A 72,089-nucleotide genomic window follows, 5' to 3' on the forward strand; every position below is an offset into this window, starting at 1 on the left:
TGTTAGAGAGCTAGATTAAGCTTAAGGGATAAGCTCTCTATAGGGTAATTTTGACCTGAATTACCCCGCCTCAACCGACATTTCTCTAGTATAGATACACTCCCATGGTCTGAAGACCAAATCATCGAACAACATCAAACAATTACACAACAATACCTTCTGAATCAAAGTTTGAAGATTCTGGTCAAGAACAGTTTTTCTGAAAACTTCCTCTAGCGATCCCAACTTCGATTCAGGCTTCTGGTCAAGAACTGTAATCACGTTTTGATCATGTTTGATAAAACTGAAAATTTTAAAAATAAACCTTACATTTTAATAATTTCATGTGCTTGATTTTAATCCAAATTTTCTGATCCAATTAGTTGTTATACATGATTTTAAACATATTATGATGAATTTCAAGTAATTATTTCATCGTTTTGATCAAATTTTATTTTTGAAAATTTTTGGATTTTAATTCAATCTTTAAAACTATTTTAATGTTTGATTGATATTATTCTTTTGATAAATTTCAACTATATTCATCATTTCAAATCTAATGGAACAAAAATCAAACCTTAAAATGGCATAATTTGAAAATCTAAAAATTTGACCTAGAAATGGTATTTTGAAATTGATATTTGTAAAGATCTTAAAATCGTGATTTATGTTAAGACTTTTGTTTTTCATGATCATATGAACTAACTGTAGCGTACAGATCATGATTTCATGATCTGAATCAAAAGTTATAGCTTTCTGAAATTTTGATCAAATTAATACCACCTAGGTCCTACATCCGACCAAGGATCTTAGCCGGCGACCAAGGAGTCCAACCGAGGGACTTAGCTAGTGACCGAGAATTCTGATCGGTGTTCTTCAAATCCGATCGAGGACCAGGACCGGTGTTTTTCTGGTCCAAACAAGGACAAGGACCGATGTTCTTAAGCTCTAATCGAGGGTTAGGACCGGTATTCTTAAGGAAGGACCGAACTCCGTGACTAATGGTTTTATCCTATGACCATATAGTCCGACCGAGTTTTTTGACTTAGGACTGAGAACCATTAGCCTTGGTCCAATAATTAGGACCGAGCTTCCTAGACTTAGGACCGAAGATTAGAACTGAGCCTCCTAGAACTAGGACCGGTGAAACTAACACTAACCTAGACATAGGATCGATTACTACCTAACCCTAAGACCGAGCACCTGGACCGGTAGACTTGACATGGGACCGAGCCTCCCAAGTCTACGACCGCGCTGCCTAAGTTTAAGATAGAGCCTCACGAACCCGGGACCAAGCTCTCTAGTCTCTTGACCCATATGACAAAGCCTTGTTTTGGACCACCCGGTTTTAACTGACCCTAGATTGGCCAAATTGAACCCAAACCCTAGGACTTCGGTCCTAAGGCCTGTTTGGTTCCACTTTTCAAAATCCAAAATTATTTTTGTAATTTTGGAAACTGAACCCATTTTTAAATAATCTTGAAAGGTCATAAAATGATATTTTCTATATTTTTGGGATATTTCCTAAACCAATTTTTTGGATAAGACATCGTTTGAGATTTATTTTTAAATTCTAACATTCTCCACTGATAATTTCAGATTTTGATAATCTAAATACCAGCGCAACAGGTACACACCCATCCCTTTTAAATAATTTTGTACAATTATTTATAGCCCTCATTCTTTCTTAGGACCATTGGACTACTTTGTTTATTTTAGAAGAATTTTTGAAAACCGTCCTTAGGCGGGCGTAGAGGACATAGCACGAAAACTTTTCACGTGCGTAAGTAGACAATGAACCACCATTTTTTAGAAACTTTGGTCTAAATACTTTTATAAACGTATCATTTTATTGATTTTCATAAAATCTCTTAGCGACTCTAATTTTCAAATAAATAATTTTTTCAAATAATTATGTTTGATTAATTTAAACTGGGTTTATGATAAATTTTATTTAACCTCCCAGTTTATTTAAAAATTTGAATAAATGATTAATTATTTTTACATAATTAATTTCTTACCACTCTAGGTATTTTCAAAATCTTTTAAAAACAAGAATTTTCATTTTCAAAGATGCCTGACATGCAAACCAAGTTTGAAACGCATCGAACTTCAAGGCACCCCGCGATATGATATATCCCCCCATATTGTCACGCATCCGCCTCATGAGACATCACGTGCTAAGCTATGCGTAACTAGGGGGATATTATAGTCGTTCCTTTTTGGGGTTACAGTTACCAACATGTAATGTGTTTAGAATAGTCATATATGAATGATCATGGTACATAAACATATAGGTTTTTGTTTATGAATTAGGAAAGGTACCTATTGAAAAATATGATTTTGATTGAATACTTATCGAGTGATAAAGTTTGAATACCTATCGATAGATTGGGTTTGGTAACTATGGAGGGATAGGGTTTTGATACCTATCGAGGGATATAGTTTGAATATCTATCGAAGGATAGGGTTTGGTTACTTATCGAATGATAGATTTGGATACCTATCGAGAGATAGGGTTTGAATACCTATTGAATGATAGAGTTTGGATACCTATTGAGTGATAGGATTTGGCGGTTCATATATGAATGATCTTGGTATTTATCAATAGATAAGGTTTATAGTACCTAACAACATATAGGGATTGGCTGATCAGGTACGAATGATCTTAGTACTTATCAACATATAAGGTTTGCAGTACATATCAACAAATAGGGTTTGGTGGATATGTACGAATGATCAACATATTTAGTATTCACCATCCCGCTTAATTAATTTAAGAATGTATATTTTATAATTAATTATTTTAAATCTGAAACCATATGTTTCAGTTATAATTATAATTAATTTTAATTACTATTAATAAATACAAACATTAATATTTAAAAAAAATATAAGCTAACATTTTAGTTATATTTTCATTTATTATTAATAATAGTTTTAGTAACTATCAAACTTTTAATTAAAAAAACAAATTATTGTTTTCTAATTTATTTTCAAGATAACGTTTGTACATTGAATATACATTTTTTCTTGAGAAAATTTATATGTCAACATATATTAGTTTATAAAATTAAATTTTTAACAACACAAGAAAAAAAATGTTAAAAATTAACATATATATATACATGTATAATAAAGACTTATCTTTATTAGTCGATTCTTCTCCATTTTGAGAGTAGTAATTTCAACTTGTCGAAATGAGCCATCATCTCTTTTGCAACATCGCAACTCGTATTTCTAAAACATTAAAGACAAATATTTTTTTCGACAAAGCTACTAAATAACTTAGTGCACGAAAATTGTTTTAAATTGTTAGATATCTTGTCTTAAATTAACAGAAATATAATAAATTAATTAAATACAATATTACAAAGAACGAAATTACCAGAATACAATGTTGATTTGATTCAAGACAAGGCATGTGTTTAGTACATCTCCCCTAAAACAATTCCACTATTTCCTTTGTGCTGAAGTTTATCGTAGATGGATGCTTCCAGGGTACAACGAATTTAGTTGTGATTCAGCATCGGAATCACTACGCAACAAATTTAACAAAGTAACTAAATCAATCACCGGATTTCAACAGAAATACGACAAGTCAAGAACTCGAAGAACAGTCGATTAAGTGAAAAACTTGAAAAATACTCAGTTGAGTGAAAAACTATATTTATAGTTAAAAATTAAACCATCACAATAAATTCGTTTATCAATCCAACGACTAATAATTCATCGAATGACTGTCATTCCTAGACTCTTGACATTTCAAGACTCTTGGAATTCGATTTTATCCACTGACATTAAATTTCACAAAAAAATCATAATTCAATTTGGTCTAAATTTATATTTATTTGGATTAAATTATATTTAATTTATTTATCCAAATTCTCATTTCTATTTAATTAATAAAATTTATTTAAAATTTCACATCTTAGAGGATACACATTATATCCTATCCTACCACATAAGGATTCTTGTAAAAAAAAAAAAAAAAAAAAAAAAAAAATTCTCTTGTCTAAGTAATAACTAAGTAGTTGCTTTAAAAGGTCAAATAATAAAATATAAAAACAAATATTACAAGTAACCAAACAAATTGGAATTGGCCACTTGCTAACCGATGTAAAAATGTTGAAACCTAATGTCATGTTTAACCGAAAGTTGAAATGAAGGGCTTTATTGATGTGGCATTTTTTTTTTTAAATAATCTTATTTTTGAACAAAATCTTGTTTTACATAAATTTAAATTATTAAGTTAAATTATTAAAATATTATATATATATATATTATTAAAATTTATAAGAAAATAAAGTATTTAATTTTATATTTAATTGAATAAAGGATTGAGTTTATTGGATTAAATCCAAATAATTCTATGTCAATTAGTTAGTTTTGTAGTGTTGGACTTGTTTGAAGGAAATGAGGTGGGAACGTTGAAGAGTCTTTAACACTATATTCTCATAAACAAGACAATGAACATGTGTGAAATTTTGACTATTTCAATTCATTTTGTATATATAAATGTTATATTTTTATTTAAAGAAACAATAGTAAGCAAACAATAAATTTAATATTAACGTTATTCTCAAATATTTAAAGTGTTATATTGATTAAATATAATTTATTTCATATTTTTATTATTTTTTAAATAATTAACTTTTAAAAACTAAAATCACTACACATATCATAAATTATTTTTAAAAATATATCATTAATAAATATTACTACAAAAATCCTTTTTAAAATTTTCGAAGTTGTTAACTCTAATTTGTTATATTCTATCGTTCCTAAATCATTTTAGCTAATGTTTTCATTATATTTTTAAATGGTTAGTCTCGTTGCGCTTCGGAAGTATATTAAGACACTTTGAACACTTATATTTTTGTTTTTATTTTTCATTAAGTTTAAACGACTCTTTTTTATATTTGCATTAATTTATTTTTAAAAAACAATGATTATTGCAATACTATACGAGTTCTCAATATGTCAATGATACATTAATAAAACAGACATAAAAAAGTTATAAAAATTCCAAACACTAAGTTCTGAAGTGACAATATCGAGTTTCAAGAGTCGTCCAAGCGGGGTGGAGTAACTCGGTGCGAGTGTGGCATCGCATTGGTAAGATCTCCTCCAATATCTTTAGGAACCATTGACCCCAACTTATTAACTTCAAATTCCAAAAATCATTAAACACAAACTTCTTATTATATATATATGTATTCACACAGATATGAAGAGAGACCCATCACTAAGAGCTTAATGATCAATAGCAATGCCAACTTACTCTCAAATATCTAAGGACATTAAGTTTAAATTTATTTTACTTGTATATTTCTATATAGAGCCTTGTTTAATTGTTTAGTTTTTTTATTTAATTATGCCACTTACTTTAGTTACTTTGTTTACATTACATATTTATTTATTTTTTCTTCACAACATCTATAATACTGTGAATATGCTTTTATATATATAAGTTTTGTTCTTATTTAAGTTTATTATTTTTTAATATTAAAATAAATACTTCATTAAAATTAATTAATCAAATTAAAACAAAACTGATAAAATAAACTTTTTTTGTTTTAAATATTTTTATTGGTTAATACTCTAATTTACAAATTATTCTGAATGTTTTATTTTAATTATTTGTATTTTGCATGTAAAAGAAATATAGTAAAAAAGACCTATAATATAATTCAATTGATATCAATTGGAAATCCTGTATAAACCTTAATAGAATGAGCAAATACCAATAGAAAATAAGTATTGATTGCTCAAAAATTATAATTAAAACATGTTATTTCAAAATCAATTTCTTAAATTAAAATTTTGTCATTAAATAACTTAGGACAATCAAATTTTAGCTGATTGGTATTGACGCTAATATATTTGTGTGGTATTCACTAACATTAATTATATAAAAGTATTTGTGTGGTATTCACTAACATTTATTTAAACCTATAATTAAATAAAAAAAATATTATTTTACATTTTAAATCATGATACTCCACACTTTTATATTAAAATAATTAATAAATTTAATTAAATAACCTAATTATTTTATTAAATGAAGCATTGGAAATAATTTATGATACATTTATTTTATTTTGATTATTATTTTTTCTTAAGTTAAAAACAATATGAATAGGAAGTGTAGATTTTTCAAAGTTATGACCATATGAAAAACATTAATCACTGATATATATATATATATATATATATATATATATATATATATATATATATATATATATATATATATATATATATATATATATATATATATATATATATATATATATATATATATATATATATATATATATATGTGTGTGTGTGTGTGTGTGTGGGGGAGGAAAGATTTGTATTGTACATGTCATCTAAGGAATGTAGCTGTACATGTGGAATAGAACCGCTTATCAATTTATTTTTTTAATACATGTCACTATAAGAAAACATTTAATATTACTTTCTTTAATTCTTTATTATTTAAAAATATATTTAACCATTTATCTCTCTTTAATATTTTATTACTAAATTATAATAAACAAATAAATAACATTTTTTAAATTATTAATATATATATATATATTATTATATATAATTTTTATAATTTTAATTGTATTATCTCTTTAATATTTTGTTATTGTTTATTTTATTTGAAATTAAATAAGTAAAAAATTTATTAATTATTAAAATGGTCTATTTCAAAATATAAACTATTAATATTCATTCAAAATAAATATAACTCAAACTTTAAATTAATATTTAATATATATATAAGAAACACTTAAAGATAATAATTAATATAATACGTTAGTATAAAAAAATTATATAATATTATGAGTTAGTTAAATTTAAATGATAAAGTTTTTAATACATTTAAACAAAATGAGATATAAAAAAATAAAAAAAAATAAAAAGAAAACAACTCGTAAAAAGTTTAAAGTAAATATATATATATATATATATATATATATATATTAGTTTAATTTATTTATTTTTCTTATTATTATTCATTTTAAAAAGAATTAAATATATTTATTATGTAGAATAATTTTAAAATTATATATAAATTATAGTATAATTTTTTAGTTTAGTTGATAAAATGAATATTATTTGTAACCATATTCCAAATTAACATTATTTAATATATTTTTTAAAAATTATCATTTTTGATAAATATATTAAATATAATATTGTTAATGATTATAATCAAGAGTTTAATTTAAAGGGTAAGGGTTTAGTTGAAAATAATTTAATTATATATTATTATTATTTATATATATATATATATATATATATATATATATATATATATAATTAAGTAATTATTATTTTTATTTTTTTTTATTTTTTTTTAAAAGACGACTTAACATTAATTAAATAAAAAGGCACAAAACGCCAAAAAAATTACATGAGTTCAAAAGAAAGTGAAAATAAACAATTGAATGAAGGAAAACAATGAGGAATAAATAAGACATATGATGAATGACAAACGACAAATGATAAATGTCAACTGACAATTAAAGCACCATGAAATCAGTGGTGAGGGTGACTTTCTCGTAAGCGATATTCCTATTTTGAAAGATTAGCCAATTCTTGAATACGCCTCCACGTTTGGATGAAGGAGTTGTCTTTAGTGATAATATCGTTTAGACGATGTTTGCATCGTTGTGGACTCTTGAAAAGGCTATATTGTTCCTTTCCATCCATATGTGATAAACAATGTTGGCGAAGAAACACTTGAAGGTATTAGAGCTCAATTTTTTGCCCTTGGTATTGGTGATGACGAATTCCTTGTTGTCGGTCCATTCGTTTGGGGAGTTGAGGAGGCCTATTGATTGAAGTGGAGAATTTGCTCTAAAGCAAAGAGGCAAAAGGGAAATTCCCAAGAAGGTGTTCAATGAACTCCTCATTTCCTAAACAAAAGAGGTAATTAGGATCTGGAATGCTTATGTACTTCTTGATTCGATCACGGGTGTTGAGTCTCTCGCGGAAGGCAAGCCATAAGATGAATTTGTGTATGGGGATAACTTCCCCACGATCACGAACGCTATCCCAAGAAGACCCCGAGTCAAACCTGCCATTGTTCTCAACACTCTAAACACGAGAATCCTCGTGATTATTCAGATGATATGATGAAAGCATGTCGATAACTCTCACACCTTCTAGAATAGTTCTCAAAAGGTTGTTTCAATCGCCACTATTGACTTACTGAACTATGGCCAATTAACACTCCCACCAGATTCGAGTAATGGAGAAGACATTATTATGGAGGAATGTCTGTTTTCGAACCAGGAGTCATGCCATAACAGAGTACCATTACCATTGCCAATTTAAATGTTAATCAACTTGCTCGCACTTTCTCTAAGCCTTAAAATCTTTTTAAGGGACCACACCATCTCTATTCTGATCTTGTATGTCTAGATGCTGATGTCTTTACTGATAAACCTCGAGTGGACCCATCTAACCCAAAGTGAGTCATGTTTCTTTTTCAACGCCCAGAAGTGTCTGTAGGTGCGAGTTTTGTTTTAGGAGACATTGTCCTTGATGTCAATTTCGCCTTCTTCTTTGGGCTTGTAGGTGTCCGTCCATTTGATATTTTTTCCTCCGTGCCCATAAGTCCCCCATATGAAATTTCTCATCAACTAATCCAGTTCTTTCATAACTTTCATTGGGAAGACGATCTATTGCGCCTAATATCCGATGATACCCATAACGACTCTAGTGACCAGCTCAACGCGGCCTGTATAAGAAAGTATTTTAGTAGCCCATCCTAAAATAACATTCTTTACATTTTCAATTAGAGATCGGTAGGGCGATATCTAAAGTTGTTTAGAGGAGCGGGATGCTTAGGTATCGGACGGGGAGCGATCCTTCTTTAATGCCCATGATCCCGAAAATGATGGATTTGGTTTCCTCCTTGACGCCACCATAGAAAGAAATACTTTTACCCTGATTAATGTTGAGACTTGTAACACTAGAAAAAAGTTGTGAGAGTCTCTTTGATAGTTCTAACGGAGTCAGCGTCAGCATGCGTCGGGATGAAGAGATTGTCTGCAAAATACATATGAGTGATAGATTCTTGATTTCCATATGGGTGGTGAGTGAAAGTGCGGTACTTTAAGAGTATTTTAACAATACAGTCAAAGACCTCTATGATAAGGACGAAAATGTAGGATGAGACGGGATCCCCTTGCTTAACCCCGTTTTCCTCTTTGAAAAAACCTTCATGGATACCGTTAACGCTCACAATAATGTGGGGATTTGAGACACACTACATAATCCAGTCAATAAAAATACAAGGAAACTAGACACAATTAAGAAATTGTGAATAACGCTCCATTTAGTGGAGTCAAAAGCCTTTTGGATGTCTACCTTAAAAGTCACACGCATCTCAGGACTTCCTACCATATCCCTTAAGAAGACCATGCATGAGTAAGATGTTATGGGAGATGGACTTGCCAGGGATGAAAGTTGATTGCTAGGGACTGATGAGTTTTGAGATAACCGTTTTAATACATTTGGCAATAATTTTTGAAATACTTTTATAAATGATATTACAGTAGAAAATGGGATGAAAATCTTGAATCCTTTTAGGGGAGGACATCTTTGGGATCAGGTTGAGAACAATGACATTCCATTACTTAAGCATTTTGCGGTTCCAAAAGAACGTAGTGACAGTCTCACAAACACTCTATCTGACAATGTTCTAGTTGGCCTTGAATTCGTCGGGCCTAGGGCTTTTATCGCCTTTCATGCTAAAAAGGGCGCCTCTAATCTCATCGGCTACAACAATCTCAATGAGCTTACTATTGTTAACACTGACTGTCCTGATGACAATCTCATATAGGAAGCTCAAGTGATTAGAGAGATCTTTTATGGTATCAATGAGGGCGTGATAAAAGATGATTGTCTCCAAGTGCACATGTTTCTGTTCCGAGTCGTGCTCCTGTCACTCTGCATCAGACAAATGATGTTGTTTCGAAAATTTATGGCCGAACATTTCCGGTAGAAGAAGATTGTGTTCTTGTTGCCGAGTTCCTATCAAATTGATAGGATCGGCTTTATCGATAGAGACGAGGGTCTGGCTATTGATGAAGGCTTATGAAAAACGGTTTGAAAGAAATCCTGTTAGGGATTTAATTCGCTTTCTATTCTACTCAAACTCTTGTAAACACTTGAAACAGATTCAAAACGGAATTGTTTACTTGGGTTTGAAGCTCAAGAAGAAGGATGAAAAGATGACAGGAATGAAAGAACACAACAGTTTGTTTATGGATGTTCGGAGAAACTCTCCTACGTCACCCCTTCTTCCAACCACCGGAAGGATTCACTATAATATGATTAGAATCAAATACAGTTTACACACACTTAGTTCACTATTGAACAGAACACACTCTGTTCAGTTTACAAGATGAATAATATCACTCAGCTAATGGTGTTTTTGATTCTAGCTCTCTCTTGATTCGCACACAGTACAATCAGGAAAGCAGCTTCACAGTATGAATATTCAAAGTCTTGAATTCAGTAAGCAAGATGATCGAATGATTTCTCTCTCAGATAAATCTTTCTTAGTTGATCGAAAATTGCTAGTTATTTGTCCGTTGTCCTTGAGATTTGATAAATACTGGGCAGAGACTAACGGTCGAATCTTTAGAATGATACGTGACACTCTTCCATTGGAAAGCCTCCATAATACACAGCAGGTTCTGAGCATAAGGATCGTGTCCGTACAACAACTGATAGTGCGCCGAATATTCCATCAGGAATGTACCTGCAAAACAAGTAATGTGAGGAAAATTCTCTTGCGTGGCATTATTTAGTTGGTTGCATATAGGTATCATACTGATCTTCACTAGAAAGTGGAGCAGGAGTAGAGTACAGCTATAGCACGTGGGTAGGCGGGTGCTAGCTTCAAGAATACTGCTTAAGATGAGCATTAGACGTATTTCAGTTAGACGACCTCGTCTAATAAAATCAAATACCCCCGTCTAAGAGCAGAAACCATTACACCGCCTGGTCTAATGGGATTAGACTTACGTCTAATTACAATCACTTCAGACTAATCTAAAGGAGTTAGACTTACGTCTAACTTTCACTAATTAGACTAAACGTATAATTATTCACTTAACCATTAGACTGCACGTCTAACTCCACTGAGTTAGACTGCACGTCTAATTCCGATTCTACTTCAGACTTATCTGAAGGAGTTAGACTTACGTCTAACCTTCACAATCCAATAGACTGCACGTCTAACTCCACCGAGTTAGACTGCACGTCTAATTCCGCATACATTAGACTGCACGTCTAACTCCACTAAGTTAGACTGCATTTCTAATTCCGTATACATTAGATTGCACGTCTAAATCCACTAAGTTAGACTGCACGTCTAATTCCGTATACATTAGACTGCACGTCTAACTCCACTGAGTTAGACTGCACGTTTAATTCCGTATACATTAGAATGTACGTCTAACTCCACTAAGTTAGACTACACGTCTAATTCCGAGATCTATTAGACTGCACGTCTAACTCCATGAGTTAGACTACACGTCTAATTCCGAGATCTATTAGACTGCACGTCTAACTCCACAAGTTAGACTGCACGTCTAATTACGGAATTCATTAGACTGCACGTCTAACTCCACCGAGTTAAACTGCACGTCTAATTCCGCATACATTAGATTGCACGTCTAACTCCACTGAGTTAGATTGTACGTCTAATTCCGTATACATTAGACTGCACGTCTAACTCCACTGAGTTAGACTGCACGTCTAATTCCGTATACATTAGACTGCACGTTTAACTCCACTGAGTTAGACTGCACGTCTAATTCTGTATACATTAGACTGCACGTCTAACTCCACTGAGTTAGACTGCACGTCTAATTCCGAGATCTATTAGACTGCATGTCTAACTCCATGATTTAGACTGTACGTCTAATTCCGAGATCTATTAGAGTGCACGTCTAACTCCACGAGTTAGACTGCACGTTTAATTACGGAATTCATTAGACTGCACGTCTAATTCTGTGCATCTAATGAGCCTTATTAGAGCCAAGTCTCATGAAATATGATTTCCGATACACCTGCATCAAAGAGCATAAATCATTTTATCATCAAAATCTCAATAGTCAAATTATTTCAACACATAGTCAAAATAATTTGACCCAACACAAATTTTAAAAATTTATATATTTAAATATGAAATTAATTAAAAAAATAATAAGTAAATAATATTATAAAAAATATTATGGTTATTGTTATAAAATTAATTATATTAATTTATTTATTTGAATAAATAATAACTTTTTTAATTTTTAAATATAAATTTGTTTTTTTTAATGTAAATGGTATAAAATAGTAAAATCAAATTTATTTATAAACTCGTAAAATCTTATTATCATAAATCTAAAATAATAAAAGTTGACCTACTTATAAATCAATTTAAAATTACCCTTATTAATTTTTTTGAAATCATACAAATTTTAAGAATAACTTTGAGATTTTAACTATTTCTACTTCCAAATCCATATGGATAATTAAATTAGGCAAATTTGAAAACGACTAATAATATCAAGCCATATAATTGATGCAATTTATTTGATTTGATTGTTAGGAAAAGGCCAAAGCCTCAATATTAGAACACAATTTTAACATTCTTTGAAGTATACTAACTTTCCTCCTTCTTTCCTAACCAATAATAAGTGGCCAATGATTTTTTGTTGACTACTTAATTTTCAAAATACAACTGATCTCTCTTATCCCCACTTACTTTCAACTCTCTATAAATTGATAAGCCTTATGATTGCAAAATCATATCGTATTGAACTAAGTTTGCTAAAGAACAATATATTTCACTTTTTTTTTTTTATAGTTTTGCTAGCTTTCAATTGCAATGGCAGCCCTTAGTTCTAGCAAATCTTTTGTCATCTTTACTTTTTTATTCTCTTTGTTGACCGCATCTAGCAATGCACAACTTTCGCCAACTTTCTACCTCACTAGATGCCCACTCGCTCAAACTGCTATTAACGCTGCTGTGTTAAAAGCTGTTGTTGCTGAGCGTCGCATGGCGGCATCACTCATTCGTCTTCATTTTCATGATTGTTTTGTTCAGGTATTAAACTAATTAATCGAATGATAATAATTCCGCATATAATATATGTTGAACTTAGTGAAGACTCATCACTCAGTGGTAAAGCGCAATAATTCGTGTTCTCAATGTTATGGTTCGAGTCTTCGCACACCTGCATGGAACATTTAAAAAACATGTTGGAACATAAATTAATGTTGTGTCAAATATCTTGGCAGGGTTGTGATGCTTCAGTTTTACTTGATAATCAAGCTACAGCCACAAGCGAGAGAGATGCGCTACAAAATAGAGGATCTCTAAGAGGATTTGAGGTAATTGAGTCCGCTAAAGCCACCTTAGAAAGTTTATGTCCTGGAGTCGTGTCGTGTGCTGACATTCTAGCTGTTGCAGCACGAGATGCATCAGCTGCGGTAAGTAATAAGAAACTTAAGTATAAATTAAAAGGACATCGAAATGAAAATATGTATTAAAGGATTTATTAAAATTTGTTAGGTTGGTGGTCCATCATGGATAGTGAAGCTAGGTAGAAGAGATTCAACCACAGCGAGTCGAGATGCAGCAGAGAGAGACTTACCTTTGTTTACAAGCACCCTTCAAGAACATATTTCAAATTTTGCTGCCAAGGGTTTGAATACAAGAGATTTGGTTGCATTGTCTGGTATTCCAATATAAATTCTATTTTTTTTCATAAATGTTTTTATTTTTTGTTACATTGAATAACATGGGTACTTCTTAATTGCAGGTTCACACACAATAGGTCAGGCACAATGTTTTACTTTCCGTGATAGAATATACAGCAACGGGAGTGACATTGATGCTGGTTTTGCTGCTAGAAGACAAAGTACTTGTCCTGCCACGGCTGGAAATGGTGATAGCAATTTGGCACCGCTTGATTTAGTGACGCCCAATTTGTTTGATAATGTTTACTTTAGAAATTTAATTGAAAAGAAGGGTCTTCTTCAATCTGATCAAGTACTTTTTAGTGGAGGATCAACGGATAGTATTGTGCGAGAATACAATTCAAATGGTTTGACTTTTCGGGCTGACTTTGCAAGAGCCATGATCAAAATGGGAGATATTAGTCCACTAACAGGTGAAAATGGTATCATCAGAAGGGTTTGCACCTCACTCAATTAGAGCATTGGAGTCCATCCACTTATCCAATTATGGTTGTCTAAGTTCTAGTTAATCTCTTATATGTTTAATTTTCATTTTTCTTTTGTATTCATGACGACAATTCGTCTTTTTTAATATGGTTTTACAAATATACAAAAATAAAGAAGTGTTATGTTATGACACAACTAAATTATCATGTTTTATTATATTTAGTATATATATATGAGAAAGTGGTCTCGAGTTTGTTTTTGTTGTTTTTTTAAATATATTTTTTTAAGTTAAATTTATAATTTTATTATTGTATTGTTTAATTTATGAAAATAGTGTGATATTATTAAATAATTTACCAACTAAGTTAATTAATATAAATAAAATAACCTAATAATATTTCTTTTAAATGTAAAACCATGTCACTATTCACAAATCACAATAAAACATGAAAGTGTAAAAACAATAAACATTAAACCAAAATATTCAAAAGTGCATTACAAAGTTCAAGATGCTAGCTCCCATGTGATTTTAGCTATAGTTGTCTCCATTCTTCCTTCTATTCTAAAATATACTCAGATTATATAGCTCTCATTCCAAATTGTGTACAGAGGACAAAACTGAAAACAAGTATTAGGATCATCACCCAAACTACCCACAACAACTCTAGCAGTAAAAGAAAGGTTCGATACAACTAGGAATAATCCAGAAACAAGTATAGTTACTAGTGGTCATTAGCCATAGTGTCGCACTAGTCTGTTCCGAATTAGTGGATGATGCCAAAGAGAGTGTGCCATACGCAAAAAGGAAGAGAGTCTAGATTAATTTCTCTTGAATAAAAATATTGAACGAAGGGGGCGGATGTAGCCACGTGGATTAAGACAGTGGATTGTGAATCTACTATGCGCGGTTTCAATTCTCGTCATTCGCCCAAACCATTTGTATATGGATCAAAAAGAAAAGAATAGCTACTTTTGCTGATCGAGCGCTCTTGCGCCGAAGCCGAAGCTGTAGGATGTAATAATACATTGGTATGGTAGCGTTCCGCCTTAGTGGGAAGCACTTTGTATGGGCAATGTTAAAACCGTCCTTTCTAGTAGTATCGCTGCTGTCTTTTTTGCAGCATCACTACACAGTTTTATAAACGGAAATTTAACTAGAACATTTCGAATCAATTTAATCTAACATTTTGAGAACTATGAAAAACCAACTAACAATGAAATAAAGAGATTCAGGCAGGATAAGTTTGAACCTGAATACTTTGAGTGTATCTTAATCTGAGTTGGAGAAGAAAACAATTTGCCACATTCATTGAGTTATCCGCAATCAAGTTTATTGATTTATTCCAAAGCACGATGTTAAGTCATTCATGTTCTAAAACGATAGTCTATCTAACTCCAGAAATATTACATTTATTATCGTAAATGCCTATACAGAGTCATCTTGATTCCCATATATACGAAAGCTTTTGTGTTACTATTTGCACAACATTATATATAAGAAAATATGTAGCCATTTTCAAAATCTTAAGTGGCTGCATCATTCTAATCCTAATAATATTGATATTCTTGATATCCCATATTATTGTTTTTTTTTAATTCAATTTGTGACAATAATAAATGTCTATTTTCTAGAAAAATGACTCATAAGTGAAAATATCAATTCAAATATTGTAACGTAAGGATGACAATATAAAACCGTTTCGTGGTAACCGAATCAAATTGCCTCGTTTGGGGCGGTTTTTCTCAGGTTTGATCGGGATGGTATTTGTGTCCCCTATCTCGACTCACTCTGATCTCACCCCGATTCTGCCCCGAACATTATAAACAAAATTAAATATATAAAATAACCAATATATTTATTTATTTATTATATTTTATAAGAGTTTTAAGTTTATTCATTTATAATAATATAAAGTTTTAATATATTATATATATATATATATATATATTATATTAAAAATATCGTTTATATAATTTTTTTTTTAAAGAATATGGTATAAAAGGTGCATCGGGGACTTAGAAAGAGGCACAAGAGCAAATGATGAACGATATGCAGGCGCAGGTGCGCGCAGAAAAAGAGAATTTAGAGGCGCAAGTGCGCGCACAAAAAGAGATTATTGAGGCGCAGATGCGCGTAAAACAAGAGGCTTTAGAGACGATCATGTCTAGGATTCCCCCTCCTCTCCCCAATCAGTGATTCACATTACGATTTGATTTGAGATATTTGTATTACGATTTTAGAATTTTATCGAATTTTGAATTGAATTTGATTTATGAATTGTCTTTTTTTTCCGTAAAAATATTTGAAACGGATTTTGTGAAAATCAAAAAATAATAAAAAATCAGAGAGTGACAATTATTAACGTCGTCGTTAGAGAATGTCGACGTTAATAAGTGAACCATAAAAAATCCGAGAGTAACAATTATTAACCACGGCTTTAGGGGGAAGAAGTCGTGGTAAATAATGTAACATTATTAACCACGACGTTCTCCTAAAACCGTGGTTAATAATGTTGTACTATTAATCACGGCGTTCTTCTAAAGTTGTGGTTAATAATACTACATTATTAACCACGACTTTAGGAGAACGTCGTGGTTACTAATGCTACATGATTAACCACGACTTCCTCCCCCTAAAGCCATAGTTAATAATCAAAAAAATTTAACGTCAACTTTTATAGTGTCGACGAACGACGGTTTTGATCGTCGACGTTAATAATCGACATTATGACTTTTAACAACGATTTTCGCCGTATTGATAGTCATTTTCCCACTAGTGCCCGCGGGGATTTTTCGAAACCGAACAAGTCAGAGATGGTAGTAAAACATCTCCAAAGTAAAAACTAGGCGAGAAAGTAATACATTCCCGGCCCCATTGCCATCAGTGTCATGAATTGAAGAAACGTCATTTACAATACTAGATATCAATGCATTCTTAGACCATCCCCAACCCACAAATCCATTGACAAACCCAAAATGCAGTAAATGTTATTCAAATAGTAATTCATCTCTAACCCAAAAACTCATTTCCAAACTAAAAAAAATATTCTTAGAATATTCATTTCTTACACTAACTTTTTTAACCTTATTAATATTATCTATATATTTATACACTTTACATATTTAACCTCAATCTTTTCTCATTTATTTAATAAAATTAAAATAAAATTAATTATATATTAATAATTTATACACAACAAAATAATACATCTTAAAATTATAAATTTATAATTTATAAAATTTAAGTTATAAAATATAATATAAAAATATAAAATAAATTATAAAAATATAAATAAATTATATATAAAAAAAACTGAATATATAAAATTAATACATATTAATATTATTTTTTACATTAATCATCTTAGGTAAAATAAATGCAAACTAAAAAAATGTTTATCCATATATCAAAAGTTAAAGGACTTATATATAGTTTTGAAAAGCAAATGGTGAATAGTAAATACCTAAATATGAATATTTCAGAGAGAGAAAAAATGACATTTTCACCCTTTTGAGTTTGGATTTTAGGGTGGTTTAGAGGAAAAAACACAAAATGACACAAAATAGGTTTGGTTTGAGGGTGGATTGGAGATGGTCTTATTAAGGTATTTTGGCTAATATATTTTACATCAGGCAAGAACATATATATACCAAGTATGACTGAAGAAAATAAAGGCTTTATTAAATCAAGTCTCTAGCTATATAATATAATAAGCAACTTGATAAAAATAAAAATTATATCTTATTATAATTTATCTATTCAACAAAAAAAAAATGGCTGAAATTTTGAACATGCATACTTTGTTGCAATATAAAAAAATTTAAATTTGGATAGATAGAAATAAAATGGTTTTTAGTTCAAAAGATTTTTGACGATTCAATCATCATTTGAAATTCTTTTTTACAATAAAAAGATCCAGATTTTTTAACAATTACATGAAAGTATTACAGAAACTGATGGAAATGCATCACAACGGTAAACAACAAATGCGAAATTTATCCTTCGTTTGGCAATACTTTCCCAAACCTTTTAAACTTGTGAGGAAGATAACAAATAAGTATGCACAAATGCAATCAACACAGCCCCTAAAACAGTGAGTAACACACCAAGCAAGCACACACACAAACAACACAAAATTTTAGCGTGGAAAACCCCTCAATGGGTAAAAACCACGGGACATCTAGTGCCGCTTAAAATCCACTATCACGCTAAAAATCCACTATCACCAGCAAGAGAGCAATACAAAAAATCTTCTCTAGACAATACTAGAGGCATACAAATTCATAATACCTTGAAAACATGCACATCAAGGATATAAAAACAATCAAAGAACAAGAAAGGAAGAATATCATCAAAAATAATTGCTACTGTTCTGACAACGAAACCCCGACCTCTAGACCTCAGAATCCGATCTCCACCGTCCAGAATGTTGGCCCAGAAGTTGTAAAGCTGCTGTCCAAAAATTAGGACGATCCAATGGTGCAAACTCCAACGATCATCAAAACACTAAGACTACTGATACTTGAAGTTTTTCCCTCTTTTATTTCTTGATTTTTCTCTCTCTTTATCTTGCTCTTATATCTTGCAAAAGAAGTTTTCTCCCCTTTTATTTTTCTCCCAAATAAGTGAATTAAGTGGGGGCCCAAGATGGGCCTATTTGCCGGGCTTTTCCTCATAGACTAAGGAAACAAAAACCCCAACAAATCTCCCCCTTTTCTTGACTATGAGGAAGAGTTCGCCATCCCGGCGATCGAACAACACACCTTCAGCTCATATAGACTTTTCTGAAGTCTACACACATAGTCTTCTTTACCTTCTACCTGAAACCCTTCAGGCTGTTCTATGTAGATTTCCTTATCCAATTCACCATGAAGGAAAGCAGTCTTGACATCCATCTGCTCAACCTCAAGATCAAGACTGGCCGCTAAATCGATAACCACCCGAATAAAACTCATCTTCACAACCGGAGAGAAAATCTCATCGAAATCAATACATTTTTTCTGGCTGAATCTTTTGACCACCAATCTAGCTTTGTATCTGGGTTGTGAGGTAAACTCATCGGTCTTCACCTTATAAACTCACTTGTTCTTCAATGCTCTCTTGCCTTTAGGCAACTTCACCAACTCATAAGTATTGTTCTTATACAAGGAATCCATCTCATCTTGCATAGCTTCAGCCCATTCTTTCTTGTGCTCATCTTCTATAGCTTTTGCATAACACTCATGCTCCCCCTCATCAGTGAGAAGAACATACTCATTTGCAGAATAACGTACAGAAGGATGACGATCTCTCGTAGACCGTCTGAGTGGAACACATGGTGGCATGTTTGGAACTGGTAACTCTGGATGAACAACTTCATCTACATCTTTCTCTTGAGCATCAACATCATCAGCACCATGGTCATCAATAGGAACATTATCTCCAACTTGTGTGTCAACATGTTGTAGAGGAGCTGGACCCAAATCAATAAGTTCATCACTATGTCAAGGAATTGTCTCTATCTTCTCAACAACCTTCAAAATATGTTCTTCAATAAATACAACATCCCAGCTTTGAACAAGCTTCTTCTGAACTGGATCATAAAGCCTGTATCCAAACTCATCATCGCCATAGCCGAGGAACGAGCAAAGCTTAGACTTCACATCAAACTTTGACCTTTCATCTCTAGGAATATGCACAAATGCCTTGCATCCAAAGACTCGCAAGTGACTGTAAGAAACATTTTTGCCGCTCCAAACCCTGTTAGGAACATCAAACTACAAAGGAACACAAGGGGTTAGATTAATAACATGTACCGCCGTGTTCAACGCTTCACCCCAAAAGGAACGCGGCAACCCTGAATGTTAAAGCAAACATCTGACTCTCTCAACCAATGTTCTGTTCATCCGCTCTGCTAAGCCATTCAACTGCGGTGTCTTTGGAGGAGTCTTTTGATGCCGAATACCATGCTCTCTACAGTAAGCATCAAATGACCTAATGTATTCACCTCCATTGTCTGTCTGAATACACTTGAGCTTTTTTCCAGTCTCTCTCTCAACTGAGGCATGAAACTGCTTAAACACATCTAAAAATTGATCTTTAGACTTCAAAGTATAAAACCATACCTTCCGGGAGTGATCATCAATGAATGTGACAAAATATGAGCAACCACCAAGTGTTTTTGTCTTCATAGGACCACAAACATCGGAATGAACAAGATCAAGTATGTTCTCTCTTCTATAGGGAGGATGGCTCTTGAAGGAAACTTTGTTTTGTTTATCTGCAAGACAATGAGAACACCTCTTCAACTGGACATCATTTACACCTAATAACACTTCCTTCTTTGACAATAAAGTCATGCCTTTTTCACTCATATGGCCAAGTCTCTTATGCCATATCTTAGTCATGTTAGCATTTTCCACAGCATTAACAATGTTCTTGGAGATCTTCGGTTGTACCACATACAACTTTGAGCACCTTTTACCTCTTGCCACGATTAAAGAATCACGAGTGAGTTTCCACAAACCATTACCAAAGTAGCTGTTGTACCCATCATCATCAAGTAAACCTATAGAAATCAAATTTAATCTCATATCTGAGACATGTTTTACATTTTGTAAAACCAACTCCATCCCAGTATCAAATTTCAAACAGACTTCTCCAATGTCAACAACCTTTGATAGCCCACTATTACCCATCTTGACATCCCCAAAATCACCTAGAGTGTAAGATGAATAAAAATCTCTTCGTGATGTAACAAGACACAAAGCTCCACTATCAATAACCCAACTCGCCTCATCATGTGCAAAGTTCACCAAATTATCATCACAACAAACAAAGAAATCATTAGTGATAGTATTCACTTCAACCTTGTCACCACCATCATCATCATTCCTTTGATTGTTGTTTTGGTTGTTGTAGTTTTTCTTCTTGTTCTCTTTCTTTGCCTATCTGCAGAACTTTACTGTGTGCCCCTTTTTACCACAATAGTAACACTCAACATCAGCATACTTCCCTTTACCGAAGTTGCTAGTACCACGCTGATTTCCTTTATTACTCGGACCTCTACTCTAACTTCTCCCCCGTTTTTCAAAGACCAAGACATCTAATTGTGAAGAGGAACCCTGTGACTTTCTTCTCATCTCTTCATTCATAACACTTCCCTTAGGCAATTCCATGGTGATAATACCATCCGGTGCAGAGTTGGACAAGGATGCCCTAAAAGTCTCCCAAGAATCCGGTAATGTACCAAGTAACCATAGACCTTGAATCTCATCATCAAACTTGATACCCATTCCTGAAAGCTGATTCACAATGCCCTGAAATGCATTTAAGTGATCTGTAAATGGAGTGCCATCTTTGTACTGTAGTTTGATCAATTGCTTAATCAAGAACAATTTATTATTCCCAGTCTTCCGAGCATACAACTATTCAAGCTTGTTCCACAAAGTACGAGCATGTGTCTCCCCAATAATATGATTTAGCACATTATCCTCCACCCATTGCCGAATATATCCACAAACATGTCTATGCAAAATAGTTCATTCTGCATCAGTTTTATTCTCAGGTTTATTAGTAGCAAAAACAGGTAAGTAATAAACTTTCACATATAGGAGATCTTCCATTTTTGTCTTCCAAACATGATAATTAGAACCATTCAAATTAATCATCCTACTTGTATTAGTTTCCATCGTTCAAACAGTTCAATTCACAAATAAGCAACCAGTGCTCTGATACCACTTTGATGGAAATGCACCACAACGGTAAACAACAAATACAGAATTTATCTTTCGTTTGGCAACACTTTCCCAAACCGTTTAAACCTGTGAGGAAGATAACAAATAGGTATGCACAAATGTAATCAACACAGCCCCTAAAACAGTGAGTAAAACACCAAGAAAACACACACACAAACAACACAAAATTTTAGCATGGAAAACCCCTCGATGGGTAAAACCACGGGACACCTAGTGCCGCTTAAAATCCACTATCACGCTAAAAATCCACTATCACCAGCAAGAGAGCAATACAAAAAAATCTTCTCTAGACAATACTAGAGGCATAAAAATTCATAATACCCTTGGAAACATGCACATCAAGGATATAGAAACAATCAAAGAACAAGAAAGGAAGAATATCACCAAAAATAACTGCTATTGTTCCGGCAACGAAACCCCGACCTCCAGACCTTAGAATCCGATCTCCACCGTCCAGAATGTTGGCCCGGAAGTTGTAAAGCTGCTGTTCAAAAATTAGGACGATCCAACGGTGCAAACTCCGACGATCATCAAAACACTAAGACTGCTGAAACTTAAAGTTTTTCCCTCTTTTTTTCTTGATTTTTCTCTCTCTTTCTCTTGCTCTTATATCTTGCAAAAGAAGCTTTATCCCCTTTTTATTTTGCTCCCAAATAAGTGAATTAAGTGGGGGCCCAAGATGGGCCTATTTTCTGGGTTTTTTCCTCATGGACTAGGGAAACAAAAAACCCAACATAAACCTTGATAGAAAAATTAAGTAAGTTAATTTTCAAACCGGCCACTCATTACAAGTTTTGAATATTTATTCTAAATAATCAAAAAGGGAGAAATTGATAGAAAAATTAAGTAAGTTAATTTTTGGAACCGGCCAGACGAACTAAACAGTTGTTAACTTTCATGTGCAGATACAGATCAAAACCGTATGAACCGGTTGGGGCATCAAAACCGGTTGCTGCTATACTTCAAAGAAACCAGTCTCAAGTGATCAAGTTAAAGATCAGAGGAACCGGTGTTCATTTTCTCAAGCGACCGGTCAGCAAAGACAAAAACTTACATATCAGCCGGATCATACTGCACAAGGCACAAAACCGGAAGATTCAAACTTCAAGAGTGACGCACCATGACGAAAGAAACGTGTCTTGAAAGAATAAAAGAAGATCAGATCCGATCGGAAGCATGCGAGGAAAGCAATGATGCTTTATTGATCCGAAGTTGACAACCTGAGGTGCATGTCCAACACGTGTCCAAATCTGAAAACCGATTATGTCATCTTCTGCTCAGAGCTGCCTGCATGACTGTCAGGCGTTGAGGAAGGTGAAGCGTGCAAGCAACCTCTCTGCACCGGCGTGATAACGATCAACCAATCCAAAGGAGAGAGAAGAAAAGTGACTGTTGGCTCTTCTCAGCTATAAAAGGAAGATGAAACGTCTTCATTAAATACAAGTTACGAACACAGTTGTGAAGTTACAGATTACGAAAGACATTAAGTTAGAGAGATAAACTCTTACATTCAAAACCGGTGTGTCTAAAACCGGAAGCTTTCTATTGTGTTGTGTTGAGTTATTGTATTACATCAAAGAGTGAGTTTGGTGTAACCGACGAGTAGCGAAGTTGGGCTCGACCGGCAGTATTGTTGTAACTACAAAAGTTAGTGGAGATCCTTCTCATAACCTGAGAAGAAGGGGTGACGTAGGAGGGTTTGCTCCGAACATCCATAAACAAATCCTTGTCTCGTGTTCTGTCTTTTGCTTTCATTACTTACTTACTTAACCTAACCTCAAACCAATCGTACTCCTTAAACCGGTCCATACACTCCATCTAAAACTGAATCCTTCTAAACATCATCTAAGTCGCATACGTTGCTTCAGACTGAAACAGACATTTCCGCCCTTGAACCCGGTTCAAGAGTCTGTGACAGTTTGTGTAGTGCTGAGAACGGTTATACTCAAGCAACCGAAGAAGATGGGAAGCATGACCCACAGCGACAAGCCGCCAATGCTAAATAGCGAAGCGTTTAGCAGTTGGAAGAAACAAATGTATCTACATCTGATTACGTTAGATGATGAGTCGAGCCGAGTCCTGAAAGAGGGACCGATCAAGATCAACAAGGAGGCAGACCTATGGACGAATGAAGATCGAAGACGGAGTAACCTGGAAAACCATTGCATGAGGCACATCTACAAGGCCATAGATGATAACACTTTGAACAAAATATCAGAGTGTGAAAATGCAAAGGAAGCCTGGGAAACGATCATTCAGATCCATGAGGGAAACGAAAGAACTAAGGAGAACAAAATCTTGGTGGCTACACAGAAATATGAAAACATAAGGATGAAACCGGGGGAAAACATGAAGGAATTCAGCAACCGGTTCACTAGTGTAGTCAACGAGCTTCAAACACTCGGAAAGAAGTATGACAACCGAGAAGTAATCATCAAAGCCCTAAGATCTCTGTCAAGCACGTGGGATATCAAAACCATGGTGATGATGGAATCGAGCACCATTGGGCAGATGAAGTTGCATGATGTGTTCGAGGATCTAAAAGCCTACGAGTTCGAGATCAAGTCTCGGATCGAAGACGAAGCATCCACATCAACCGCAACCAGAGCTTTGGTTACATCGATGGAACCGGTGGCCCAAGTATCAACCGTTCCGGCTCTAGTCAAAAACACCGATCAAATTACTGAAGATGTGATGGCGATGTTAGCTCAGAAATTCGGGAAATTCATGAAGAAGAGCCAGTCACCATCTAACAATGATTTTAATTATAATTATGTAGACAAATCAAATAAAAGATGCTATAACTGTGACGGCTTTGGACATTTCAGGTCAGAGTGTAGAAAACTAAGGAGAGACGATAGAAAACCGGAAGGGAACTATCAGAGAAACAATTATCAGGGGAACAACTATCAAAGCAACCGGTACCAGGGAAACAATTATCAAGGGAACAACTACCGGGGAAACAACAACCAACGAAACGACTACCGGAGAAACGATGATGAACATGCTGACGAAGGAAAGGAGATTCAGAAAGCGCTCATTGCATCCGACGGCAGAAGCGAGTGGGCATACTCCGATAATGAAGACGGTGAAGAGAAAGTAACCTGCTTCATGTCAAACGACGAAGAGGTATTTGATTTCTCTTCTGACGAGTTTACCAAAGAAGATTTGGTTTCTGCACTCAACCAAATGGTTGCTGAGTTCAGAAACATATCTGCATACATACCAACTCCAATAGAATCTAAAACCGAACAAATAAATAATGTATATGATAAAACATGTGAAATCGAAATGTATGAACCGGATGAACTATTCTCCGATAATGTGAAGACAGTTCAACCGGTAACCGAAACCGATGAACGAGCAATGTACGTCACGACTGCGTGGGAGAGATCACGTCAAGCGGTAAAACAAATGTGTAACTATAAAAGACACCCTAAGTGTATGTATGGTATCGGTTATGAACCAAGTAAACAAAACGAATGAAAACAGCCTAACGGGATAAAACTCACGAAGAACAATCTTCCGTTTATAAAATTTATCAAGAGTTCACAAACCAAAAATGACTTAAAACCGGAAGAAACGCTTAAGTATGTAAGCCTTACCGAATCAGAAAAGTGGCTTCATCCTGAGAGAAAGAAAGTCAACCGGAAACCAAATAAACCCAATAAAACTCGACATCAAAGAAACACATCACAACATAAGGTATTCTTGAGCAACAGCCAAGAAGTTAAGCCAAATATTATAAAAACAGATACCGGGAAGGTGATCCGAATTATTCAAGTTTGGATCCCAAAGGGACTAATCAACCATGGACCCAACTGAATGTGGGTACCAAAAAGGTGTAAATAATTGTTTGTTGCAGGTTAGGAGGAGCAACCGGCTAAAGAATTCAGAATGGTACCTGGACAGTGGATGCTCAAGGCATATGACCGGAAACAAAGAGCTACTAACCGACATCAAGTACGAAACCGGAGCAATCATCACATTCGGGGACAACTCGAAAGGTAAAACTGTGGGCAAGGGTAAGATTGTCCATGGTTATTTATCCATAAGTAATGTATTATTGGTAGAAAAATTACGTTTTAACCTGTTAAGCATAAGTCAAATGTGTGATGTGGGTTACAAAGTTGAATTTCATAAAAACTCGTGTTTAGTTAAAAACCAAGATAATGACATACTATTAACCGGTAACCGGATGAGAAACATTTACAAAGTTGATTGGAAAACTGATTTTGAAAAACCTGTGTGCATGATAGCCGGAAATGATCCAAACTGGCTTTGGCATAAACGGTTAAACCATTTGAATTTCAAAACGATTAACTTCATTTGTTCCAAGGAACTAGTTCACGGTTTTCCAAACGTTAAATTCTCAAAAGATAAAGTATGTGATGCATGTCAAATGGGCAAACAAGTAAAATCATCTTTCAAACGTAAAGGAAATTATCAATCTGAACGATGCTTAGAACTCTTGCATATGGATCTGTTTGGTCCGGTCAAAGTAACTAGTTTAGGAGGCATGCATTATACTATGATAGTTATTGATGATTATTCTAAATTTACTTGGGTTACTTTTCTAGCTTCTAAAAACAAGCAACTCCAAACCTGATTAAATTGATTTTGAGAATACAAAATGAAAAATCCTTTCGAGTGAACAAAATCAGAAGGGATAGAGGAACTGAGTTTATAAACAGCAATTTAACAACTTTTCTTAATGATTCCGGTATTAGACACGAGTTGTCTAGTGCCAGAACTCCTCAACAAAATGGCCTGGCTGAGAGAAGAAACTGAACTCTCAAGGAAGCCGCAAGGTCAATGATAGCTGATTCGGGTATTGCTCAAAAGTTTTGGGCTGAAGCTATCAACACCGCTTGCTATACACAAAATCGATCTTTAGTAACTAAACGGTTTTCTAAAACTCCTTTTGAAATTTACTTTGATCAAATTCCAAGTGTACGGTATTTTCGAATTTTTGGTAGCAAATGTTTTGTTCACAATAACGGCAAGAATTACTTGACCGCTTTTGATGTTAAATCCGATTAGGGAATAATGTTGGGATATTCAGCTGTGAGTAAAGCCTACAGAATATACAATACTAGGACTTTAACAGTTGAAGAAATCGCACACGTTGTTTTCGATGAATCGGCTGAACGAAACACTGCATTACCCTTCGACCTTCACAACAGAATGGAAAATTTTAATATCTATTTTGATGATGAAGACGAGGTTCCGGTTTTTAGACGATTTGTCAAGGACCAAGCGGTTGATGCTGAACCTCAGCCTGATCAAGCTGCCTTACCGCAGAAAGTTGACGCTTCAGTTTCTACTGAAGAAATCGGTCGGTCTGACTCTGTGCAACCTACCGATCAGTCTAACCTTGATCAGCCAACCGAAAGCTTGATAGACACGTCTCGGATTAACCTCAGAAGGAACAAAAATCATCCTCTTGAACTAGTAATAGGTAACATATCCTCACCCGTCCGAACTAGGCAACAGAATTTGGATCACTATGAAAACTCAGCTTTCATATCGCAAATTGAGCCGGAAAAGGTGGATGAAGCATTGTCAGATCCAGATTGGATCTTAGCAATGCAAGAGGAATTAAACGAGTTTGAGATAAATAAAGTCTGGTACCTAGTCCCTAAACCGAAAAACAAACCGGTTATAGGAACACGATGGGTATTCAGAAATAAACTCAATGAAGACGGTTTAGTTACGAGGAACAAAGCCCGGTTAGTGGCTCAAGGCTATAAACAGGAAGAAGGCGTTGATTTTGAAGAATCATTTGCCCCTGTAGCTAGACTTGAGGCCATTAGAATATTTTTAGCATATGCAGCTTTTAAAAACTTCAAAGTTTTTCAAATGGATGTTAAGAGTGCTTTTCTAAACGGTAAAGTAAATGAAGAGGTGTATGTTAATCAACCTCCAGGTTTTAAAAATCTAGAACACGAAAATCATGTTTACCGGCTGAATAAAGCCCTTTACCGTTTGAAACAAGCTCCAAGAGCTTGGTATGATACTTTGACACAATTTTTATTTGATCACAAATTCACAATAGGTTCGGTAGACAAAACACTTTTCAAATTTGAAAGGAATGAACAAATATTACTTGTTCAGATTTACGTTGATGATATTATATTCGGATCAACCGATCCAAAACTATGTGACAAGTTCTCGAAAATGATGACTGATATATTTCAAATGAGTATGATGGGAGAATTGAGTTTCTTTCTAGGACTCCAGGTTAAGCAGATTGAAGCCGGAACCTTCATAAGTCAAACGAAGTACACAGCCGAACTACTAAAGAAATTTGGAATGGATACATGTGCCGAAGCGGCTACGCCAATGAGTCCTTCAGTAAAGCTGGACAAAGATGATGATGGTCAAGCCGTTGACATCACAGCCTATCGAGGAATGATCGGATCATTGCTATATCTTACAGCCAGCCGACCTGATATTTTGTTTGCGGTTGGAGTGTGCGGAAGGTTCCAAGCAAATCCAAAGCAATCTCATTATACGGCGGCCAAAAGAATTCTAAAATATCTAAAGGGAACTCAAGAAGTGGGACTTTGGTACCCAAAAGATTCAAGTTTCAATCTTATAAGCTACTCAGATGCCGATTACGCAGGATGCAAGATCGATAGAAAAAGCACAAGTGGAACCTGTGAGTTCCTAGGTGGTTGGTTAGTCACTTGGAGCAGCAAGAAACAAACATCTGTTGCAACATCAACCGCAGAGGCAGAGTACATAGCGGTTGGAAGCTGCTGTGCACAACTTCTCTGGATCCAACAGCAACTAAGGGACTTCGGGATAGAAGCCAAGGAATCTCCAAACTTCTGTGACAACACCAGTGCTATAGCGATTACATACAATCCGGTGCTGCACTCAAGAATAAAGCATATCGATATCCGACACCATTTCATCCGGGAGCATGTTCAGGAGAAACACATCCGGCTGGAATATGTCTCGACCGAGCAACAAGTAGCGGATATATTCACAAAACCGCTACAGGAAGCTAAGTTTTCTCACTTTCGAAATATCTTGGGACTTACTAATCTTAATCAACTGATATCATGATTATGCTTGCATAAAACCGGGATATGTGTTCAGGGAGAAACTCTCGCTTCTCAAACCATATTCAAATAGGCCATTGATAAATCAAAAATGCTAACCGGGAGGAAATCTCCGGTTATGCCCGATTACTTCATAATTTCAAATCACATGTATACTTACTATACGGTTGAAATAACCAGGTTGAAGTAGATATAATAAATCCAAAGTTGAGAAAATGTTGACATAAATCAACGTTTCTTCACAATCGGAACAAAATATCCTACTAAAACCGGTCATGGAAAACCGTTTAGTACAAATGCATTCTGGTCTGATGGAATGAACTTCTCCGGTTAACTTGGGATGACTAACTGATTTTTCATGCATATTTTGAAAAATGAAGCCTGTAATCAATAAAAATAGTCTACCACAATCGAGATGACGACATGTGTCCATCATCAAGAGAGGGAGACTCACATCTTGTCAATAGATATTTGTCATCATTATTATCTTGGTAATAATTAGATTTTATCTTGGAAATAAACATTAGTTACTTCAACAAGTTATAGTCTATTAAATGACTGATGACATCATCAAGCATGCTTAAAACTCATTAATCTAGCCGAACCCCTGGCTATATAAACCACCCTTAAACCTTCACAAAACTTCACAAGATTACTATTCACAAGTATCATTCTTGAGATAAACTCTCTCTCTCAAGAACATGAACACCAACTCCCTAGCAAAGAAGATTCTACTGACAGATTTTAATTCAATCTACCAATATGAAGATCACGAAGTCAAAGAAATGTTCTTAGCCGTAGAAAGAAGCGGGCTAAGAAGCTTCCTCGAAAACAGATTCATTCTTGACTACCTAGTAGTCGAAGAATTCTTCCAGACCGGAAAAGAAGTACATCGAGATATAATCGTTGCACAAGTCTACGGTCAGAAGTTCTTATTCAGCGAGACGGATTTCGCTGTATACTGCGGTTTGCCCAATGAAGGGGTAACCGACTTAACATACTCCCCGGTGACCATGGAAGAGATGTGTCGCCGGTTCTCAGGATCTGACATCCCGGTTAAACCCTGGGGTGCTAAAAGCCAACTTTCTCATAAGTACCAGCTTCTCTGTGAGATTCTGGGAAAGTCCGTCTTGGGCAGAGAGAAAAGTTACTACTACACCCAAAGGGTCTTCGAGATGATGATCGCTGTAACGGTTGGGACACCGGTTAACTGGTCCTGGATCATTTCAGCAACCTGAAGAAGATGCTCCTCTCCAACAAAACCGGCTACGCTCCTCAGCTGAGCGGTTTTTGTGCAAGTCTGGACATCCACTCCGGACCATTCGTAACTCTCCATCCAAGGCATGTGCTCACCAAGGAAAGAGTACAAGAGATGATCGACCGGTGGGAAGCAGTCAAGGCTAGAAGAAATCAAGCGGCTGAGTCATCTAACGTCTAGCCTGTCCTTTCCTCTGTCCTATTTTATTTCTTTTCCAAAACCGGTAATTTTGATGTACTACCGATTTTGCACCTCAACTAATGAAGCATATTTTCCTTCCTCTTTTAATCCAAAATCTAAAATCATAAATGATCAAACATTTATTGTGCCGTATCAAAATAAAATCAGATCACTCTTGGAAACACAAATATTCATTCTCAATAAGCATGCCTGACGTGATTAGACAAGACATGTCTTTATTCCCTTGAAAATCACAAAGTCATTAATGACTAGACATAAACGGCTAGATTTTTCAAATATCCTCATTAAATGGTCTCAACCGTTCCAGGCTATAAAAGGGATTCATTCCTTCATAGTCAAAACACGCTTCCTGCCTTCCTTCTCTCTAAAACATAAAAGTTCAGAAAATCTTTCCAAAACCTTTCTCACAATGTCTGCTGAACTCAGAAATACCCTTATCATCGACTTCGAAGACATCAAAGACAGTGCATACTATGAATGTATCTTTCAACATATCATAGATTCGGGGCTCCAAGGCTTTCTTAAAGGTTCAGACACTATCCTCGTGGAGGAGGTGTGTGAATTTTTCAACAACGGTCATGTTCTAGATGATGGCAGCATTCGCACCATCGTCGACGGTCAATTCCTTCGGTTTACAGAAGAGGAATTCGCCAACTTCTTTCACCTTCCAACCGAATGTTTTTCGGACTTCCCAACGCCGTTCCTGTCGGCTAAGGAAGACTTTTTCCATATGTTCTCTTCTTCCAATACTCCGATCAAGGACTTTGGAAAGAAAAAAAACCATCGCTCCTTACTACCAAGTCCTGCATGACTTGGTTCAAAGGTCTATCATGGGCCAAATGCCTAACCAGAACTACAACCGGGAGGCTTTCGACATCATGATAGCCATCATTCGAAACTCGTCGATCAACTGGGCAACCTACCTCTTCAACAAACTGAAGCGGCTCATGACCGCTGCAAGGGGAAGGACCAGTTTCGCTCCTCAAATCACCCGGTCCCTAATGTCTAAACGCCGCAACCTTGGAACCGGTGTTCCGGTTGGACCGTCTAACACTATCACCATGCTCATGATGCACACGTGGATAGCAAGAATTGAGGAACGGTCACCCGAAAACACCGTGGAAAAGTGGTACGAAAGGATGGTGGAAGGGATTGGTTCAAAGAAGACTAAGTTATCTGTCTTTCCTTTCCGGTTTTTGGTCATTTTGTTGTACGACCAAAACCGCTCAATGTTCAATATTCTTATTTATGAAATATTTAATCTTCAAAGTCTCCGGTTTTTCATTCATATCTTTCTTTCCGATTTTTTAAACTTATACACAAAACACTTAATGTTAACTTAAAAACTTCCGGTTAGCAAGACTTCAAGTAAAACCGGAACTTCGAGCAAAAGTGAAAAGTTTGAAAAACTTAACCGCCCACGGTTTCACCTCCCAATATTTATCGCCCATGGGTTTTCCGCATTTACTGCCGAAAGTTACTGCAGTAACTTTTGGAGGGAAAGTTGGCGCCAAAAACATCAAACGACAGTTCATCTTCTAACCGTTCGAAACCGTCATCTATATAAAGTCTAATCATCTCATTCGACACTTGTGCTTTCTCTCTCTACAAATTTCCAGATCTTCAAAGGATTTCTTATCTCCGATCATCATCGTTCTTTATTCCTCTCTTTTCAAAACTATCATGGATCTAAGCAAAGCCCCTTTCCAATGGATGTTGCAAATTGATTTCGCAGACATTGATGAACACGCCGATGACAAAAACAAGGCTGTTCTTCAATTTTTAAGAGATTTTGGGTTGGAGAAGTTTCTATCTGGTCCGTTCATCATTTATCCGGCGGCCGTGACGGAGTTCTTAGCGACGGCGATGCTCACAAAGAGGAAAGTCTCAGCCACAGTCAACGGGAAGGCCATTCTAATCACCGAAGAGTTATTTGTTGAAGCTCTCGGTCTGCCCAACACCGGTCTGGACCTAAAGATTGACCTAACCGATACAGAATCAAACGTTGTCCGGTTGGTGGTTTCTTTCTCAGATCAGGATCTGGTGATTCACTCTAGCCGGAGGAACAAGCTAAAACCGGAATTCAGATGGTTGCTGACTGTAATCGCCCGCTCACTCCAGGGAAGAGGAGATAACTTCGATAACCTGACGAAACTTAAACTCAAGATGTTGATGGCCATTGTCCGCGGTGACAAGGTGAACTGGGGATACGTTATTTTTGAAGAATTTTGCCAGATGGTGATTAAGAAGGATGGCCGGGTTCAAGCCTTCGCAATGCAGATCGTCAAAATCCTTGAGTTCCTTAATGTGGAACTGGGTGAAGGTAAACCGCTCCCAATCATCAATATTCTTGACTCAGAGTCAATGATTGAGAAACCGGAGAAGGCGATCAAACCCAAGTCATCTAGAACAAAGTCGTCCAAAGGGACCAGTTCTTCCGCTCCGGCTGAAGAAGTAACCAAGCAAAAGCAAAAGAAAAGCGGTTGAAACCGAAGCCCCACAAGAACCGAAGGGGAGGAAGAAGACGGCTGCAAGGAAGAGTTCCAACAAACCGGCGGACTCCGAGAAAACTCTTTCCTCGGATAATCCACCAGAAAGAACCGCAGACGTACTTCAACCCATTCCCATCAACACCATCATCCCTACCCCCATTCCATCTAATTCTCCAAGGCAAACCGAATCCTCGGGGAGCCAAGAAAACAAGTCAGTTTCCAAGGAGGAAGTAGAGGTTAGTATTCACTCTGAAACCTCCAAGTCTCCAAGTAAAAGAGTTGAAGAGGTAATAGCCAACGTGGGCTTAAACACCTCTGAAGCAATTGAGGATGTTATCCAAGACATTGCAAGAGAAACCGAGGATGATGTGTCAAGTCGTCGCAAATCAGTTGATCAGGTTGAAATACCTAATCAGAGTGAAGTACAACCGGTCGAAGAAACGGCCAAAACAACAGACATTACACCTCCGGCTCAAGAGGGTAATCTTGAAGAACAGGAACCATCCGGTTCCGCAGGGGGCAAGACAGCTCCAGAAAACCAATCGGCTCAAGATGGGCCATCTGACTCAGCACCAATACCTGAAGGGTTTGTTCAGGTCAACAAAGGAAAAGGGGTTCTTATCGAAGATTCAACGTTAACAAGAAAAGGTACACTGCAAACCGGTCCTCAACTAGAAGTCATAACCGGGGACGAGGTTCCCTTTACCGCAGAACAAGAAGATGAAGTTTTCGAGGAACTTCTCAAGGACATGAACAAGGGTGCGAGTGATGCGATAGCTCCATACCTCATGTGGGTGAAGCTCAGGTGTGAAACAAAGTTATCCGATATGGCTCCAGGATTGAGCGGAAACAAACATTGGGACAGGCTCATCAGGCTGGAAGAAAGGGCCCTCCAATTAGCTCACACCAACCTTATCCAACCTGCTTTTAACAAAACCGCAGTAATTCTTGAAAACGTTCGGTTACAAGCAATGGAGAATGCTTTTCAAGAAACTAAAGGAGCGACTCTATCTCCGATTGAAATGAGAATGGCCGAACGGTTTATTGCGGTACGAGAAAAGCTCGTACAAAATCTCGATCATTTTGATATGCAATGGAGGAAAGGTTGTCGAAGCCAACTCAATAATGCCGACCTACATCAAAGTAAGCCATTCTATGTGATCGGTGAGACATCCGGAACGACGGAAAACTTGGAACAAGACTCTTCTCAAACTGCTAAAGCTCCGCAATTCTATCAAATTAAGCAAGCGGTGGTTGATACAATTGATTCATGCCTTGGAAGTTATAAAACCGCAACCGATGAGAGGATTGCAACGGCTGAAGCTAATCTGTCAAACACTATAAGGTCCATGATAGATGCGGTTGTGTAGACCTCAGTAAAATCCATGATCGCCGAGTCCATCCAAACCGCAACCGCTCCACTATTAGATATGCTGCAAGCAATGGCCATTCAGATTGGGGAGTTGTCCAAAATCCAAGTCAGCACGACTCAAACGCAAATCGAGTCGGATGCTGAAACCGCTAAGAGGCTGCAAGATGAAGAAAGAGAAAGGGAACGGTTGCAGAAGGAAATTGAGGACAAAGACTATGAGTTTGCCCAGAAATGCAACGAGGAGGAACAGGCAAATATCCAGGAATCCCAACCGGTTCAACCGTCTCATTCAATGAACACAATGAATAAGAAGAAACGGAGCGCAGTTGCGAAAGTAATCAAGCGGGCAGAACAAAGAGCAGTTGTACCAATCGTGCTAAATGTGCAACCTCTTGATGAAGAAGAAGAAGAGGACACTGAGGTACTTAACCAACGGAAGAGAAGAGCAACTGAAGGCTCAACCGCAACTCCAAGCTTCAGACCAATTATTGCTCCACCGCTTCCTCCACCAAAACCGGTCTGTGCCAATTTTGGGTTCAGCAAAAAGACTCCCGGTCATTCAAGTGTATGGGCCGGAATGCTGATTGACGCTGAAAGACGCGACAGGGAGTGGAAGGCAAGAGAATAGGAAGAAAGAAGACAGCTTGAGAAAGAACTGGAAAAAGAGCTTCACAAGGGGGGAACATCCAAGCCTTAATCTTTCTATTTTCGTCTTTCAAAACAGTCTTTGTTTAACTATGTTTCTGAACTCGGATATTTTATCATATTTCTCTCCGCTAGTTTCCACACACCCTCTTCGAAAATCAAACACACGTCTTTGAAACATTTTCTTCACACTCAAGTCTCTAAATAAAGTTTTTCAAACCGGCCACTCATTACAAGTTTTGAATATTTATTCTAAATAATCAAAAAGGGAGAAATTGATAGAAAAATTAAGTAAGTTAATTTTCAAACCGGCCACTCATTACAAGCTTTGAATATTTATTCTAAATAATCAAAAAGGGAGAAATTGATAGAAAAATTAAGTAAGTTAATTTTCAAACCGGCCACTCATTACAAGTTTTGAATATTTATTCTAAATAATCAAAAAGGGAGAAATTGATAGAAAAATTAAGTAAGTTAATTTTTGGAACCGGCCAGACGAACTAAACAGTTGTTAACTTTCATGTGCAAATACAGATCAAAACCGTATGAACCGGTTGGGGCATCAAAACCGGTTGCTGCTATACTTTAAAGAAACCAGTCTCAAGTGATCAAGTTAAAGATCATAGGAACCGGTGTTCATTTTCTCAAGCGACCGGTCAGCAAAGACAAAAACTTACATATCAGCCGGATCATACTGCACAAGGCACAAAACCGGAAGATTCAAACTTCAAGAGTGACGCACCATGAAGAAAGAAACGTGTCTTGAAAGAATAAAAGAAGATCAGATCCGATCGGAAGCATGCGAGGAAAGCAATAATGCTTTATTGATCCGAAGTTGACAACCTGAGGTGCATGTCCAACACGTGTCCAAATCTGAAAACCGATTATGTCATCTTCTGCTCAGAGCTGCCTGCATGACTGCCAGGTATTGAGGAAGGTGAAGCGTGCAAGCAACCTCTCTGCACCGGCGTGATAACGATCAACCAATCCAAAGGAGAGAGAAGAAAAGTGACCGTTGGCTCTTCTCAGCTATAAAAGGAAGATGAAACGTCTTCATTAAATGCAAGTTACGAACACAGTTGTGAAGTTACAGATTACAAAGGAAACATTAAGTTAGAGAGATAAACTCTTACATTCAAAACCGGTGTGTCTAAAACCGGAAGCTTTCTATTGTGTTGTGTTGAGTTATTGTATTACATCAAAGAGTGAGTTTGGTGTAACCGGCGAGTAGCGAAGTTGGGCTCGACCGGCAGTATTGTTGTAACTACAAAAGTTAGTGGAGATCCTTCTCATAACCTGAGAAGAAGGGGTGACGTAGGAGGGTTTGCTCCGAACATCCATAAACAAATCCTTGTCTCGTGTTCTGTCTTTTGCTTTCATTACTTACTTACTTAACCTAATCTCAAACCAATCGTACTCCTTAAACCGGTCCATACACTCCATCTAAAACCGACTCCTTCTAAACATCATCTAAGTCGCATACGTTGCTTCAGACTGAAACAGACATTTCCGCCCTTGAACCCGGTTCAAGAGTCTGTGACAGTTTGTGTAGTGCTGAGAACGGTTATAGTCTCTAACTGGACTATCACCAAAGTGTTGTGTGTGTTGTAAGCGGCCACCCTTCTTGAAACCGGAAACACCCCGGTCCTCCAAGGGCGTCCCCGATCCTAACAAACCTCTTCATTTATATGCCATGAAAACGTCTAGGACTTCTTGGCTATTGTGTTCTAAATGGCGAGCGGCCGCCTAGCCTTGAAAGGAGGCGGTATTGTGAAGACACAAGTATTAAGGCAGGTTTTTTTTTTTCCTATTTATAATGTGAAAGACCATTTTGTTGCCTAAGAAGTTTTTTTGAAGGACTAAGATCTACTTTTAAGTTTTACCTAAAATTAAACATAAACTAATGCCAAAAATATGTTTAGTTTTTTTTTTTTAAATGATCTATTCAAAATAATATAAATGAGAATTCTTTATACTCAACTAAAAAAATATTATAAGAAATTTTTAAAAAAATTATTATAAAACAACACAACACAAAAATGTTCACACCAAAAAATTAAACAAAAGAACAAATTTTAGCTAGCACAGAAGTCTTCAAGAAGATAAATGAGTTCTCAATTGTCTCAACCGATTTACCCAATGAAATATCTCCGATTGTCATAATAATATAATTATGAATTAAACGTATCGATCAGTCGACAATAATCATTGAATGTTTCACAATTCTTTAAAGCCAAATTGTCCACCAAAAAATAAACTTAACAAAACAAATACAACCATTTAACCAAGTGTGATTGGAAAGTGCTTTTCCGAGGAATAATATGTCGGTGAGACGGTGACAATTGAAAGTGGTTAAAAGATATGAATCAAATATTCGATTGACTAAAGTGTGAGGTCACAATGCTAAATGTAAATTGATATTGGTCATTACAAAAAATAAATATGTAATGAGATATGTGAGAAGATAAGTTGTTTTACCGAAGTTAATAAAATATGGAATGAAAGTGTTTTATTTTTATTTTAATATATTATTCGTGATTTATTAAAAAAATTAAATATTGAATACATATTATTATAATTTTTTATTTATATTTTTATCCGTGTGGATTGCACGAGAATTTTATTAGCTCGGCATAATGATATATGTCGAGGCAAGTATGAATTCGGCATAAAATAAAAATATTTATAAGAAAGTCTTCAATAAGAATTAATTATTTTTGTGTTTATCACTATTATTTTATTAATTTATATTTAATAACATATGTCTTGCAATAACCGTATCTTAAATTTTGGTACTTAATCGTGGTAATCACTTAACTAGTTGGATAAATTTAATTATTTTACTTGTCACAAATTAAATTTAAAGTATTTTTATTATATTTAATTACATAGAAACTTAATTAAAATTTGATTTTATTAAATTTATTTTAATTTTATAACATATATTTTTTTAATATTTCATTATATATAAATATAATAATAATAACTTTTTCTTCCAGAACTAATCTAGGTTAGGATTACAATAATTTAAACTAAAACATATAAAAGATATTTTTTAGTGGGAGAGTGACTTGAATTCTTATTCTTTTTTTATTTTTATTAACTATTTTCTTCTATAAATCTAAAAAAAAAAATTAAACTCATTTTAATTTTTCTTCTGCCACCGCGCCCATTTAAAACACTGGATCATTGTATGCAACTTTAAATGAGAAATTATTCATGCAGAAGTAAACTTTAGGAAAACAATTCACTCAGGCAGCATAAACAATTCGGATCAATATAATTTCATGTTCTAAAATGAATTTCCAGAATCAAAGTTCATCCTTCTTTCAGCTTTCTATTTGAAATTGAATTCATCAATGAAAACAATAGAGAAAACTCGAGCATTAAAGCAAGATCTATCCTCAAAACTCTTTCAGAATTAGCATTAAAAATATATTGCACTAAGTTTAGATGACAATTTGTGAGCTCGTGCAGCTGGCACGCATTCTTTGCGAATGGATTCTCACTCTTCTCAGTCAATGATTTTTTTTGTATTTCTTATTCATTAAAAAAAAATAGGAAAATAAAGGTCTTGTTTAGAATGAGCTGGGTTTGGACATATATTATTTTTTATTATTCTGAATTTTTTTTTATAATTATATGTTATATATTAATAAATTTAATAGTATTTATTCGTTAAAACTTTCATTCCAACTCCAACTCCATCTCCATCTCCATCTCCATCTCCATCTCCATCTCCATCTCCATCTCCAACTCCAACTCCAACTCCAACTCCAACTCCAACTCCAACTCCAACTCCAACTCCAACTCCAACTCCAACTCCAACTCCAACTCCAACTCCAACTCTATATATGTTTTTAAACAGAATCATTATTGTAACAGCTAAACTAAAATATATAAGATAATATTTCATTAAATTACCATTAATTTATACGTTCAATGTACAAATTTTTGAAATCAGATCTGTATAAGAATTGTAGACAATTAATACATAAAAAAAAAATTAGATCATCCTAATTTATGAAAAATTAACAAATATAGATTTTCTCCAGTTTAAATGAAGAGGGTTAATAAGTTATGATAACAACTTGATGACTATAATCAGGAGACACAAGTCCATTAGTATACATCCAAAATGGATAATGAAAATTAGGCAAGATTTGAAAAGTCTAATACATGTATGGTGACTTAAACAATAATATATCCAGCCATTTAATTTGATTGAGAGGAAAAGGCCAAAGACCCAATATAGAACGCAGTTTTAACCTTGTTCTAGGTACAAACTTTTCTTCTCCTTCTTTCCTATCAATGATTTTTCTTTGAATACTAAATTCTAATTCAAAGTAGATCTGATATCTAACATCAAATCAGGCATGCAGGGGAATCCACCACTTGCATGACTCATCACTTACTTTCAGCTCTCTATAAATTGATTGCAAAACCATATTCTCTTACAGAATCAAGCTTGCTAAAGAACAATATATTTAAGCTTTAAACAGCAATGGCAGCCCTTAGTTCTAGCAACTCTTTTGCATCCACATTTGTCCTCTTTGTCTTGCTCTTCACTTTTTTGCCTGCATTTAGTAATGCACAATTGTCATCCACTTTCTACAACACTAGATGCCCACTCGCTCAAACTGCTATTAACTCTGCCGTGTTACAAGCAGTTGCTGCTGAACGTCGCATGGCAGCATCACTCATTCGCCTCCACTTTCATGATTGCTTCGTTCAGGTCTTTTTTTCCTCTACAAACTAGGATTTATTCTCTAAACGGTCATATGCCAATAAGCCATTTTAGTATGTTGGACTTAAACTCATGTTATGATGTTTTCTTGATTGATGATAGGGTTGTGACGCGTCCATCTTACTCGATGAACAAGCTTCCGCCACTAGCGAAAGAGATGCACTACAAAATAGAGATTCTGTGAGAGGTTTCGAGGTAATCGAGTCGGCCAAAGCCACCTTAGAAGGACTATGTCCTGGAGTCGTTTCTTGTGCTGACATTCTAGCAGTTGCAGCGCGAGATGCATCAGCTGCGGTGAGTAGCAACCAAACTTACATATAAGTCTAAAAAGGACATAAATGAAACTTTTATTTACAAAACATAGAAGTAAATTTAAGGACATTATTAAAAATATATCAGGTTGGCGGTCCATCATGGACTGTGAAACTAGGAAGAAGAGATTCAACCACCGCTAGTCGAGATGAAGCTGAAAGAGACTTACCCTTGTTTACTAGCACTCTTCAGGAGCATATATCCAATTTTGCTGCCAAGGGTTTGAATACAAGAGATTTGGTAGCTTTATCAGGTTTTTTTTATCATTCTAAACATCTAACAAGATACTTCTTTGATGTAATGAATTACTAAGAAGTGCTTATTAACTGCAGGTTCACATACAATAGGTCAGGCACAATGTTTTACCTTCCGTGATAGAATATACGACGATGGAAGTGACATTGATGCAGGATTTGCTGCTACAAGAAAAAGTACTTGTCCTGCAGCTGCTGGAAATGGTGACAGCAATTTGGCACCTCTTGATCTAGTGACACCAACTTTGTTTGATAATGTTTACTTTAGAAATTTAATTGAAAAGAAGGGTCTTCTTCAGTCCGATCAAGTACTTTTTAGTGGAGGCTCAACTGATAGTATTGTGCGAGAATACAATTCAAATGCTGTGACCTTTCGGGCTGACTTTGCAAATGCCATGATCAAAATGGGAGAAATTAGTCCACTAACAGGTGAAGATGGTGTCATTAGACGGATTTGCAGATCACTCAATTAAAAGTTTGGAGTTTATCTACTTAAATTTTAGCCTATCTATTATATGTTGTTTTCTCGGCGACAATTCGTCTTTGTAAGATTTTAAGATTGTGAAGTAGTTTTCTCGGCGACAATTCGTCTTTCTGAGATTGTAAGAATGTGAAGTATGATGCCACTTTTTTCAAAAAATAAGAAAGAAGTATAATATGCAGCTACAAAATTATTTTAATACTATATTATCTGAGGTGAGGAGTTTGTCTTTTTGCTCAGTTTCATGGTCTTAGAATAAAGTCTAAATTATAATGTTTATATGATTATATGGGATAATTTTTTATTAAATTCGAATACATCCCAAATCAAATCAGTAATAAAAAAAATTCATAAACGTTACAAAAAATGAATTCAAGGATGATGATAATATCCTAAAAGTTTATTCTATATCTACAAAAACAAAACAAAAATATTATGCTAAAAGTTATTTAAAAAAAATTATATTCTATAAATAGTTATAATATTAAAAATTCATTTTAGTATGAAAAATAAATAAAATTTAATTTAACTCTTCCAAAATATGAAATATACATAAATTCGTGATAATACAAATTTATGAGTTTTTATTAGTGTTCGGAATGGAGGCAAAGCGAAGGATACAATACCTCCCTCAACCAATTAAGGATCAAACACGAAGAAAAACTGCATTACATGACAATTCGCATCAGAATCAGGGTCAAATTGAAATTTAGTGTCTCCTTGAATCAGCTACTTTGCAAGCACGTTTACGGGTTATCTTTTCTTGTTTCCTCTCGAAACTTCTCACAAAATCTTCATATATTTCGATGTTTCGCAGTCCATTGTGATCACTGGTTTTATTGTCAGCATCAGTTGAATCCACTCATATCTAATTTTTGCATCTTCTTGATTCTGGGTATAAACAACCATTTCCGCATTAAGACATTCATCAATAGGAAGATCTTCATCCGAAGGCTCCTCCCTACTCGTTATTCAAGTCTTCGACAGCGAGTCCTCCTCGGCTGGAGCAACAATCATGACAGGCACATCGCAGGTATCAAGAGCGGCATCTGTGGAGAACCTAAACGGTTCATAGGACACAATGTTGCGTCCTCTACCCTGCGAACGCATCATCAACCTTTTGTAGGTGTCACACAAGAAGTCCATCTCCAGTGAGGTCTAGGCGTAAAGCCTTCAACGTGCTCTGTAACACTTGACTAGTGGATGTCCACATCGTTATTCAGCTCCACCTCATCAAACGGTTGAGTAATTTAGGTGTCGGGGAAGTGGTGGTGAGGCCGGTTAGGGGTCATGGTGGGGCCCAAATTTCTTCTTGGATTGAACCATGGGGTGACGAAAGACACAATAGAGGGTAGTGAAGTGCGACGTTTGTTGTCGCAATAAGGTGTTTTTCATACCCCTGTCTATAAATTTGTTGAGAAAGCCTCCAGAAAAGCCATTCAGGAGTCAAGAGGCAAGGACCTAGTCTCATGCAAACCTTGAGATAAGGCAGCCCATCTCCTCTAAGATTCATGACAACGGATTAAGACTTTTTTCCAAGTCTGATAATCGGGGGTGTTGGGGAAGTGGTAGCCTGGTAGGTGCCCCTAGCGGTTGAACCTTCCCTCAACAGGTTGTGTGGCACACTCGTACCTTCTGGCACACGCCAACTGTTGTGTCCGCCAATTAGTATTCCTAGTTGGCTAATGTTTCCTCAATGAGTGAACAAGCCAACAAGCATACTCAACGTTGACATTGGTGGAAATAATGTCCTAAAACCAACAATGAATACAACCCTAGTTCATTTTCTATCTGTGCAAAACAACCCTCTAGTATTGCAACCAAACGACACTCTCGATAAGGTTAGAAATATGTCTCATTGTCGATCAGCAAATGATATTTGTGCATCTCATTGAAAGCTCGCTAGGCCTTTTCCTTGGGCTAAGTTGCATCTAAGCTACGTCATGTCGGCGATAGGCTAGGGTTTGGTTGACGAAATAGCTAGGGCAAATGTTGAAATCAGAAGATGGATCGGTTATGGTGGTGTCGATTGTAAGTAGGAGAGAGGAAAGGCAAGGGAAAAGGAATGACTAGGGAGAAACAGGAGAGATGAATGTTTTGGCAAGGGTGGGAACTGATAGTGCATGATGAGTGTCTGAGGAAGTGAGTTCTCTAAAAGTTTGGAGAAGAGACTGATAACTAGTTATTTTGATCTTACTTATATTTTTTAGTCTGTTAAAAATGTTGTCCTCCATGGAAAAAATCCCTGGTCTCAAAAGAAATACAAAATCTCCGCACATAAGAAATGGTGCATGCTTCTGTTGGAGATAGCACACTATAAATATTTTTCAGCAAATAAAAAAGGATAACATACACTATAAGGCTTTAAAAGGAACAATATGAAGGGATGTTTGCAGGAAATCATTAGATTCCGTAACTTGTATACCATCCATGTTTTTTGTGTTTGTGTGCGGTGTTGACAATTGCAAAACATCATGTAAATATAAGCCAAAATAACACAAACCTGCTATATTATATGTCACATGATTCAGTGCGACCAAAGAAGGCATATCGGTTGTTTGCAACATTGTCATATACAAAATCGCGCAAGAAGCTGCTAGGATTGAGAATAGCAGAAATCATAGTTAGAGATCAAGTAAGGATTGGAGACATCGATTGAGGAAAACATTCAATATGGAAAGACATATATCTTACATAGGCACAAATTGCAGAAAGAAGGCTAGTTGAGGAAAGGGTATGTTTATGTACTCCATTATCTTCAATACAGCTTCTGATTTAATATATGAACTGCAGGTCAACAAAATCAAAATGAACCAAGGAAATACATATATATTCTCCATTTTTATGATCAGAAAATACAGAAAGCTTGGAATCAATTCATGAAACATAAACCAACTACTCCAATAAAACAGTTGACTGATCCTGAGTTACAATTATACTCAAATAATTAATTATATTTTAGAAATCACTATCTCTGTGAAACTCACCGTTCTTTCTCAACAAGTACAACACTAGAAATATCATCAGAAGCTCGTCCACTCCTCCTAAGAAGCTTCTTCCCTGCGTCACTTTGGAGAGCTTCGAATCTTATTATCCTAAAAGATCAGAAAAAGAAAGAATTGGAGTTTTTTAAGTACTTTTCTCTAGCTTCTCACTAAAGAATTACTTATCACATATCAATACATAAGAATCAAGCCCTTTTGCAAATGAATTATCCGAATATGCAGAACATACCAACCTATTCCTATCATGGTCACGAACAAACTTCACACCTCCATTACACAAGTTGCAAACGCCTGCAAAAATTCCCATGAAACCAGGTAATTGCTAATCATGCCATGAAAATGTTTACTTTTTTTGGTAAATAACAGACCATTCTTTTGATATTATGTATTAAATTCCCCTTAAAATAAACAGGAAGGTTTAATCTCCTAACAACAAACAGATGGATAAGTGATCTGATAATACTTGTTCAGAAGTCCTTCAGGCAGGAATCCAACAATTTCATAAACCTAAAGTTGTTTATAATTCAAGATTCAGATTTTCAACTTGGGTTACCCTAAGAAACAATCCGATTTATGCGTATGGTTTCCAAAACAAATTTTCGATGAAAAAGCAAGGTATCACAGAATAAAAAATGAATAAATCCAAGGTTTGTAAGGCGATATACCGTCGAAAAGCATGATTGGTCGAGTGTCCCGGTCAAAGAAGCTTGACGTTGCTTCCCGCCAATCTACCGACTGTTCGCTTCCACTAGGCTGCACAAGAGAAACGGTGACTATGCTAGAGGCATTCAAACGATGACGCCTTCCATGCGCTGGTAGTATAACTGTTGTCCGGGAGCATCCAATGAAAGGGACGACGAGCGCCATTGTATACATGATACCAGTCTTCTCCAAGTAAATATCTCCATTTTTGTTCACTTAAAGAGCATTCTATTGTCTTTGAGAGATAGTAGTACACATGTGCATCTTTTAGCCACTAGTTAATTATGAGGCATTTGTATATTTCTAATACAAATAATTGTGGGAAATTTTATATTTAGGAATTGGATATTAGATAAAAAAAAAACAAATTAATAGACTATTATTATAAATATTATTAAATAATTTGAGGGAAGAAATGACGTGTCACTATGGTTGGAAAAATGATAAAAGGTGAGGAAAGAGAAAAGAGAGAAATTTTGATTTTTTTGCTAATCAAATTGCGCACATCATTCCCTTCCTCAAATTTTCTTTTTTAATCATTTTTTTTTATATTCTTGTAAACTAACCAAAAAAAATATTAGAGAAATAATAGGGAACGAAAAAATATTAATAAGAAAATTTAGGAGAATAATTTTGAGTGAATTGAAAATCTATTATTTCTATTAAATTTTTAATTCAATAAAGTAATCATACATGACCTTCTCTGGTTAATATATTATCCATTTTTTATCATTTTAAAAAAAATTAATACATTTTTAATAAATAAAAAATGATCATAAATAATTTCAAATAATACTTTTTCCATTTAACTAAATTACCTAAATCAAAAGACAATTTCATAAACTAAATATTTCATTACAAATATATTTGAGAGCTATAAATTAACATTTTATTGAATAATTATGGATTTTAAACCTTACAAAATGAGAAACAAAAATGTCAAATTATAAAAATGGTATATATTTTTGGTTATCAATTCGATGTTGTATATTTCAGAAAATATCAATTCAATATAATTGATATTTGACAACATATATTTTTTTTTTTTTTTTTTTTTTGTACAATTTAATTATGACATTTCATTATAATTAATCTATTTTAATAGTATAGTCAAGAAAGGAACACATCTTCAAGGATAAATATGATAAAAAAAATTAACTATTTTTTTAAGCTCTTTTATAATATTAATTTGCGAACTTACCACTATATTAGATTAGATTAGATGGAGAATCCAGTTAATCTAAATTTTAAAAGACAGTGTTCTTTACGATTTCATAACAGGCATATCAAAATTGTCACGATCAAAGGGTTTACGATCTATTAGATTAGATGTAGAATCCAGTTAATCTCTACTTTAAAAGATTGTGTTCCATACGATTTCATAACAGACATATTAAAATTGTGACGGTCAATGGTTGACGTCTAGTTGATGATATATAAATACTATTTGAACAATATTTATTTTGTTCAGCCACTTCCTTCCTCCTTTGTTTTCATGTGCGCAGAAGTACTTAAATTGATGCATCTATGTAACATATGTTATGAGTTCATCGTGATGTTTGTGTTATTCTTGATTGTTTTTTTATGGTGGTTATGATTTATTAATTGACTAATATTTATTCATGTCATAACTTATTTTCAACTGAATTTGTAAAAAATTTGCCAAAAAATTTGTGATCTATACAAAATTACAAATTAATTAACGATTTTATTGTTTTTTTCAAAAACAATTTATTCTCACAAAGAGAAAACATCTTGATAAATTGTAGGGACATGATATTGGAGTATTGTACTAGTCTCTTATGAAAAATAAACTTTGTTCTACAAAAAAATAAAATCAGAACTCTTAGCTTTTTATTATTTATTATGTATTTAGATTATTACAAATATCAAAGTCCAATACACTTTTAATTTAGGAAAGTAAATAAACAACTTTATTGATGGTAAGAAATTAGCTGAAGGGTGGTGGTACATGATCTAAAACATTTTGAACTTATAAATGTCCTTTATTTCTTTCCATTCTTAATCATACTAGCCAACAATAAATAATCAGAACCCCATTATTGCCTTGAGCCAATTGCAGACATCCTCCATCTCTTTAGGGACTATGTAGTGACCAAGCCTGTGCAAGAGGAGACCTCAACATTCAACAACCCATAAGTTTGTATTTAAGAAGCTATCAAATGCAAAATAGGGTGTTACCCATCGTAGATTTTCAGTGTAACACATGGAAATCCAGCCTGGCTCAAGGTTTGAGCCGACTTGTTTCCATATTTAGACGGGACTACATCATCACCTACAAAAACAATCTCGTTATAAACTCACTCACCTTTTAAGGAAAAAATGAAAATATTTTAGTCAAAGTGTCGAAGATACTTGCATTTTCCATGGCAAAGTAGGATTGGCAAAGCCGCAGCACGTCTCGCTGCTTCATTGGATGCATGTATCTTGTTCCTCAAGATCCTGTATGTATAAATATTGTATATCAATACTATTGAGCAAGACATGCCAAATGGTAATTGTTAAAAACAATGTTTTTCAAAGAAAATTGTAATCTATTAGTAGACAAGAATATTCTTTTTATAAGATTGTGTAGAAAACAGGACAAAAAGAAAGAAAACAGAACTTCTATTGTTCAATAAATACAGTTGAAAATTGAATTTATTTTCCCACTATTTTCATATATGTCATAAGCAAATTTAAGGGTTTTGATTATGGTATGAGCTTTGATCAAAGAGCTATTTTTTAGACTAATATATATATTTACATTTGAGTTGCTTTGGTCTAATCTAAGTTAACTGACTTAAATGAAATAAGTGACCCAAGAAATTCTTCGAACTTTTTTATGTCATAAGCACATAGATCTGTTTCTAGTCAAACTTTTTTGGTTAATACGATAAAGTTGGACCAAAGAAAACAAAAACTATGATGGAAGAAACACATAATTGATGTTGATAAGAAAGTTGTTGTCTTTAATTGTTTTAGGTCCTTTTGCCTTCTTTTTGATGGGTTTTTTTATTAATGTTATGAAAAATGATTTTTATATGGTAAATGTGACTTTCAAGTAAGTGTAGATAAATGAAAATAATCTCACTATTCAAAAGAAAATAATAGATAATTGTCAAGATGACATAATAATATAAAATTTCTCCAAGCCAATATATATACCCTGAAGAAGGAAACCAGCCACTTAGGCCAACAATAGCTTTCAAATTGATTGGATATGGAGACCCATTTCCAAATCTTCCATGTGAATAGCAACTTGCTGAATAGAGAGCAGTTGCTGCCCCCATGTTAAACCCTCCAATTCCAAGTTTAACTATCAAAAACCCGAGATGACAAAGTTAAGAAGCAACAATATTAATATGACATGGTGTGAAATGACTAAAAAAATAAAAGAATCAAAACTCGCCATCAGCTGGTTCTGCTGACAATAGGTTTGCAATGTGTGCTGCTGAGCCATCCAAACCTTCGAGGTCATCTGGGTCGTCGAATTCACTTACATCAAACCCTGGTAAAGCCGAAGGATCAGTTAAAGATGAATGAATCAATCTTCTATCCATTGTAACAAAAATTATACAAATTATGAAATAAAGTTTAATTAGATGACATAAACAGGGAATCAGGCTTAAGATCATACATGCATTGCATGGGAACCCGCAAAACATAGCCACGGGACGTGTAGGGGCAGTTGGACATATCCACTTAATCTGTTTCCCAAAATGATATTGAAAAAAAAATCATTACACACTAAAAAACTAGCAATATGAATTTATAAGGTTAAATAGATTCTTACATTTGGAAGAGGAAGAGTTTCCAACATTTGGGAACAGCTGCAAGAAGATTCATGGGGAAATAAATATTGCTATTTGAGATTATAAACTATTCACATGGAATGTTTGAAAATGTAGAATTAGATGCATTATTAGGAATACTTAATTTATCTGTTTTTCTTATGTTCATTTAATTTTTAAATTTAAAAACTAAATCTCATTTTTTAAAACAACAAAACATTATTCATGACATTAACCTTCACAAGTCAAGAATCGGAACAAAGATAACAAGTTTCAAAAGTACATTGGTGTTGACATTCATACAATGATGGTCTATTTACGACTCCTCTAACGCGGACCAGACTTGCGTGCATATGACCGTGTCTTTCTTACTCGAGCCCAAGAAGAAAAGTAGAAAAGAAGATGAATAGATCCTTAGTATTCTCCTAGAGAAGAAATTGACAATAACAAGTTTCATAGTCATGATAAGTGACGATAATATGGAAGTGAATGAAACGGATATCCTCCGAACCACTAGGATCAACATTAAGTTAGGAGGATGACGACGATTTTGAAGACACGGAGAAATATGAGAAAGAAACTCGAAAAGAAAGTGAAATCTCAACATGATAGGGAAGTATATATATAAACTTCACATTGATATTGTTTGTTTGATTAGTTATTTGGATTTAGTTACAAATTTTATTTTCTTGGTTTAATATTTATTTATTTTGTTTTTTACCTTGGTTAGTACATTCAATAATTAACAATTTATTTTTTATTTAAATAGACTTTGAAAGCCTTGCTAACTTTTAAAATATAATAATCCTAACTTATTTTATACTATATATTTTAAAGGCCTGTAAATATTATAAAAAACAACTTATTTTCATAAAAAAATGATAGAGATGTTATAGCTTATACTAAACCATTGCAAAACAACAATATAATGAGTACTCCTAATGTAATTTAAGATATGATTATAATACTGTTAATGCCTAATTATAATATTATTCACTAGTAGCAACCTTTTCCTTATTAGATTAGTTCCCTTATTTACTTTCCAAGAAGATTCATATATTAAACACTCCATGATACTATATTTTGTATATATACAGCTAATACTTTTTTCTTTATTTTTGGATTAATTTTGTATTTTATAAATGGTTCTTTTATATATATATATATATAAATAATTTTTTTTTAAAATTTATCCTCTAAATGAACAAGAAGCTGGCACCACAAAGACACACATTTAACCTAAAACGTTCTTACAATGTTAACTAAAAAATTAATAATAAAGAGAAAAGTACAAATATTTCACACTATTGTGATAGTAGAACATGTACTAACAATGCATGCATGCATAAAAGCCCAGACTCTAGTTCCAACATGTGCTCCAATTTTCTCATGAAATAAAAAATGAAGAGCGATAAGGGGAGGAGAGAAGAAAGAAAAAAAATTGTTAAGGGAGGAGAGAAGAAAAAAAAATGTTATTTGTTCGGCAAATCAGATTGCGGCTGTCACGTCACTTCATCTCCCAAATTTCATTCCCAATCCTTTCTCATAAATTTTTTTAACAATAATATTATAAAAAAAAATAAAAAATGAACCCAGTTTTCAAAATGACCACACCTACATCTAATATCGCACTAGCATTATTAATTTTTCAAAATTAAAATAAACTATCCAAATAAAATAATTGACGGACTAACCTTGAGCCAGTATCACCAATGCCATGTAACCAAACAATTGTAGCTTGGTGCTTAGCCTTTGGCTTCACTACATAAGTCCTCCCGAATTCTAGAGTCCTCTTAGCTACTCGACTACCTGAGACGATAAAAACATTTCAAGACAATCTATGACCGACAAAAAAACATAAACAACCAGTGATTGTGCAATGATCGACTCATCAACGAAAACATTGGTCAAATATTACAAATTATATAAACTTTTTAACTTGACAAAAATTCATGTTTGAAAGACACAAAGATAATTTAGCATATAAAAAGATAATGATAACAAACCAGAACCAGTTGAAGAATTCGAATAACTCATCCTTTGAAAGCTAAGTATGATGTCCTATATGTGAGCTATAGGAACACCTAAGAAATGAGTTGTTATTGCAATGAAAAAACACAATTGGGGGGCTCTATTTATAACCAATCAGGTTCAACTGGAAATAGAATAAAGTGTAGACAAATTTGCCACACACTTTGTTTTATGTAACCCAGCTGCATTGTCCTAATTGTGCTTGTCTAGTCTATAGCTATAGCTAAGACCTCTCTAGGACCATAGAGAGAGAGAAAGAATCATTGCACAGAAATCATGGTGCAAATGCATGCATTGTTAATATTGGTTTTTTAATTTACCACGAATCTATGCTTGAAAGGAGTGGTTACAAAGAAATAAAATCCACATGCGACAACCCTAGAATATTTCCCAAGAACAGAGTGGAATGATCCCAATTCTGAAAGGCCAAAATATCTCCTTTTCATTCATTTCTTTATGTTTTTTTCCATCATTAATTGATAACCATTAGTTAGAAAGTGAAGTTAATCCATTTGTACTGCAGGTAATAGGCAAGGTCACCACTCCAAAGATAAGTCTTAGAAAATTTGTTAATCATTCCACATGAAATATTTGTTTTTTATGAAGTTTCTTTCAAGACGGTCAAATCTTTAATAACTATCCTATAAAATATATCAAATTTATATTTGGGATAATTTTTTTTTCATTTACACAATAATAATAATAATAATATTCCTATCTAGGCTTGAGAGTAATATCTGTAAAAGAATGTCCACCCACTATAAAAAATGTCGATTTGCAACAAGTGCCCAACAACCTTCTTTGCATTAAAACCTGACTTTTAACAATTTTCCTAGCATTAGTTCATAACTTCGCAACTAAATTTTTTAAGAACCCCTAAACATTGCAAATATTCAATTGCAAATTTGTATTTGTGTTTACAATAATTGTTTCAACATCATTTTCACAAAATTCGAATGTAATGTAGAAAATTTATTTTTTTTAAAATTGTAAATAACAATGGTTAATATATATATATATTTTGCAATATATGTTATATTTATAAATCTGTTATTTTATAATACATATTCTAATATGATGAATGTATTAAATAACAAAAATATATTCAACATAAACTGCAATAACTTATAGAATTATAAACTTTAATATCTTTCATATATTCAATATAACGAATATATAAAAACGAAACAATAAACTTTACATCTTTTTATAAAAAATATATTCAACATGTAATATCTATATTATCTATATGAAATGTATATACAACAAAAATTGTAATACCTACACTATATATATGAAACGTATATTCAACAAAAACTGCATTAACTTATAAAATTACGTAATACAATACTCTTTGCAATAACTTATTAAATTTCGAAATGCAAAACTCTTCGCAATATATATATATATATATATATATTTATAATTTACATAATCAATTACAAATACGTTTGCAATTCGATTTGCATTATTTAGTTTGGAATTCTATTTATAATACTCAAATTAAATTTTCGTATATTATAGCATTATCATTTACATTATATACTTTTCATCTCTATTTTTACTTTATCTCTCTTGAGTTTTAACACTTGATATTGTTCGGATGGTCGAAGCTACATTGAATCCTTCAGATTGACCGACCGATAAAACTACTTAATGCTGACTCCTTCTCTATTATTCAAATCTTGTAGGTCTACTTTTATTTCTCAATTTAATAACAATCTCATCTAATATCAAAAGTTTAAGATGAAGTTTAACAATAGTTTTCAATTAATATATAAAAATTGAAGGAGCATCATCTTCTCAAACATATCAACACTAATGTCCTCTAATGGTAGCGGCTAAATCCTTACAGCGAATCACTTCAGATTATCAATACATTTGATACACCTTTTAAATCTATACAAAACAAAGAAAAAAAATGATTTATATAAAAATCCACACAAAAGCAGCTAAATCCTTACAATGAATCATTTCAGATTATCAATACATTCGACACACCTTTCAAATATACATAAAACGAACGAAAAAACAAAGAATCTATATAGAAATAATAGATCTACCAAATAAAAGTAACCTTTCTGATTGGTCGGCGCCGGAAGACATTGAAGCGGCAGAATCGGTGGATGAATATTTCTGTTAGGTCGAAAGAGGATGTCAGAAATAAGGGATAAACGACGAGGTGCGAGAACGAACGAATCGAACGAAGAATGAATCGAAAATGATTTCGGACGAAGAATGAATAAAAAATGATTTTTAGTGAGTCTGTGGATTTGAGCTATCACTCTTTTTGTGAACAGGGGAGAAAGAAAGAAACGGGAAGAGATAACCGGGTTTAGGAGAGAGAAAAAAGTAACGGAAGAATAAAGACATAATTTAATTAAAATTGACACGTAACCATGCCATGTCATTCTCTACGTTTTTTCCGCCCAAATTTACCGCTCTGTATCATTTCTCATTTAAATAATAACCAAACCAAATATTAATTATATGATCAATTCTTAGTAAATTAATAAAATTCATTACAATTTGTAAAATATATTTGCAAATAAAATTGATCAAATATTAATGTAAAAAATATGAAAAACATGCTAAATTTTACACAATGACATTTCCAAATAGCTCCAAATTATGTTTCACTCCATCCATTGATATGTACTTTTTTTCACTCCATCTTCATTTCTGTAAACCTGTATACATTCAACAAAATGAGTAATAAGATTTACTATTTAGTTTATATATTGAACAATGTACAATTCTAATTTTCTTATAACTTTGGCAGGCCAAGACTATCCTACCCATCATGGTGCATTCTCCAATAGCATTTGACAACATTATACAACTCATATATTAGACGTAAAACTAAATCACTTAAAAAACATACTAAATAAATTGCATAAAATACCAACCTATTAATTAAACAACATTAAGTATGAAACTAAATCACTTGACAACATTAAAGAGCTCATATATTGGACATAAAACATATTTTTGACAAATCAACATGTTGAAAATATTAAGGATTAAACATGATCTTACTAAATAACTATATTATTTTTATCAGCTACCTATTAATTATTCAAACTAATAATTCAACATACATAAATCTTTATGATTATAACTAATATTAATAGTATTTTATGTTAATATCATAACCTTACATTTGAATATGAATTACATTTGAATATGAAACATATTAACCAAATTAATTGAACCACTAACCTTTTTCATAAGTCGTCTGGAGTTATAAAGTTTGGGTTCATTCGTTGCCCTGAGTTGTTCCATAATGCTAGGATACTGTCAAAATTTTCATTTAAAGACTGTACTTGGGTTTGAAGAATAACTTTGTCCTGGACTAGTTCAACTTGATTGAACTCTAGAACTTTAATTCTCTCTCGTTGTTCTATGCACTCTACCTTACATTTATCAACTTCTTCTTTTTGAAATGCATTTTCTTTCTCCTTCTCAGAATTTAGCATTTGCAAAGCACTTACAGTTTCCTTAAGGGTATTTAACTCCAAATATAGTTGTGTGTTAGATTGTCCATTTTTAATACCTATTTTCGGTCCATGTAGCCTATTTCAAACACATTCATGTTCTTGGAATTCTCTACTACATCCATCCACAACACCATTTCAAATTTCTATTCATTGATATCCAAAGAATTCTAAGTTTGATGTATTTGAGTAAAAGCAAGGTTGCAGTAATCGGTAATCGGACATTAATTGACACATACAGACTAATAATTAATTGGATTAATCGTGATTAATCGAAATTAATCGAATTAATCGTTTTTAGCCTAAACACATTATTTTTGAAGAATAATACTAAATTCCATTCATAAAAAGTTAAAAACACACTCAAATTCATATAGAGTCGCATTGGATACTAAAATTATCGTCCAAAAGTATATAAAGTTATAAATTAAAGTCTAAAAGTCTAAAACACATCCACAAACACATCAATCTTCATCCCATCTATACTCATCATCATTATTTTCATCATTGTCTTCTTGTTCCAATACAAAATCTTCTTCTTCGCAAGGTTCTCTCAATTGGAAATCATCATCAACTGCATATCTTGCGCTCATTCTAAGTTGAAGTATTTCATCTACAAGTGACCAATTTTGGGCAAAGTTTGCACTGAAGTCTATTATTGTCTTTAAGATTTATAATATTTCCGTAGTTTCAACCAACATCGTCAGAATCACGTTTAAAAGGATTAGAACCACTCACACTTGAGTTGGAAGCCACTGATGATGCTTCGACACCACTTTGAGTAATTTCATCAAACACTTTGAGTGCACAATGAGTACAAAAGCAACACCTGTAGGTTTCCACTTCACCGTAAATAACTACGTACCTTTTAATGAAAAACCTTTCATGTGAAAACTTAAGCATTAGAGTAAAACAATAGCTTCTTTAGCTTTTGCATCATTTTTTAAATAAAGACATAATGAGATACAACTTAAAAATATGGAAATTCATTAAGTTCTTTTGTAATGTATATCCACTCTAATGAGATACAACTTACAAATCTAAGTAAATATTTACTAGTGAGAACACAATTTAGAATGGAAGATCAACAATGGCGACGCCTGTTTCAGGCTCCCTAGACGAGATGATCTGCGACTTGAGTAAGAGAGAGAGGGTAATAAGAACAGAAGTGAGAAAATGAAATTGGGAGAAAATTATTTATATTCTTTAAAATATAATTTTTACATGTTAATAAAAAATTAGACCGAGTTTGACCCGAGTTAACCGGGTTTGGCCCAGGTTGACCGTTGACCAGACCCAGTTGACCGTTGACCGATGAGCAAAAAAATGAGACTTTTTTTTTTCGATTTCCGATTAATCGCGGATTAATCCCGTTTTTTGAAATCTTGAGTAAAAGTATTATGCATAACAAAAAATATTGTTAGTCGTGTATAAAAAATAAATCTCAACCTTTTAATGAACATAAAACATTAATATTATCGCAACTTATTATTACGACCCATTTAAGGGGATGTTGAGGCTCATTAAAGTCTTGGCCTCATAGTGTGCTAATCTTCCTAGCCCCAAGGGGAGGCTGAATCGCCTAAGTACGCCCAACCCAAGGATTATTCTAGTTGAATGAATGCCCTATATTAACATACCCAAAGGTATTACATTGTAATTATCAAGTATTCAAACAAGAATACAATTCTTATTCCCAATCTCCTTCTCTCTCTAAGTGTTCCTCTTGCATTGTCTAAAAGGCTTACTAGCTAGAATTTGAGTTGATATAGCTTAGTTCCACACGGGTCGAGTTTCAGCCCTGACAAGTGGTAATAAAGCCAAGTTTGTGCTTCCACATTCAAGATATAAAAGATGGATTCAAGTGCTACTGTCATTAAAGTTCTGACTGGCCAACATAAGTACAAGAGATCCAAGAGGGATAAGTCCGTCGAGAGAGGTGCTGTCATGGTAGTGCGGGTGACCCGACTTGAAGAAGGCATGATCGAGCACCAAGAAGCTCTCAAAGCATTTAGCACACTGACCGATAGAGTGGCGGTGTTGGATGAGGCATGTGAAAAGTTGGAGAATGAGGTCATGGGATCATTAACAATTCGAATTGTAGCATTCGTGACGAAGTGCTGGGACGATTCTAGGGGAGGTTAATGATATCCGATAGGAAGTACTTGAGACAATCCGAGGAGAAGCCCATGCGATGATCGACGCTCTCTAAAGGGAAATGATGGGTAGGCTCGATGCGATGGAAGGTCAGATTGGTTGGAATGGAGGGGAAATTCGAGGTGTGGCACCTTATCAAATGGATGTTCATAAGCCAACTTCGTTCAAAGTTTCAAGGAGTTTAAGGGAAATTGAGGACTTCCTTTGGAACTTGGAACAATATTTTCAGGCATCAAACATACTTAATGATCACACTAAGTTACAGACGATCCCTTTCTTCCTAATAGAGATGGAACTATTGTGGTGAAGAAGGCGTGAAGAAGACATTAACGATGTACGTTGAGGATAGAAATATGGGAAGACTTCAAGACCGAGTTCAAGCGCCAATTTATCCCAGAGAACGCTAATTTTGAGGCACAAAAGCAACTACGTCAACTTGCGCACAACATGACCATAAAGGAGTATGTGAAGGAGTTCCAAGAATTGATGCTCAAGTTACCTAGTCCAACGGAATAGGAGGCTCTGTTCGCGCTTGTCAATGGCCTAAAAAATTGGGAAAATTAGAGCTGCAAAGAGCGAAGGTGCAAAACGTCTCCGAGGAAATTACGGTTGCGGAGAGGCTGATCGAGCTCAAGGTATCCGTGAACAGGCCGAAGTTTATCAGAGATGATGAGGAGAAAGGTGGAGAAGACCGCCCACATGTTAAGGAGAAAGGTGGGGGAGACTGCCCACCCAAGAAGTGACATCCACACAACAACTTAGGGAGGCAAACCGACGAATTGGGTAAGACAAGAGTTTTTCATATTTGTTGTTCTCATAATCACATAATGTTTATGTGCCCGTTTAAGGGGGGAAAATGTTGCAGTAGTTAAAGGAATATATCCCTTAGAGGAAGAGTAAGGGACTTGAGTGGGATCCTTAAGAATACTTAATGATGTGAATGATGGTGTTGCAGAATCGATCAAGGGAACAAAGAGGGGCTTGATATTCGTGGATTCCTTGATCGGGGGAAGGTATATTAAAGAACTAGTGTATATTAGAGCTACTCACAACTCCATGCGTGAAGGAGTGGCTAAGGTGTTGGGTCTTCGCATCCACCCAACGAGAGGGACAATAAAGTCCGTGAATACAACAGTCAAGCCGGTGACTAGTGAGGCTAAGAAAGTGCACACCAAGATCAAAGATAGGAAGGGAATAATCTCATTTACATTAGTCCTTATAGATGAATACGATGTAGTGTTGGGACTATATTGGTTCGATCATAAAAATACATGTATAATGACTTATTTTTATTCCTTAATCATTTTGGATCACATGAAGACTAGTGTGATACCAACAAGAAGAGAATTAGAGGAAATGAGCATGTTCTCGACAATGCGGTTCAACCGAGGTCACAAACATGGGAAATAGACATTTGTCACTTTTACTAAGATGGATAATGGGGACGAGTCTAAGGGAAAAAGGGAAGTATCCGAGAAAGTCCATATAGCGTGTGTGGAGGCCTTCGAAGAGCTCAAGGACAAAGATACCACACAACCATCAACTCCACAATGTTTGGCCATAGGTTATGTTGGTCGAAGTTAGTCCACCTTTAATCTCGCAAAATCCTTAGGAGAGGAAGCAAATCTTGCTCGAACATCTTTGGACGAAGACACCAAAAAGATGAAGAAATGGGCAGATCTGAAGAGGCGTGCAATCGGGTTCAAGGAGGGGGACCAATGAATGGGGAAATTATTCCTGCAACAATGTAAGTCTCTACAATTTATGCTCAAGGGGATTGTGCATAGATAAGAGGGACCATTTAAAATCGAGCGACATGGGGGAATGTCTCATATCGGTTGGAGTTACCACTTAGACTAAAGATCCATCCAATATTCCACGTAAACAAACTTAAGCTATTTCACGAAGATGTAGAGGATTCTAAAAGGGGACAATCCAGTTGGGCATAACTTCCGTCACGACCTCCTTTGACAAAGACCTAATAAAAATCATGTCTCATAGGGAAATTAGAAGAAGGAGCACCCCCTTATACTGAATACTCTTTACGATGGGAAGGTTTTCCCGATGCCAAGAATATATGGGAAAGAGAGGATCACATGTTGCAATTCAGGAAGAAGATTGAAGAGTACCAGTCCAAAGTCGAGCCAAGGACGACCACAACTTAGGTGGGGGAGAATGTTACGTCCCATTAGTGTCATGTCCCATTCAAGGAGATGTCGAGGCTCATTAAATTCTTGGCCACATAGTGCTCTAATCTTCCTAGCCCCAAGGGGAAGCCCAATTGCCTGGTAGGCTCAACTCAAGGAATATTCAAGTTGAAGAAATACCCTAGATTAATGCATCATTAATTGACAACTAAAAGGCATGCCCTAAATTAGTGCATCATTAATTTGTAGTTCAAAGGCATGCCCTAGATTAATGTCATTAATTTTTAATCGGAAGACATTCTCTAAATTAGTGCATCATAAGTCCTATAAATACCTCAAAGGTATTACATTGTAATTATCAACTATTCACACAAGAATACAATTCTTATTCTCAAGCTCTTCCTCTCTCTAAGTGTTCTTCTTGAATTGTGTTGGGTCAAATTATTTTAATTAAAATAATTAAGAGAATAAGTTTATTCTATACCAACCTTATTTTGATGATATGTGATTAAAACTTAATTGTGACTAAAGTTCAAATATGAATGAAGCTAAGCTATCTAATTGTTTCTATTCAGGTGCATCATTCTTAGCTAACTTAGACGGGGTCTAAGCAGGATAATTAGACGTGTTACGTAGTTAGACATTGGCGTCTAACTCCTTCAGATAAGTCTAAAGAGATACGTAGTTAGATGTTGCAGTCTAAAAGATACGTAGTTAGACGTTGAGGTCTAACTCCATTAGACGTGGTAGTCTAATTGGTAACGTAGTTAGACGTTGCAGTCTAACAGATACATAATTAGATGTTGAAGTCTAACAGATACGTAGTTAGACGTTAAAGTCTAACAGACACGTAGTTACACGTTGCGGTCTAACAGATACGTAGTTAGACGTTGAAGTCTAACAGATACGTAGTGAGATGTTGAGGTTTAACAGTTACATAGTTAGACGTTGGCGTCTAACTCTTTCAAACAAGTCTGAAATGATATGTAGTTAGACGTTGCAGTCTAACATATACATAGTTAGACGTTGAGGTCTAACTCCATTAGACGTGGTAGTCTAATGGGTAACATAGTTAGATATTTGCGACTAACTCCTTCAGACAAGTCTAAAGTGATGCGTATTTAGACGTCGCGGTCTAATTCCATTAGACGTGGTAGTCTAATGGGTAACATAGTTAGACGTTGTAGTGTAACAAATACGTAGTTAGATGTTGAAGTCTAATAGATACATAGTTAGACGTTAAATTCTAACAGATATGTAGTTACACGTTGCGGTCTAACAGATACGTAGTTAGACGTTGAAGTCTAACAGATATGTAGTGAAATATTGAGGTTTAACAGTTATGTAGTTAGACATTGGCGTCTAACTCCTTTAGACAATTCTGAAATGATACGTAGTTAGATGTTACAGTCTAACATATACATAGTTAGAAATTGAGGTCTAACTCCATTACACGTGGTAGTCTATTGGGTAACGTAGTTAGACGTTGACGTCTAACTCCTTCAGACAAGTATGAAGTGATGCGTATTTAGACGTCGCAGTCTAATTCTATTAGACTTGTTGGTCTAATGGAACACGCTATTAGACGTTGACGTCTAACTCTCTTAGACTAGGCAGTCTAATGGAGCATGTCTAATGCCTCGCTTCAGCAACTGTTTTAAGTTAGCATACATCTACCCACGATCAACTAGTTGTCTGCTACTCTACTCCACTCAATACTGTGTAATATGACAAGCCATCTAATTACATCCAATGAACGAACACCACGTACGCAAATTTCCTTCCAACGGTTTGTCCAGTACAAGATAATATCAGAGAGGATATTAGGTGCACTACCAGTTCGGTACGTCCATAATCTATTTGCTCAGAGTCTACTATACTCTTGTCATTTGGGCGGCCTTCCAATGGACGCTTGCCACGTGTCCATGAAGAAGATTCGACCGTTGATGTCTTTTTACTACAAATAGATGCTCAAGGACAACGAACGAATAACTCAAACATCCAATGAACTTGCTCACTTGCTGATCAATTCACAAGATTACTCTTGCCTTACTGATTTCTATCATCTTCGAAGTTCAAGAGAGAAAGAATCAAAAAATGTTTAGCTGAGAGAATATTGTTCTTAATATTGTAAGTTGAACAGAGGTTGTTCTGTTCAAAAGATTGTTAGGTAGTTTAGTAAACTATATTTGATTCAAAGAGTTTAGTGAAATCCTCCCGGTTGTGGAAGAAGGGGTGACGTAGGAGGGTTTGCTCCGAACATCCATAAACAACTCTCTATGTTCTTTACTTTCTGTCATTAATCTTTGATTGGTTCAAAGCTTTAAAATCCGATGAACACTTTCTCCCTTGAAACCGTTTCAAGAGTTCGAAGGATTTGTGAAGAATATAAACAGATTTTATCTTCTAACAGAGTTAAAATCGAATCGTTTATCCTAAGTTGTTATCAATAGACAGACCTTAGTCTCTATTGGTACCACCAATCCTATCACATTGTGTTCTTCCTTCATTGTTCAAAAGGCTTAATAACTAGAATTTAAGTCAATTTAACTTAGTTCCACACGGGTCTAGTTTCAACTTGTGACATTATGCTGCCCGATTTCCACTCGATGTACCATCATTCTTTTTATGTGTCTTTACAAATGTTTCAAGAAGGGAAGCGTGTCTTCCAAGTTCATTTATCTCTTATAAATGATCAATTTAGGTGTTAGTAATATTAAATTCAATCAATTAAATACAACTCAAATACTTTAATTACTTACCAATATTCTTTGATGTTCTACAACCGAGATTGAACCCCCACAATATGTAATACCATAATTTTCTGTGTATTTCTTTTGATTTATTGGGCCTTGGTGCACTTCTCAGAATACTTTGGGTCATCAAAGTTTTTTCTAATTTGGGACCAATCTTCTAGGGTAATATGTGAGGGTTTTTTCAAAGAGGCTTTTGTCCTAGTCATACAATTTCTTATTTTGGCACTACCATTCTTCTTAAAAAGCTTATTCACATCCCATTCCTTAATGGATCTAACACAAATATCTCATACAACTAGTCATATAAATTTGGCAAAGACCTACAATAATGAATTGATAATAAAAATCAATTAGGGTAATACAATTCAACATACCGCAAATTATTCTCACCAAACGTTCTTAATGTCTCCGAGAACTTCATTCCAGTTCAAGTATGACCCCCTCCAATAACTCTTGAGTATCCAATGTATGCCTTTCAAAATATCTAGAATGAAGCTGGAAAAATATACAAGGGTTAAAAATGATGTAATTTTATATTTCTAAATTACAATATACACATAACTTAAATGAATAAACTTACTTCTCTCCAACAATTTTTATGTAGGTCTTTGACGATTTAGTAACATTGTCTAGGTCTACATCTTCCATTGAATAGTTTTCATCGTCATCTTCTATTTCAATATTTCAGGGTGACTGAGTTGAGTATGTATTGTTGAGGATAAGGGTACGATTGTTGACCATATATGTTGTGTTAGGTTGAATTTCAAAACCTTAAAAAGAGATAAGTTGGAAACTTGGCTAAATTGAAGTAGAAGGCTGTTTGGATGGACTAGACTTCTTATTTTGATTTTTTTATGTACGTGTTTGTTGGGTTAGGAGATGAAGTAATTTGTGTTGGTTGTTTGGGGGTACTTTTTTTTAGGAGACTGTTTTTTTTTTGTAGCTGTAGAGTGGTTGTTTTGTGCCTGTTTTTTAGAAGAGCCTTCTTTTTGTTTTTTGGGATATTACCATTTTAGGTCGTTTAGAAGATGATGATTTCTTCTTTGGTACCTCTCTGGCCTTTGTTGTTTGTCTATCGACAATTTCATACTCACTCACATCCTAAAACTAGTAACAAACTTTGTAAGCACATAAATAACTCTATTAACTAAATTATAACTTTATCAACCAAATCATACCTGATCTGATTTTGTATATATAGATTCACTTAAATCTCGCTTTCTTTGAGATTGTGTACTCATATTGCTAGATAGTTTGTTCAACTAATATCAAATACAAAACCAATTAGTTTACAAATTTTTAGTTTTTGAGTTTGCTAGTGAAATATTATCAAATCAAGGTTTATTCTTATTATGTACATTAAAAAAACATAATGAAGCACACAAGTTGAAACAAACATGCAGACATAGTAATAACACATAATTCGCTAAGCCATTAGAAGCATTACCAATTCAAAAAGATGAAAAACAATAGGTTTCTTGTCCAAATTATGAGATACTACATTATTAAACTTCCAACTGTAACGTTGTATTACTCATAAACAAGAATCATAATTGAAAATTGGGTGAAGCAAATTCTGAATGGAGAAGTGCATTGTTGGTATTCTGGATGTCAACAACAAATGAAGAACAAAGATATATTTCAAGTTAACTTCATTTAAATGATGATACACATACCACCTTAGATTGTTGTGCCAATTTCATTTCTTATTGTCACATAAACACACCCACTGAGAAATACAGTTGCTAGTTCAGAAATTTGATAAAAACATGACAAAGCCCTATGATCACTATAAATCAAGAAACTAAATCTAATGAGAAAATATAGTACCGTATAAAAGGATACACGACAATGATTTCGTATTTAGAATTAAGACTGGTTCGTTTCACTTTATTGAAGCATAACTGTATACAATGTTGATATATTCACTAGATGAACACAAGAATATATTGACACAAGTAACAATCATATTGTCACAGTGCGCTTCCAAATAAGACATTACCACTGTCACACTTAACCTATTCCCACACTCAACTTATTCCCACACTCAACCTATTACATTTAATACTTTACTTATTATAGTTGCTTTACTTGTTGTTTACTCAAGGCGCATATAAATACTTGTAGTTCACAATGTAAAAATCACCAAGTATTCAATCAATATAATACTACTTTTGTAAGATATACTTTTTCTCTATAAAGTTCTTGTGTTTATTCAAGTGTTACTTTGAGTAAGGATGACTAGTTATTCAATCTCACGAAGATAATAACTAGTACCACACGGTTCGTTGGTGAAAAGACCAAGCCCATGACAATTGGTATCAAAGAAGAATGACAAAGAGATCGAATGAAAGTACAACTACTAACAACATTGATGGAATGGATAAAATTCCTCAAGAGATCAGAGATGATCTTAGGAACCCGAGCCAAGTTCAAACGGGAGGATCCAAAATCAACAAAGAAAGGGGGAGATCGAGAGATGTTATCGCTGACATTGTCTCCATGTTGGAAAAAGTAGAACTCACTGTGACTTACAGACAAGATAACTTCAGGGACCTAGATGAACGCATCTCCGAGCTCAAGAAGGAGAGAGACGAGCTCTGAGAAGGGATGCTAGGTGCCTTGAATGAGGAGTTGTCCAAATGTCGAGAGCAAACTCAGATCATGGAGCAGACCCTTTTTTGGTGAGATCAGTACCTTTAACGAGAAATTTGAGGTAATGACATCTAAATTACAAGAAACTAAAGAGGAAGTGGCGTTACTAAATTACAAGAAGGAAGTTGAGCAAGAGTGCGGACGTGCGCCTATAGGAGTCCATAATCCGACAAGGATAGACCTTCCAAGGCCTAAAGCATATTTAGGAGAGAGGAACGTAAAAGAGATCGACCACTTTTTGTGGGGTCTGTATTAGTACTTTAAAGCACTCGTCCTAGTGGAAGAGGTGAGAAAGATAGATACTTCCACGACGTACCTAGAAGACACCGCAATGCTGTGGTGGAGGAGAAGAATTAGTGACATAGAAAGAGGTCTATGTACTATCAATATCTAATGTGAATTCAAGGAGGAACTCAAGTGACAGTTCTATCCTAAATTCGACATTCGAGAAGCAAGGGCTAAGTTGCGGTGACTCTCACAAAGGGGGAGTATAAAGGAGTATGTCAAGGAGTTCATCGCTACTCTCCTTAAGATCCCTAACTATTCAGACGACAAAGCCTTATTTGCCTTCACTGATGGTCTACAGATGTGGGCGAAGCTGGAGTTGGAATGACGTGATGTCCAAGATAAACACCGCTATTGCCGTGGCTGAATCTCTTGTCCAAATAAGAAGACAAGAGAAACCAAAGTCGGCCTATGAGAGGAATGAAGAGGGGGAAAATGGTGGCCATTTATACAACAATGAAGACCTAATTAAGTTTACGAAACCCAATCGTAGAGGAGACCAGGACGAGAAATGTGGAGAGACCCCGAATAAAGTGTTTCTTTTGTGAAGGGCCGCACAAAGCAAGATATTACCCTATGAAGAACATACTATCCACTTTGATGGAGGAGCAAGAACGCCTTCATGATGAAGCTCGATTGGGGTCGTTAAATCTCCTTAGTGTCGTTAAAGAAAAGTTTGAGAAGCCAAAGTCCGCGAAGAAATGACGACTATTTGTGGAAACAAAAGTAAGAAACCACGTGGTTAAATCTTTATTGGATACAGGAGCCAACCACAACTTTATAGAGGTAAAAGAGGCGATGTTAGGATCGGGGACGCCCTTGGAGGACCGGGGTGTTTCCGGTTTCGGAAGGGTGGCCGCTTACAACACACAACACACTTTGGTGATAGTCCGGTTAAAGACTAAAACCGTTCTCAGCACTGCACAAACTGTCACAGACTCTTGAACCGGATTCAAGGGCGGAAATGTCTATTTCAGGTTGAAGTAACGTTTGCGACTTTAGATGATGTTTTAGGAGGAGTTGGTTTTAAGGATATAAATAGACCGGTTTAAGGAGTACGATTAATTTGGTTTGATGTTAGGATAAGTAAGTAAGTAATGAAAGCGAAAGAAAGAACACGAGACAAGGATTTTTATGGATGTTCGGAGCGAACTCTCCTACGTCACCCCTTCTTCTCAGATTATGAGAAGGATCTCCACTAACTTTTATAGTTATCACAATACCTCCGGTCGAGCCCAACTTCTCTACTCGCCGGTTACACCAAACTCACTCTTTGATGTAATACAACAACTCAACACAACACAATATATAAAGCTTCCGGTTTTAGACACACCGGTTTTGGAATATGGAAGTTTATCTCTCTAACTTAATGTTTTTCGTAATCTGTAATTTCACAACTGTGTTCGTAACTTGCATTTAATGAAGACATTTTATCTTCCTTTTATAGCTGAGAAGAGCCAACGGTCGTTTTCTTCTCTCTCCTTCGGATTGGTCGATCATTATCACGCCTGGTGCAGAGAGGTTGCTTGCACGTTTCACCTTCCTCAACACCTGGCAGTCATGCAGGCAGCTCTGAGCAGAAGATGACATAGTCGGTTTTCAGATTTGGACACGTGTTGGACATGCACCTCAGGTTGTCAACTTCAGATCAATAAAGCATCATTGCTTTCCTCGCATGCTTCCGATCGGATCCGATATTCTTTTATTCTTTCAAGACACGTTTCTTTCGTCATGGTACGTCACTCTTGAAGTTTGAGTCTTCCGGTTTTGTGTCTTGTGCAGTATGATCCGGCTGGTACGTAAACTTTTGTCTTTGCTGACCGGTCGCTTGAGAAAGTGAAAACCGGTTCCTCTGATCTTTAACTTGATCACTTGAAACTGGTTTCTTTGAAGTATAGCAGCAACCAGTTTTGATACCCCAACAGGTTCATACGGTTTTGATCTGTATCTGCACATGAAAGTTAACAACTGTTTAGTTCGTCTGGCCGGTTCCAAAAATTAACTTACTTAATTTTTTTATCAATTTCTCCCTTTTTGATTATTTAGAATAAAACTTGTAATGAGTGGCCGGTTTGAAAATTAACTTACTTAATTTTTCTATCAATTTCTCCCTTTTTGATTATTTAGAATAAATATTCAAAACTTGTAATGTGTGGCCGGTTTGAAAATTAACTTACTTAATTTTTCTATCAATTTCTCCCTTTTTGATTATTTAGAATAAATATTCAAAACTTGTAATGTGTGGCCAGTTTGAAAAACTTTATTTAGAGACTTGAGTATTTATTATTTTTGAGTTTGAAGAAAATGTTTCAAGGACGTGTGTTTGATTTTTGAAGAAGGTGTGTGAAAACTTAGCGGAGAGAAATATGATAACATATCCGAGTTCAGAAACATAGTTAAACAAAAACTGTTTTGAAAGACAAAAGTAGAAAGATTAAGGCTTGGATAGTCCCCCCTTGTGAAGCTCTTTTTCCAGTTCTTTCTCAAGCTGTCTTCTTTCTTCCTCTTCTCTTGCCTTCCACTCCCTTTCGCGTCTTTCAGCGTCAATCAGCATTCCGGCCCATACACTTGAACGACTGGGAGTCTTTTTGCTGAACCCAAAACTGGCACAGACTGGTTTTGGTGGAGGAAGCGGTGGAGCAATGATTGGTCTAAAGCTTGGAGTTGCGGTTGAGCCTTCAATTGCCCTTCTCTTCCGCTGGTTAAGTTCCTCAGTGTCTTCTTCTTCTTCTTCATCAAGCGGTTGCACATTTAGCACGATTGGTACAACTGCTCTTTGTTCTGCCCGCTTGATTACTTTTGCAACCGCGCTCCGTTTCTTCTTATTCCTTGTGTTCATTGAATGGGACGGTTGAACCGGTTGGGATTCCTGGATGCCTGCCTGTTCCTCCTCGTTGCACTTTTGGGCAAGCTCATAATCTTTGTCTTCGATCTCCTTCTGCACCCGTTCCCTTTCCATTTCTTCCTCTTGCAACCTCTTAGCGATTTCAGCATCCGACTCGATTTGCGTTTGAGTGTTGCTGACTTGGATTTTGGACATCTCCCCAATTTGAATGGCCATTGCCTGCAGCATGTCTAATAAGGGAGCGGTTGCGGTTTGGATGGACTCGGCGATCAAGGTTTTGACTGAGGTCTGCATAGCCGCATCTATCATGGCTCTTATAGTGTTTGATAGATTAGCTTCAACCGTTGCAATCCTCTCATCGGTTGCAGTTTTATAACTTCCAAGGCATGAGTCAACTGTATCAACCACCGCTTGCTTTATTTGATCGATTTCCGGAGCTTTAGCAGTTTGAGAAGAGTCTTGTTCCAGGTTTTCCGTCGTTCCGGATGTCTCACCGACCACATAGAATGGCTTACTTTGATGTAGGTCGGCATTATTGAGTTGGCTTCGGCAACCTTTCCTCCACTGCATATCAAAATGATCGAGATTTTGTACGAGCTTTTCTCGCACCGCAATGAATCGTTCGGCCATTCTCATTTCAATCGGAGTTAGCGTCGCTCCTTCAGTTTCTTGAAAAGCATTCTCCACTGCTTGTAACCGAGCGTTTTCAAGAATTACTACGGTTTTACTAAAAGCTGGTTGGATAAGGTCGGTGTGAGCTAACTGGAGGGCCCTCTCTTCCAGCCTGATGAGCCTGTCCCAATGTTTGTTGCCGCTCAATCCTGGAGCCATGTCGGATAACTTTGTTTCACACCTGAGCTTCACCCACATGAGGTATGGAGCTATCGCATCACTTGCACCCTTGTTCATGTCCCTGAGAAGTTCCTCGAATACTTCATCTTCTTGTTCTGCGGTAAAGGGAACCTCGTTCCCGGTTATGACTTCTGGTTGAGAACCGGTCTACAGCGTACCTTTTCCTGTTACCGTCGAATCCTCGATGAGAACCCCTTTTCCTTTGTTGACCTGAACAGAACCTTCAGGTATTGTGGCTGAATCAGATGGCCCATCTTGAGCCGATTGGTTTTCTGGAGCTGTCTTGCCTCCTGCGGAACCGGATGGTTCCTGTTCTTCAAGATTACCCTCCTAAGCCGGAAGTGTAATGTCTGCTGTTTTGGCCATTTCTTCGACCGGTTGTGCCTCACTCTGATCGGGTATCTCAACCTGATCAATTGATTTGCAACGACTTGACACATCGTCCTCTTCGGTTTCCTTTGCAATGTCTTGGATAACATCCTCAATTGCTTCAGAGGTGTTTAAGCCCACGTTGGCTATTACCTCTTCAATTCTTTTGCTTGGTGACTTGGAGGTTTCAGAATGAATACTTACCTCTGCTTCCTCCTTTGAAGCTGACTTGTTTTCTTGGCTCCCCGAGGATTCAGTTTGCCTTGGAGAATTAGATGGAACGGGGGTAGGGTGAACGGTATTGATGGGGATGGGTTGAATGACGTCTGCGGTTCTTTCTGGTGGTTTATCCGAGGAAAGAGTTTTCTCGGAGTCCGCCGGTTTGTTGGAACTCTTCCTTGCAGCCGCCTTCTTCCTCCCCTTCGGTTCTTGTGGGGCTTCGGTTTCAACTGCTTTTCTTTTCGGTTTCTTTTGCTTGGTGACTTCTTCAGTCGGAGCGGAAGAGCTGGTCCCTTTGGACGACTTTGTTCTAGATGACTTGGGTTTGATCGCCTTCTCCGGTTTCTCAATCATTGACTCTGAATCGAGAATATTAATGATTGGAAGCGGTTTACCTTCACCCAGTTCCACATTAAGGAACTCAAGGATTTTGACGATCTGCATTGCGAAGGCCTGAACCCGGCCATCCTTCTTAATCACCATCTGGCAAAATTCTTCGAAAATGACGTATCCCCAATCCACCTTGTCACCGCGGACAATGGCCATCAGCATCTTGAGTTTAAGTTTCGTCAGGTTATCGAAATTACCTCCTCTTCCTTGGAGTGAGCGGGCAATGACAGTCAGCAACCATCTGAATTCCGGTTTTAGCTTATTCCTCCGGCTAGAGTGGATCACCAGATCCTGATCTGAGAAAGAAACCACCAACCAGACAGCGTTTGATTCTGCAGCGGTTAGGTCAATCTTTAGGTCCAGACCGGTGTTGGGCAGACCGAGAGCTTCAGCAAATAACTCTTCGGTGATTAGAATGGCCTTCCCGTTGACTGTGGCGGAGATCTTCCTCTTTGTGAGTGTCGCCGTCGCCAGAAACTCCGTCACCGCCGCCGGATAAATGATGAACGGACCCGATAGAAACTTCTCCAACCCAGAATCCCTTAAAGATTGAAGAACAGCCTTGTTTTTGTCATCGGCATGTTCATCAATATCCGCGAAATCCACTTACAACATCCATTGAAAAGGGGCTTTGCTTAGATCCATGATAGTTTTGAGAAGAAAATATGAAGAACGATGATGATCAGAGATAAGAGAGCCTTTGAAGATCTGGAGATTTGTAGAGAGAGAAAGCACAAGTGTCGAATGAGATGATGTGAACTTATATGGATGGCGATTCCGAACGGTTGGAAGACGAACCGTCGTTTGATGTTTTTGGCGCCAACTTTCCCTCCAAAAGTTACTGCAGTAACTTTCGGCGGTAAGTGCGGAAAACCCATGCGCGGTAAATTTTGGGAGGTAAAACCGTGGGCGGTTAAGTTTTTCAAACTTTTCATTTTTCCTCGAAGTTCCGGTTTTACTTGAAGACTTGCTAACCGGAAGTTTTTAGGTTAACCTTAAGATTTTGTGTATAAGTTTAAGAAACCGGAAAGAAAGATATAAATGAAAAACCGGAGACTTTGAAGATTAAATATTTCATAAATAAGAATATTGAACATTGAGCGGTTTTGGTCGTACAACAAAATGACCAAAACCGGAAAGGAAAGACAGATAACTTAGTCTTCTTTGAACCAATCCCCTTCCACCATCCTTTCGTACCACTTTTCCACGGTGTTTTCGGGTGACCGTTCCTCAATTCTTGCTATCCACCTGTGCATCATGAGCATGGTGATAGTGTTGGACGGTCCAACCGGAACACCGGTTCCAAGGTTGCGGCGCTTAGACATCAGGAACCGGGTGATTTGAGGAGCGAAACTGGTCCTTCCCCTTGCAACGGTCATGAGCCGCTTCAGTTTGTTGAAGAGGTAGGTTGCCCAGTTGATCGACGAGTTTCGAATGATGGCTATCATGATGTCGAAAGCCTCCCGGTTGTAGTTTTGGTTAGGCATTTGGCCCATGATAGACCTTTGAACCAAGTCATGCAGGACTTGTTAGTGAGGAGCGAGGGTTTCTTTCTTTCCAAAGTCTTTGATCGGAGTATTGGAAGAAGAGAACATATGGGAAAAGTCTTCCTTAGCCGACAGGAACGGCGTTGGGAAGTCTGAAAAACCTTCAGTTGGAAGGTGAAAGAAGTTGGCGAATTCCTCTTCGGTAAACCGAAGGAATTGACCGTCGACGATGGTGCGAATGCTGCCATCATCTAGAACATGACCGTTGTTGAAAAATTCACACACCTCCTCCACGAGGATAGTGTCTGAACCTTTAAAAAACCTTGGAGCCCTGAATGTATGATATGTTGAAAAATACATTCATAGTATGCACTGTCTTTGATGTCTTCGAAATCGACGATAAGGGTATTTCTGAGTTCGGCCGACATTATGTGGAGGATTGAGGAAGGTTCTGGAAGGATTTTTCTGAACTTTCAAGTTTTAGAGAGAAGGAATGCAGGAAATATGTTTTGAGAATGGGGGGGTTGAGTTCCATTTTATAGCTTGGAACGGTTGAGAGCATTTAATAAGAATATTTGAAAAATCTAGCCGTTTATGTCTAGTCATTAATGATTTTGTGATTTTTCAAGGGAATAAAGATATGTCTTGTCGAATCATGTCAGGCATGCTTATTGAGAATGAATATTTGTATTTCCAAGAGTGATCTGATTTTATTTTGATACGGCACATTAAATGTTTGATCATTTATGATTTTTAATTTTAACTCAAGAGAGGAAGGAAATCTAATTCATTGATTGATGTACAAAACCGGTAGTAAAACAAAATTACCGGTTTTGGAAAGGAAATAAAATATAACAAAGGAAAAGGACAGGCTAGACGTTAGATGACTCAGCCGCTTGATTTCTTCTAGCCTTCACTGTTTCCCACCGGTCGATCATCTCTTGTACTCTTTCCTTGGTGAGCACATGCCTTGGATGGAGGGTTACGAACGGTCCGGAGTGGATGTCCAGACTTGCACAAAAACCGCTCAGCTGAGGAGCGTAGCCGGTTTTGTTGGAGAGTAGCATCTTCTTCAGGTTACTGAAGATGATCCAGGACTAGTTAACCGGTGTCCCAACCGTTACAGCAATCATCATCTCGAAAAGCCTTTGGGTGTAGTAGTAGCTTTTCTCTCTGCCCAAAACGGACTTTCCCAGAATCTCACAGAGAAGCTGGTACTTATGAGATAGTTGGCTTTTAACACCCCAGGGTTTAACCGGGATGTCAGATCCTGAGAACCGGCGACACATCTCTTCCATGGTCACCGGGGAGTATGTTAAGTCGGTTACCCCTTCATTAGGCAAACCGCAGTATACAGCGAAATCTGTCTCGCTGAATAAGAGTTTTTGACCGTAGACTTGTGCAACGATTATATCTCGATGCACTTCTTTTCCGGTCTGAAAGAATTCTTCGACTACTAGGTAGTCGAGAATGAATCTATTTTCGAGGAAGCTTCTTAGCCCGCTTCTTTCTACGGCTAAGAACATTTCTTTGACTTCGTGATCTTCATATTGGTAGATTGAATTAAAATCTGCTAATAGAATCTTCTTTGCTAGCGAGTTGGTGTTCATGTTCTTGAGAGAGAGGGTTTATCTCAAGAATGATACTTGTGAATAGTAAACTTGTGAAGTTTTGTGAAGGTTTAAGGGTGGTTTATATAGCCAAGGGTTCGGCTAGATTAATGAGTTTTAAGCATGCTTGATGATGTCATCAGTCATTTAATATACTTTAACTTGTTGAAGTAACTAATGTTTATTTCCAAGATAAAATCTAATTATTACCAAGATAATAATGATGACAAATATCTATTGACAAGATGTGAGTCTCCCTCTCTTGATGATGGACACATGTCGTCATCTCGATTGTGGTAGACTTGTTTTTATTGATTACAGGCTTCATTTTTCAAAATATACATGAAAACTCAGTCAGTCATCCCAGGTTAGCCGGAGAAGTTCATTCCATCAGACCAGAATGCATTTGTACTAAACGGTTTTCCATGACCGGTTTTAGTAGGATATTTTGTTCCGATTGTGAAGAAAGGTTGATTTATGTCAATATTTGTTCAACTTTGGATTTATTATATCTACTTAAACCTGGTTATTTTAA

The 72,089-nt window shown here is 35.5% G+C and overlaps 4 protein-coding genes across 5 annotated transcripts; 2 read left to right on the plus strand and 2 right to left on the minus strand.

Moving 5' to 3' along the window:
* The first annotated feature begins 12,800 nt into the window (after positions 1-12,800).
* On the plus strand, positions 12,801-14,385 carry LOC124935962 (lignin-forming anionic peroxidase-like). The gene is made up of 4 exons (XM_047476407.1): positions 12,801-13,099; positions 13,294-13,485; positions 13,568-13,733; positions 13,818-14,385. Exons 1-4 carry the CDS (start codon positions 12,881-12,883, stop codon positions 14,210-14,212), a joined length of 972 nt encoding a protein of 323 aa, XP_047332363.1. The 5' UTR covers positions 12,801-12,880; the 3' UTR covers positions 14,213-14,385.
* Positions 14,386-39,430: 25,045 nt separating this feature from the next.
* LOC124935914 (lignin-forming anionic peroxidase-like) lies at positions 39,431-40,910 on the plus strand. The gene is made up of 4 exons (XM_047476353.1): positions 39,431-39,694; positions 39,809-40,000; positions 40,106-40,271; positions 40,351-40,910. Exons 1-4 carry the CDS (start codon positions 39,464-39,466, stop codon positions 40,743-40,745), a joined length of 984 nt encoding a protein of 327 aa, XP_047332309.1. The 5' UTR covers positions 39,431-39,463; the 3' UTR covers positions 40,746-40,910.
* Positions 40,911-43,140: 2,230 nt separating this feature from the next.
* Positions 43,141-44,664, minus strand: LOC124933456 (DCC family protein At1g52590, chloroplastic). Of its 2 annotated transcripts, none has more exons than XM_047473857.1 (5): positions 44,424-44,664; positions 43,992-44,049; positions 43,741-43,848; positions 43,448-43,540; positions 43,141-43,349 (listed from the first exon to the last, which is right to left on the minus strand). In XM_047473857.1, exons 1-5 carry the CDS (start codon positions 44,632-44,634, stop codon positions 43,265-43,267), a joined length of 555 nt encoding a protein of 184 aa, XP_047329813.1. In that variant the 5' UTR covers positions 44,635-44,664; the 3' UTR covers positions 43,141-43,264. The 2 variants fall into 2 exon arrangements, with proteins under 2 accessions (XP_047329813.1, XP_047329814.1); XM_047473858.1 differs by having other exon boundaries at positions 43,141-43,346; positions 44,424-44,663.
* Positions 44,665-46,509: 1,845 nt separating this feature from the next.
* On the minus strand, positions 46,510-50,291 carry LOC124935112 (acyl-protein thioesterase 2-like). The gene is made up of 9 exons (XM_047475570.1): positions 50,261-50,291; positions 49,949-50,063; positions 48,257-48,293; positions 48,101-48,170; positions 47,873-47,971; positions 47,629-47,779; positions 46,841-46,923; positions 46,663-46,756; positions 46,510-46,582 (listed from the first exon to the last, which is right to left on the minus strand). Exons 1-9 carry the CDS (start codon positions 50,289-50,291, stop codon positions 46,510-46,512), a joined length of 753 nt encoding a protein of 250 aa, XP_047331526.1.
* Between the last annotated feature and the right edge of the window lie 21,798 nt (positions 50,292-72,089).

This window comes from Impatiens glandulifera, chromosome 4 (assembly GCF_907164915.1).
Source record: "Impatiens glandulifera chromosome 4, dImpGla2.1, whole genome shotgun sequence".
In the NCBI taxonomy this organism is placed as follows: Eukaryota; Viridiplantae; Streptophyta; class Magnoliopsida; order Ericales; family Balsaminaceae; genus Impatiens; species Impatiens glandulifera.

Bases quoted from the DNA above. Each gene is read 5' to 3' on its own strand.
- LOC124933456 (XM_047473857.1), bottom strand. From the start codon at position 44,634: ATGTATACAATGGCGCTCGTCGTCCCTTTCATTGGATGCTCCCGGACA. The intron at 44,050-44,423 runs GTATATCGCCTT...GAATTTTTGCAG, and splicing joins ACCAATCATGCTTTTCGACG to GCGTTTGCAACTTGTGTAAT. The intron at 43,350-43,447 runs GTAAGATATATG...TCTCAATCCTAG, and splicing joins TTTCTGCAATTTGTGCCTAT to CAGCTTCTTGCGCGATTTTG.
- LOC124935962 (XM_047476407.1), top strand. From the start codon at position 12,881: ATGGCAGCCCTTAGTTCTAGCAAATCTTTTGTCATCTTTACTTTTTTA. The intron at 13,100-13,293 runs GTATTAAACTAA...ATATCTTGGCAG, and splicing joins TTCATGATTGTTTTGTTCAG to GGTTGTGATGCTTCAGTTTT. The intron at 13,486-13,567 runs GTAAGTAATAAG...AAAATTTGTTAG, and splicing joins CACGAGATGCATCAGCTGCG to GTTGGTGGTCCATCATGGAT.
- LOC124935112 (XM_047475570.1), bottom strand. From the start codon at position 50,291: ATGAGTTATTCGAATTCTTCAACTGGTTCTG. The intron at 48,294-49,948 runs GTTAGTCCGTCA...ATCTTCTTGCAG, and splicing joins ATTGGTGATACTGGCTCAAG to CTGTTCCCAAATGTTGGAAA. The intron at 47,972-48,100 runs GTATGATCTTAA...CGGCTTTACCAG, and splicing joins CGGGTTCCCATGCAATGCAT to GGTTTGATGTAAGTGAATTC.
- LOC124935914 (XM_047476353.1), top strand. From the start codon at position 39,464: ATGGCAGCCCTTAGTTCTAGCAACTCTTTTGCATCCACATTTGTCCTC. The intron at 39,695-39,808 runs GTCTTTTTTTCC...GATTGATGATAG, and splicing joins TTCATGATTGCTTCGTTCAG to GGTTGTGACGCGTCCATCTT. The intron at 40,001-40,105 runs GTGAGTAGCAAC...AAAATATATCAG, and splicing joins CGCGAGATGCATCAGCTGCG to GTTGGCGGTCCATCATGGAC.